The sequence below is a fragment of the Elgaria multicarinata genome, chromosome 1, assembly GCF_023053635.1.
Source record: "Elgaria multicarinata webbii isolate HBS135686 ecotype San Diego chromosome 1, rElgMul1.1.pri, whole genome shotgun sequence".
NCBI classification, from domain to species: Eukaryota; Metazoa; Chordata; class Lepidosauria; order Squamata; family Anguidae; genus Elgaria; species Elgaria multicarinata.
In genome coordinates this window covers 206,382,313-206,454,401 of record NC_086171.1, presented here as the reverse complement: position 1 = coordinate 206,454,401, position 72,089 = coordinate 206,382,313, and the positions used below count along the sequence as shown (strand labels likewise).

Genomic DNA, 72,089 nt, shown 5'->3' with positions numbered 1-72,089 from the left:
TCAATAATGTCCTCGAATGACACACCTTCCCCTTTAAGGCTGCCATTAGCATGGCAGGAGGGAATGACATGCTTTCTTGAGGCACATCATTCTCCCACCCCGAGCTCCAATTGAGGTCTTAAAGGGGAAAGTGGGTCATTCGTGGACATTATAGAAAAGGCCCCAATTGGAGTGGATGATGGTGGTGCAGAATGAAATCCTTTCCCCTCCTCCACTCCAATCGGGTTCTTTAAGGTGGCGGGGGAATAAAGTACTTTCTGCAGAACTCAGAAAGCTGCTTCCCCCCCCCACACACTAAGTGTCCTCTTTTTTGGTTTCCCAAATATGGTCACCCTAGTGGTGGGACATCACGAATACACAACACAACAAATACACAAGCCAGCCTCTCCTCCCACACATATGCCAGAGAGCCAGGAAGCTACATTTTGAACTCCTCTAAGCTTTCAAGAGAAGTGTGGAGCTGTGATGAGAAACTAATGCCAACAGAAACAGAAAAGAACGAAAGAAAGAAAGAAAGATGAAGGAAGAAAACAGTACCCAGGGGATAATGTTCTGGAAATGCCACTCGAAACTCAGGGAAGTTAAAAATAGAATGGGGAAATTCACTGTGCAGAGACGCTTGTAAAGAAATGTTGGAAATAACGTTGTCATGTAATTGTGCCACTGGTCCGTGCCTTGGTGTACTTCTGAAGGTGATGCAGTGTTAGGGCAGCCATGTGTCCACTTTTACAAAGGACAATTCTCTATTTGAAGGCCTGCCATAGGGCCGGTCTCCATTTGAAGGGTTTCCCAGGACAATTCCAATTTAACGATAAGAACAGTTGCCTGTCAAGAGTTAGCACTTGTACAGCAGACTGAACAGGCAGGCAATACAGGCCACCTGATCAAAGGCTTTATTCCCCACTATGGTGATATGGATGGATTGTATTTCTATTTAAATTTTTAAAAAATTGCCCAATTTGCATCGAGACATATAAACCAGCAGATGCAAATTTCATCCCGATCGCATACAATGTGGCCTCTTTGTGCTTGGTGATGCATTCCCTCTTTCTTCCTACGTAGCCACCCTAGCCGGTACATTTCTGAACGTAGCCATAGTGGAGTAATCCAGGAGTACTATTAGGAAACTGGAGCCTGAACTATTCTTTACAAGAGCATCCTCTACTGGTAGGTAGAGAAAGAAAAGATCAGATTTGTCCTTGGCAAAACCTAGGTCTTCTCCCCCCAACAAAAGAAGAGGTAGGGGAAAGGATTACATTGCAGTTTGTTTGCCTAGTGAGGCATTCATCCAAATGGGCAGAATGATCAGCGTGCTTCTAAATACACCTACTCTGGCTTCTGCTTGAAGTCATCTTCCATTTCCGAAGTGCCTGTCTGTGCCCTGACAGCCGCCCCCCTTTCACTCCCTCCATTTCTTTCCTTTCTACTGCCGGATGTGCGTTACTTCCTCCACTTTCTCCCCCTCCGTTTCAGCCCAGCGTGCACCAGACATCAAAGGGGAAACTGAATAGAGGAGGAATCAAAGATCTCAACCCCAAGCAATAGCTAATAGAAAACCTTGCATTAGTAAAAGCACAGGCCCAATACGAAGTAATTATCCCCCTCTATTTGTTAGATAGACGGATCTAAAGCTGAGCACCATGCTGTCATTAGCTGGCAGAGAAGTGGTTTTGAAAAGGACTTCGTTAGAGAAGTCGGTGGACAGGAAAATCCCCATGTAGTGAGTGGTTGTTCTGAGTTAAAGAGACACAGGTGTGCACAGAACATCCTGAGCTCTGTGTTGCATCTCTGGCAGGGGACTGTGAGCGGTGTCTCACTTATGCATTGCAATGAGGTTTGGTTCCTGGAAATGCAATTTTCTTCTTTCCCAGCCCTCGTCGCAGCACAGCCTAGGACTTTAAAGCACAGAATGCAACCTCTTACGAGCAGATGACATCTCAGGCAGTAGAATATTTGTTGTAAGCAATAAGCCTTCAATGATGTAGCATAATAAAACATTAAAATATTGGACAGTGACAGATTAGCCCCAAAAGCAAGACAAACAAAGCAGGAGGAAGGGGTAAAAAAATGATGACAACAACGAGCATTTCTACATGAGGCTTTTATTTCATGCTCATCATTGGCCACTCACAGAAGTTTGCAGGTCTTTTACATGATGTTGACAACCTCCAGAGCGTCTCCCACACTTTTTGAGCTTTATACTGCTTTTAAAAAGATCGGAGATAAGCTGAAATAAAAGTTAATGGAGCATATGTAATGCCAACATTTTGCTATAATACAACCACTAGATGGTGATGTTTCATTGAACATATAGAGCATTGCCGAGAAAGAAAGTTTCAATTCAAATCAAGTGTTTGCTGTCTAAAGGAGCCCATCGTAAACATACAAAGAAAACGAAAGAAGAAAACCCTGGTAAGGATGTGGGATTTCAGTCTCATGTGATGAACCTCAACAACAACAACAACAACAACAGAACTTGGATATTCTGACCACTACCACCCTTATATTCATGTCCACTAAGTCCTTTTTAAGTTTAGCCAAAAGCAAACAAAAAACTATACAACAGCAGCTTTAGTTATACACTTTGTCACTTTATGGATACATATTTTAATGGAGATTTACCTCACTGTTTATGGTGAGACAGGGAACCTGCCGAAAGACAACATAAATAGTATGCAAGATCTACTACACAGAAGGGCTAGGAGCTCTGCTTCGTGATCAGCAGAAAGAAATATACTTTTTGTTTTAAGTATGTTAGGGAGTGGCTAGAGACAGGCTACTCTGCATTCTGCTGTTCTTAAGCATGCTGCCTATTGTTATCTATTGTATTTCATATTTTATTGTTGCAAACCATCCTGTGATAAAGTAATGAAGAGTGGTCTAATCATGTTATAAACAAACAAACATATTATCAACAACCTACCATGATGGCCAAGAAAGGACCCAGCAAACGATTCCTCTCTAGAAACCTCTTTAAAAAGAGCAAAACAACCGGATGAAGGCTGTAACTCAGTGGTAGAACACATGCTTTGCATGCAGAAAGGCTATGATCCAATCCATGGCATCGGCAGTTGCAAAATGATCCCCTAGCACAGCCTTCCTCAACCTGGGGCGCTCCAGATGTGTTGGACTGCATCTCCCAGAATGCCCCAGCCTGGGGCATTCTGGGAGTTGTAGTCCAACACATCTGGAGCGCCCCAGGTTGAGGAAGGCTGCAGGAACTGGGAAAGAGGCAATTAAGCTTCCTATGTTCCTAAGGGCTTGATCCCAAGCATGTTTGGTAGGGTGACCATAAGGAAAGGAGGACATGGCTCCTGTATCTTTCACAGTTGTAGATAAAAGGGGATTTCAGCAGGTGTCATTTGTATGCATGCAGCACCTGGTGAAATACCCTCTTTATCTCAGCAGTGAAAGCTGCAGGAGCTATACAAAAGAGGGCAGGGCTCCTGCAGCTTTCACTGCTGTGATGAAGAGGGAATTTCAGTAGGTTCTCCATATATACAAATGACACCTGCTGAAATTTCCTTTTCAATACAACTGTTAAAGTTACAGGAGCCCTGTCCTCCTTTCCATATGGCCTCCTTATGTGGAATGAGCTCCCCAGAGAGGTCCACCTGGCGCCTACACTGTACTCCTTTCGTCGCCAGCTGAAGACCTTTTTATTCTCTCAGTATTTTAACACTTAATTTTAACTTAAATTTAAATTTTACTGTTCTAACTCTGTATCTTATATCAATTTTGCTGCGTGGTTTTATCCTGGTTGTACTTTTTATACTGTATTTTGTATTTGTGCTTTTAACCTGCTGGTTGTTTTATTATGGTTTTAATTTTTGTGAACTGCCCAGAGAGTTTTGGCTATTGGGTGGTATAAAAATGTAATAAATAAAATTAATATTAAATAAATATTTTATATGTATGATTTTATCTGTATGCAACCCTGAGTTCCTTGTGATATAGGGCGGGATATCAATGTTTTAATAAATAAAAATAATAAATAAATAAATTATATTTCTATACTGCCCAATAGCAAAGCTCTCTGGGCAGTTCCCAACAATTAAAATATAATAGCAGATACAACATAAAAGTTTAAAATGAAAGTACAAAATAGAAATAAAACTAAATCCTAGCAGCAATGCAAGATTTAAAACACGGTAAGAGATTTAAAACAACAGAAACTGAAAGATTAAAATGCCTGGAAAAATAAGAAGGTCTTCTCTTGGCGCTGGAAAGAGCACAATATAAGCCCCAGGTGAGTCTCTCTGGGGAGCTCGTTCCACAACTGGGGTGCCACAACAGAAAAGGCCCTCTTCTTAGTAGCCATTCACCTCATTTCCTTTGGTGGGGGTTCCAGGTTTCCCATTCTCCCCCCTGCCCTTACACCATATGCACTATATATAAACTTGAAACTCTCTATAATACGTCATACATCTGATGAAGTGTGGTGTAGTCCACAAAATTTGTTAGTCTTTAAGATGCCACAAGACTCTTTGTTAAAGAAGCAGACTTGTGGCACCTTAAAGACTAACAATTTTATTTAACATATAATAGAATCTTTGGCTAACAAAGTTAACCAAAGATTCTATTATTTGCAGCTAGAAAGAAATAACCCCCTTTATTATTAAAGACCTCAAATTAATTTGGCAATGGTTTATGGTAAGTATGGATGGACTTTGGAGTTGCGATTCTTTATGAAATGTTGATGCCCTATCAAAGATCTACAGTCATGTAGAGCTGGAAAGGAAATAAGAGACTAAACCAAATCCACAAGCGATTTAACATTGAAGAGCTTGTATTTCATCCTGCTGCAGCTCTCAGACCTCCTAGCTCCGTGTTTCTTATAAGGCCCCAGGTTGTATCGCAGTCATACTGATAAAATAGACAGTACTGAAAATTAGCCCCACATGGGTACAACCTGGTTGGAATTGCAAAACGGGCTTCAAGCATCATGTAATGTATTGACAGTTATAAAAGTAACAACAAAGAGTTTAGTAGCAGCTGAAAGACAAAGTGGAGTTAGGTGTAAGGTTCCAGAAAGAGATGTGCTAACAGTGCGTATAAGTGAACTAAAGTCCTACTTAGAGTAGATCCATTGATATAAATGGGGCTTAAGTTAGATTAATTTAAACCCCATTCATTTCAATGGGCCTACTGTAAGTCGGACTTTAATTTGATTCTACCCAATGTGCTCAGGTTCTTAGGAGTGATTTGGGACATTGGTTGCTCATGCAAAATGCTCCCTTTCCCCCACTCTCCCATAATACTAGAACCCGAGGTCATCCCATGAAGCTGATTGGTGAGAGATTCAGGACAGATAAAAGGAAGGGCTTCTTCATATAGCACATAGTTAAAGTATGGAATTCACTACCACAAGATGCAGTGATGGCCACCAATTTGGCTTTAAAAGGGGGTTTGATAAATTCCTGGAGAAGAAGGCTGTTTATGCCTACTAGCCCTGATGGCTATGCGCTACCTCCAGTATCAGAGGCAGTAAGGCTATATGCACCAGTTGCTGGGGAACATGGGTGGGAGGGTGCTGTTGCTTGTGGTTCCCTGGTTGAGAGCTGGTTGGCAACTGTGTTAACCAAGTGCTGGACTTGATAGACTCTTGGTCTGATCCAGCAGGGCTCTTCTTATGTTCTTATGTTTGTATGCAGAAGTGCCCTTTCCCCCATGTTTCCCATTGCCAAAGTTCCCCCTTGTAAGCTTTCTCCGCTGTGGCACCCCGGTTGTGGAATGAGCTCCCCAGAGAGGTCCACCTGGCGCCTACACTGTACTCCTTTCATCACCAACTGAAGGCCTTTTTATTCTCTCAGTATTTTAACACTTAATTTTAACTTAAATTTAAATTTTACTGTTCTAACTCTGTATTTTAATCTTATATCAATTTTGCTGCGTGGTTTTATCCTGGTTGTGCTTTTTATACTGTATTTTGTATTTGTGCTTTTAACCTGTTGGTTGTTTTATTATGGTTTTAATTTTTGTGAACCACCCAGAGAGCTTCGGCTATTGGGCAGTATAAAAATGTAATAAATAAATAAATAAATAAATAAATAAAGCTCTAAGTGCTCACAACACAGGGCCAGGGAGATATATCATCATACTGCATGCCTTATCATCTGAGTTAGGGTCTCCCAGTATGGAGTAAATGTACTGATGGCGGAGTGCTCTGATGATGATGGGTTGTTGAGTTGAAACATGTCCCTGCCTTCCCCAACCTGGTGTCCTCCAGGTGCATTGGACTACAATGCCTATCATCTTCCATTCAGCAAGTTCAGGGGAGATAAATTTCTAGTCACGGGTGAAGTTAACCTGAGTTATTTCTTTGGTAAGTAACAAATTCATCTATGTGAGCTCGGAGAAGAGTTCCCCTTTAATACAAGATCTTGATCTGTGTATATGAGTTTTTGTGCATGAACAATATCAAAGTGCATCTTGGGAGGTGTAATTTGAAATCCCATAGTGTGGCATGACATCATGCGTTGCCACATCATGTATCCCCTTCCTGATTAGTTTATTTTTCATGACCTGCTTGTGTAATGTGAAATTTTACTCGCTGATCACCAGTAGACAGAGGACAGAAGAGGATGGACACAGTCAGAGCTGTGACAGCAACAAAGGTGAGGAAAGGGTCATTCAAGGGTTAAACCAGCCAACTCAGCATGTGAACAGAAACGGCATTATTTAGATGCAGATTTCACATGCTCTGAAGCTTGCAATCAATCCCGAACCTAATAGCAAATTCGTCGTACATCAATCTAGGCTTGCTACAAAGGTGTGCCAGAAGAGCCAACAGCAAAGGGTGGACCAAAGCATCCTTTTTGGTCTATTCCTTTGTCTTTTCTGGCATTCTTCTTGAGGTTCTGTTTTGCTTTTGCTACAATGGTGAGCATTATGAATGGACGGTTTTCAACCGACGTGCTGAATAATTGCACAATTCGGCAACATCCTGGGGGCTTTGTCACATACTCTCAGTGGGGACATGGAAGTGTTCTCTTTCCCCGTGACCAGACCCTGTTTTGGCCAGTCCGCCACCAGAGTATTCCAACTGCATATCTGGGATGGTGTGCCAGTGTTGGCGGCATTTCTCAAGTTCCACTAGCAATGCAGGGCTTCTGCCAATTTCTAATAACCCTAAACTGGCAAATTTTCAGTACAGGATTGTAGCTTTAAAGATATTTACTTCAATGTAGAGCAGAGTGAAGTGTTAATCCTCAAAGTAGATTATCTCATTTATTCCAGCAAATACTCCTCCTCCTCCTCTTCCAAAGAAGAAGAAGAAGAAGAAGAAGAAGAAGAAGAAGAAGAAGAAGAAGAAGAAGAAGAAGAAGAAGACGACTCATGGAAAGACCTCTATAAATGTGACCTACAGTTTTGAGTAGCAGTAGGGAATTACTAACAATTAAATTTTGATATGCAGAAGAGATAGATGAGCTGCTATAGAAAATAATTTGCTTAATTGCTTCAGGAAGTCTTTTAAATATTTGATTAAGACACTGACAAGGCTTAAGTTCTCTGGGATTCCTGGGGTAACAGAACCCAGGAGGTGGTTGGGCCACTGACCTTTACATTACATTTCCTATATGTTCTTTCCTCTCATTATCAGCCACCGTGTCCCTCAACTGGGGTAGAGCGGGTAACATTTCAGCTTCCACAGTTCGAGTCGTACGAGTTTGTGTCTGTTTTTGATTAACGATGGCTCTGTTTTCACTCAGGGACAGCGCTTAGTTTATAGAGGACCAGCTTCGATGAGTGTTTTTCTTCCATGTTACGATGTGGAGTTCAAGGGTACCCACCAGGCACAAGTGCAGCAATTCCAAGACTGTGAGGTGCCATTACATGGCACCTCACAATCGTTTGGAGGTGCCATTACTTGGGGGTTGCCACAATCCTATATACTAAAGTATATCCAGTTTACACCATATTTTTCCCTTATGATCATGGAGTTGCACAAGCTCCCCACTCCCCAATACCAACCCATGGGAGATGGTCCACATCTCAAAGACCCAAAGACACTGTGCACTAAAAGCCATATCTGAATATAGAATCGTAGAGTTGGAAGGGGCCTTTTAGGCTATAGAGCCCAATCCTCTGCTCAGGGCAGGAATCCAGTTTAAAGCATCCCTGACAGATGACTGTCCAGTCTTTGCTTGAATACCTCCAGCAAGAGAGAACCCACCACCTCCCTGCGCAATTGGTTCCTTGGTCTGACTGCTCGGACCATTAGGAAGTTTTCCCTCGGGTTCAACCAAAATCTGCCTTCCTGTCTATTTTATTTATTTATTGCATTTTTATGCAATTAAATATGCAATAGCCGAAGCTCCCTGGATGGTTAATAAAAATTAAAACATATATATGCATATATCAAACAGTATAATAATATAATATAAAATACAATATAAAAGCACAACCAGGATAAAATCAGCAGCAGTGCAGAAATACAAATTTAAAATACAAATTATTTCTTGTCCTAAAATCTGGGATGATAGAGAGCTTCAGCTATTGGGCAGTATAGAAATGCAACGAACTAATGAACGAAAGAAAGAAAGAAAGAAAGAAAGAACAGTTGCAGCCCTCTTCTGTGTGACAGCCCTTTAAGTACTTGAAAAGTGCTATCATCTCTCTCCTCTGTCTTCTCTTCTCAAGGCTAGACGTGCCCAGTTTCTTCAACCTTTCCTTGTAGAATTTAGTTTCTAACCCACTGATCATCTTTGTTGACCTTCGCTGAACACATTCCAATTTATCTGAATCCTTCTTAAAGAGTGCATCCAGAACTGGTAGGTTGCTATTTTGAACCCACCCTTTTTGTTTTCAGCCTGTCTATCGCTGGGCTGCAGCCCCCAAGAACGCCTCTGAAATTAACATGTGTTTTTTTCCTGGTCCTGACTCATGGGTTATCCTTTGACCCTGACTTGCTCTTAGGTCCTGGCTTTTGGCTTGCCTCCTATTTTGTTCTTCAGTCCTAACTTTCTGCCAGTCCTGCCTCCAGGGGCTTGTCTAGATGGGCGCTTTGCCCCTGGATTTATTTATTTATTTATTTATTTATTTATTTATTTATTTATTACATTTCTATACTGCCCAATAGCCAGAGCTCTCTGGGCGGTTCACAAAAATTAAAAACATTCAAAGTGTATACCGCTTCTCCTTTGAAACATTGGATTGCTTTGGAGCGGCGGCAGGTGATCTATATGACTCAGCCGCCACCCCAAAGTGATCCAGGGGCAAAGCCCCAAAGTTCCACTCTAAAATAGTCAGGCACTTACCCCAACCTTTTTTATCTTGGAGCCAGGCTCCGCGCCTCTGCAGACCCTTGTTAAGAAAAATTAAAATTAAGGGTTTTTTTTGGGGGGGGGGATATTCTGCAAGGGAGGAAGCACCCCGTTCCTCCCCCTTGTTTGCCCCCTATTTATCTGTAAATGTGATCCTTAGCATTTACAGCATTAAAAAAAGAAAGAAAGAAAAGAACTAAACTTAGGCCATTAAAAAAAAAAAAACCACCCTAACCTTGGAAGAGGGGGCTTGGATTCTCCCAAGCACCCCAGAGCTGCCGCTTGTGTGCTTGGATGGATGGGAATAGCCTGCAACTGTGATCCTTCCACTGTAGATGGTCAGAAGGAGCACCAATGCAGCGGTGTGCCACCTTGCACTGCCCCGCGCTGCAGACCCGACATCGTCAAGACGAGGGCCAGGTTTGTTCGTTGATCCCGACTTGTTCTCCGGTACTGACATCTGGCTTCATCCTTCAACTCCAGTTCCGTAGTGTGACTCCTGGCTCCCGATTCCTGGCTTCATCTCATGCGATTGCCTGCAGCTCAGCCCTGACAGTAGGAATTTAAAGATGCAGAACCCTGGTTTGAAGCCTAGAACCCATGGACTCTTTTAGGGTTGTGCGTGGTTTCTTAACCATGCCAACAACACACCCTCATTGGGTTTGGAAAACATGACAATCTACGAGTGGATACCCGGCACATGCCACTAATATTATTATTTTATTTAAGCCACCATGGTTGAAAGCTGCCAATTGGATGGTCATTCTGAATCTTGGCCAAAATGTCTACTCACTGCCCTGTTTGCAGGCTCTGAAGAGGGGGCCCCTTGAAGCAATCCTTCAAGGGTTGCTATGAACAAGAGAAAAATGTTCACTCAACTTACCAGCAGTGATGACCAGATTGTTTCTTGCTTCTCAGTACCACTTTCTCCCCCTACACCCCATAATTCTAGAATGGAGTTAGAAACAGCACCTTCATTCTGATTTGGCTTCGTGATAATATCATCTAGCCAATCAGAAATGGCTACATTGCGTCATCATCAAGCCAATGTAAAATGAGGGCCTGGAAGCATTGCCCTGACTCTGATTTGGCTTCATGACAACCACATAGTCAAATCACAGTAATGGTAACGCGTCTTGTCTGCACTCTGATGGTATGTTTTATAGAGAAACAAACATAAAAAGACATTCTTTAAAGGAAAAAAATGGTACCAGGCCAACAGTGGGGAAGTATGGTTACTGCCACCATACCAGGATCACAAATAGATGGAGGATGGAAAATAAGCAAGAGTATAACTTTCCCTTCTACTCTTCCATTCCCATCACTACTTCTTTCTATCTGGAACGTTTGGTTCAGCCCTATCCTTCCATTTATTGCGCATCTCACTAGTTAATAAATAACAATCTCCCCTAAAAGTATGAGCTCCCTTTCTGCAGAGCGGCCATCACCACTGGAGTTAAGAGCTCGCATCAACCTCTTTTGTGTTCTCCCTGCAGCTCGAAAAGTGGCAGGACCCATTCTGGTCACACATTCTCTTCCCTAGCTTGCCGTCAGCAGGTTGCTATGAGGCTGCCTCAAAAATGACAGGCTGGAGAAACTCCACTGACATGTCGCTGGGCCAGAAGATGGCATTGCTTCAAACAACTTACAGATCAAATTGGTGGGAAAGGATTCATGGTGAGAGGCAATTGCAGGAAAAAACCAACAACCCTGGGATCTTGAAATATAAAAACGGCTGAGGCATACTTCCGCCATCCTATTCTGACTGTAGATGTGAGTCAGGATAAATAAAGTCAGGCTTTTGATAAGACGGAAAATGGAAGGTCTTCATATATAGTGCTGTCAGCATCCCATATCTATAGCTATATCTGTATCTGTATCTATCTATCTACATCTGGAGCAAGAGATTGATGCTTATGTAGGTAGGTAAAGCTTTATTGTTGTAACCAATGGTTACACCAAGCGTAGTAAAAGCAATGCTAAAACGAATCAGACATTCTGCAAGGCCAGAAATTTTGCTCTGTACATTTGGGCTGTAAGAGTGAAGTTGGTCAATGCCAATAGGATGGGCTTGTTATTGCATGTAAACAAAAAGTATATTCTTTCTGAATCGGACCAGCTGGACTTTTTCTAAAAAAAACCCCAACACTAAATATTTAAAACACATTTGAGAATAGATAAGGCAGTAGAACAAATGGTGAGGCAGATCCTCCACTTTGCCACTTCATGTAAGAATAGGTGCGTAGGTAGAATTAAACAATGAGAGGATGGCACTATGGCCTGGCGCTGTCTCTGTTATCTCAGACGGAAGGAGGGTGTGCACGGACCCCCCGCTCCGCTTCTCTTCCAGATCCGCGATTTGCAGATCGGCCTGCTCTGCCCCGCCCCCGCTCCGCCTATGTCCGCTCCGCTCCGCTCGGAGCTCCGGATCCGGATCGGAGCTCCGTTTTCCCCCCCCCCATAGGCTTGCATTAAGCTAAAAAATTATACAACTTTTTTTCTGTGAAAGTTAGAAACCTCACGTTTGGCACCATGACAGCTCATGGGGGTATACACACGCACGCCAAGTTTCAAGGCAATCCCACCATCCCCTGATTTTTGGGGAATTTATGAAAATCGGGCACCCCATTCACGCCCCTTTCCATAGCTCTGTCAATTTGCACGTTAGAAACCTCAAACTCACCACCATGAAAGCTTATCCAGGGGTGCACACGCACGCCAAGACTCAAGGCAGTCCCATCATCCCCTGATTTTTGGGGAATTTAGGAAAATCCAACACCCCATTCACACCCCTTTCCATAGCTCCGTCAATTTGCACGTTAGAAACCTCAAACTCACCACCATGAAAGCTTATCCAGGGATACATACGCACGCTGAGACTCAAGGCAGTCCCATTATCCCCTGATTTTTGGGGAATTTAGGAAAATCCAACACCCCATTCACACCCCTTTCCATAGCTCCGTCAATTTGCATGTTAGAAACCTCAAACTCACCACCATGAAAGCTTATCCAGGGATACACGCACGCCAAGACTTAAGGCAGTCCCATCATCCCCTGATTTTTGGCGGGGCTTAAACCTGCAGACATCTCAATGGGGCCATTTCAAAGGAAATCCCAACATGCCATGAATTGGGGAGTAGAGATCATCAACCTAGTATGAATCTTCTTCCACACTTGAAAAATGGATTTGGAACTTCCAAAACTCCAAGTGAGCGCAGGAAGGACTTCTCCCCTGAGTCAAAGCCAGACACACACAACATCCCTGCGAGGTGGGCAGTGGAGGAGGGAGGGAAGGCAGGCAGGCAGCAGACATTTCTGGGGGCATAAGGAAGTGAGCCAAGGATAAGCCAGTAATGCATATAAAATGGAATAAATAAATAAATAAATAAATAAATAAACGAAGGAGGGGTGGAATTAAAAGCAGCAGTGTTGCTGAATAAACAACAAGAACTTTTAAAAAAAGGCTATATCTGTCTTTTACCAGCAATAGGGGGACGTGCCCAGGGGAGGGGGAAGCAGTTGCCAGTTCAACTCATGAAAGCCATTGCTTCACCAACAGCTCTGAGGAGTAAACGCTCACTTCAACTCATGATAGGCATTGCTCCACCACTAAGAGAAGTAGACTGCTCACTTCAACTCATGATAGGCATTGCTCCACCGGGTTACTCTCTTTGGAAGGCTCTGATGGCCTTCCAAGTACAGGAGAGAGTGGGGGCACGTCCACATGGGATGCCCTAGGGGAGCTCATCCCCTTGCACCACATCTTTTCAGTTGTTCCCCAAAGTTAGGGTGGGTAGCAGTGCTCTCTTATTCTTGGCTTAGTATATGATTTCAGGTTGTGTTTGTGCATTTGGTGGGGCTACTGTGTTAAAAAACACTGGGAAAAGTCCGTTCAGATTAAGAAAGAGAAGTTTCCCAGAATCCCAAGTTACCCGTTTTACCTATCCCCTCCTCCAACTTTGGGATCATGTGATCATGACCGGGAGTTGACTCTGCCCCTCAGCCCTTCGAAAAAGGTATTTTTCCCGCCGGTTTTTAAAAAAATTCTAGCGCGCGACCCACACCACGCAGAGAGGTGAGAGTAGTCTCAAAATGACCCCCATCCACGACTCTCTGACCACAAGAATTTTCAGAACAATAGCTTCAAAAACAACACAGTTATCCCTGATTCTTTTCCACAATGCAATCCTATGGGCGAAAAGCGCCGTTTGACCCACGCTGTCCCTGTTTTTAATGTTTGTTTACCCGATTTTTTAAAAAATATAGCACATGAACCACATGACACAGAGAGGTGAGAGTAGTCTCAAAATGACCCCCATCCACGACTCTCTGAGCACAAGAATTTTCAGAACGATAGCTTCAAAAACAACCCAGTTATCCCCGATTCTTTTCCGCAATGCAATCCTATGGGCGAAATGTTTCAAGATGGCGATCGGAGAGGTCTGCCTGAAAGAGGAGCTCCGAAAAATGGTCGCTTCTCTTCGCCTTGCTTCTAGGGGTCCGCGGTCCGCTTCTACTCCCCCTCGGGCAAGGCAGAGCAGGCCAATTCGCTCCTGCTTCTGCGCTTCTAATCGGAACGGAGCACATGCCTAAGGAAAACCTTGCTGGAGGTACCTGCATGTTTCAGAAGAGTTATTACCGTCAGCTGAAAGAGCTATTAAACTCACTTAAATCATAGCACCATGATGGCAACAGAAATAAAATGGAGTTTGCTTCTGTTGCCGTGATGCTGAACACGTTTACTAGGAAATAAGCACAATTTTGTTGTCGAAAAGGAATATCAATCATTCTATACCGACAGATATAAAGATGCAGTAAAAAATAATTACATGAGCATTGGTAACCATGTATATGCCCAGCCAGCCACCCGGTGACTATAAAACGTTTTAAAAATGAGAAGGAAGAAAAGATACGTGTAGGTAGGGGGTTGCTCCTCCACCTGCAGTTCTCTGGGTAGCCATTTGGGGGCAGGAGCCCTGTTTGGCCCCGAGGCCTGGCCACACCTGTACCACTGAAGACAGTGAGTTAGGATGGCCATGTCTTCCTCATACAAAGGATAGTCCTCTATTTGAACAACTGCCAGAGGACTGTCCTCTATTTTGAAGGTGTTCTCTATTTGTAGGGCTGCCTAATCCAAGTCTGGTTCGAAGATAAAGAACCACTAGAAGGAAGATCTGGGCCTTGAAGTTGCCCATCAACGGCACCTTCCCATGATGAATACTGTTATTGCTGCTATTGTTGTTCCTACTAGTTTTTTTGATTTTATTGTTTTTAATTGCTGTTTTATTGTGATCATGTTTTTATTGTTTTTAATATTTTAAGAACATAAGAAGTGCCATGTTGGATCACACCAAGGGTCCATCTAGTCCAGCATTCTGTTCACACTGTGGCCTACCAACCATCAGCCAGGGATGAACAAGCAGGACATGGTGCAACAGCACCCTCCCACCCATGTTCCCCAGCAACTGGGGCACACAGGCTTATTGCCTCGAATACTGGAGATAGCACTCATTCTCTCTTACTGTCAATGATGTCACTCTTACTCCGGTCAAGGAAGCTCGTAGCCTTGGCTTTATATTTGACTCCTCGCTCTCCTTTATTCCTCATATTGAGGCAGTAGCTAAATCTTGTCGATTTTTCCTGTATAATATTGCCAGGATTCGATCATTTTTGTCTGTCTCTTCCGCCAAGACGCTTGTTCATGCACTGGTTATTTCACGGTTGGACTACTGCAACCTTCTTCTCTCTGGCCTTCCTTCTTCTCACATCAGTCCGTTGGTTTCTGTTCACCACTCTGCCGCAAAGATCATCTTCTTGGCTCGCCGCTCTGACCATGTTACTCCGCTTCTGAAATCTCTTCATTGGCTTCCAATTCACTTCAGAATCCAATATAAACTTCTCCTGTTAACCTTCAAAGCTTTTCACGGTCTAGCTCCTTCCTATCTCTCCTCTCTCATCTCACACTGCTGCCCCGCTCGTGCTCTTCGCTCCTCTGATGCCATTTTTCTCGCCTGCCCAAGGGCCTCTACTTCCCTTGCTCGGCTTCGTCCATTTTCTTCTGCTGCCCCTTACGCCTGGAACGCTCTTCCAGAACATTTGAGAACTACAACTTCAATCGCAGCTTTTAAAGCTCAACTAAAAACTTTTCTTTTTCCGAAAGCTTTTAAAACTTGATGTTGTGCAGACTTTATACTGTTAGTTTTACCCTACCCTGTGCCTGCTTACCCTACCCTGTGCTTGTTTGCATTCTCTTCCCCTCCTTATTGTTTTACTATGATTTTATTAGATTGTAAGCCTATGCGGCAGAGTCTTGCTATTTACTGTTTTACTCTGTACAGCACCATGTACATTGATGGTGCTATATAAATAAATAATAATAAAATAATAATAATCAGGGCTAGTAGCCATAGCCTTCTCCTCCAGGCATTTATCCAACCTCCTTTTAAAGCCATCCAAATTGGTGGCCATCACTATATCCTCAGCAACTGATGAACACAGGCTTATTGCCTCGAATACTGGAGATAGCACACAGCCATCAGGGCTAGTAGCCATGGATAGCCTTCGCCTCTAGGAACTTATCCAACCCCTTTTGAAGCCATCCAGATTGGTGGCCATCACTACATCTTGTGGTAGTGAGTTCCATAATTTAACTATATACTGTGTGAAGAAGTACTTCCTTTTATTTGTCCTGGATCTCTCACCAATCAGTTTCATGGGATGACCCCGGGTTCTAGTATTTTGAGAGAGGGAGAAAAATGTCTCCCTATCCACATTCTCCATACCATGCATAATTTTGTACACCTCTATCATGTCTCCCCTTAGGCTCCTTTTTTCCAAGCTAAACAATCCCAGTTGATGTAACCTTCCCTCATAGGGGAGATGCTCCAGCCCCTTAATCATTTTAGTTGCCCTTTTCTGCACTTTTCCCAGCTCTGTAATATCCTTTTTTAGGTGTGGTGACCAGAACTGTACACAGTATTCTAAGTGTTGTCGCACCTTGTATAAGGGCAGTATGATACTGGCCGTTTTATGTATCTTATTGTTGCAAGCAGCCTTGTGAGGGCCACTGCCCTGAAAGGTGGCCAAGAAATGTTAATAATAATAATAATAATAATAATAATAATAATAATGACTGTGCAAGGCTATATGATGATGATGATGATGATGATGATGATGATGATGATTGGCTGCCCTGTCACTGTCTTCCACACTATGGTAAGATGTACTGTCTTTCTATTTAAATTATAATAATAACTTCTAAATTTGTATCTACCCATATAAATTAGCATATTCAAATGTTATGCAAATAGGTATCCTCTTTTGTCCCCTTTTTTGGTTATTTATTTATTCATTTATTTATTACATTTCTATACCGCCCAATAGCCGGAGCTCTCTGGGCGGTTCACAAAAATTAAAACCATTCAAACTATAAAACAACAGTTTAAACCATAATATAAAATACAATATAAAAGCTCAACCAGATAAAAACAGCAGCAATGCAAGATTACAAATCTAAAACACCAAGTTAAAATTTATTTATAGCCTGTTCATGTCCTCCTGTTTGGACTTTCTCAAGCGTCCACCCACGCTAGTATATTAAAGCTGGAGCTGACCATAGAAGCATCATGCAGAGACCTGTGGAAGTGGCTTCCGTGTCACAGCATAGTCTCTCAATGCAGCTGTAACATGGGGTATCAGGCAGCCGTCCTATCATTCTGGCACCTGTGATGGAGAGATTCCATGCCATATGATGCTGCAGGAGGAATAAATCACCAAATGGAGACCTATCATTTCCACATGATGTCTGTAACGTATGTTCTGACCTTTTGGAACCCAGATATCTTTGTAATACAGATGCAACCTAAGAAACCAGGGAGATCAAATGCAATGGAGGGACCATAGCAGTGGAGGCTAGTGGCTCCAGTTTGGTGAGCTATGAATCCATTCTGGGTTTCAGTCAGGACCAGCCAGAAATCTTAAGGAACTATCCAAGGTGCTGAACCTAGTTTTTAGCCAGAGTTCAGCACCTTGGATAGCTCCTTTAGAATTACAAATAGGAGCTGCAAGCCTCCACAGGACCATAGCTTAGTGGTAGCACACCTGCTTTCCATGTTCAGTCCCTTGCATCTCCAACTAAAAGTAGCAGGAAACAGGAAAGATCTTTGCTGGAGACCATGAAGAGCTGCTGCCAGTCAGAATAGACAATATTGAGCTAGATGGAGAGATTGTCTGACCTGATATAAGGGAGCTTCCTACGTTCTTAAAAGATTTGCAGAAGAATCCATTTTAAAGGACAGCTATTTGTGCTGGGCTTGTGTAATGAATTCCCTCATCTGCACAGCTGTCTAAGCTACAGAAGCTCTTTCCTCCTTTGCATCTTTGGCCTTAGCTAGACCTGGTTATATCCTGGGGCAACTCCCGGGATCGTCCCTGTGCGTCCAAATGACGCACAGGGGATCCCGGGATCAGGGAGGGATGATCCCTCCCTTGCCCTGGGATAGAGTCCTCCCCTTTGGGCCCACTTTTTCCGTGGTCTCGAGACCATGGAATGTCTGGCCTGTTTCTGCGGCTTGACCCTGCTCTGTGCGATTACTCGCACGGAGCCAGGATCCACGCAGGTTTGGATTTGCTGTGGCCAATTCTTTTATTTTCAGGAAATGGTAAGTAAGTGGGAAGGGGGAGTTAAAATAGTGAGCAGTGTGAACGGTGTCGTCTGATTGGTTGGTTGATTTGAACGGAGAGAGAGCAGGGGGAGTGAGAGGAGAGTTTGACAGTTTGGCAGTTAGTGAAAAGGATTTAGAAGAGTCAGTCGGAGTTAGTTGAGTCAGGGTAAAGGAGTTAAGCACAGTAGGAGTGAGTGAGGTTTAGTAGAGGCTTGTTTCAAGATAGCATTAGGAAAGTGGGATTATCGGATTCTGAGGTGGTTACTATCCCCTGGGAGGTTGAGGGAGGTAGATGTATGTGGATTAAGTAGAATAATCTTAGTGTTGTTTAAAATCTTTTTCTGTATAAATAAACTTTGTTATTTTGTTTAACAACCACGTCTGCCTGGTCATTTGCATTGATTAGCAGCAGAGAAAGATTTCATTGTTCCTTGTATGCCTGCATCCATGGAGAAGAATGTAATATGCCAAGGGTTAAGGATGGCTCCTCTGCTAAAGGGTGGCTGCAGGTGGCTACATGCCAGATTTGCATTCCATAATGAATACACTGTGAACAATGAAGCATTGAATGTGACCTATGACCAATGATTATGCACCTTCTCTCTATTTATGATGTTACCTAACTTGCTGGCCAATAGAAGGGTTAGAAAGAGACTAACACCCTTCTTTAGTCAGGGCCTATAAATGGACTGAAATTCCTTTGTTCCGTGTGCCTCCATCTTGAATACCATGGGAAGAGCACCCCATACTGCAGTATTGGAAATTAAAATGATTAAGAGCACTCTCCAGCCTTGTGTGTTTGATTAGCTATTAATGCGCCGGGGTAGTGAGCCTTTAACACTTTGAGGGACAACAATGTCCGCTCGGTCATTTGCATTAATTTAGGTAGACAATACGTATGCACACTCACACACAAAAGCTTTATTATTCCCTCATTCTTTTAAAAGATAAAGAACAGAGTAGTGGCAGCGAAGGAGAAGTTTGATAATAGATGTCACTGGAATTGGGGACGCCACACCTACCCTTGACATCTGCCCTAGATCTTGTTTCCCCTATTGGAAACATAAGCAAAACATTTTTATTTTTATTTTACTCCAGAGGAGGAAAGACTCTTCCACTTAGAAGGAATGATGAATTATTTCCATCTTGCCAGGATAAGCCTTGGGGGGCGGGGAGATATGAGCCTTGAGAATCATATTAAGCAGTTTAGGATCAACGCTGAGCTTGCTGGGCCAAACATATAAATTTCTGTGTATGACTCACAGGAGGGACCATTAAATCAAACCATGCCTAGAAGGGGATTCTCTAGGCAAATGAAACCTACAGTAAAGAGCCCACAAGAATGAGGAACTGGAAGGAAAACTGTTGGTTATTGCTTGTTTGACGTTTCTCGTGAGAAAATGTGGACGAGAAACAAAATTTGCAGTTTGCATGTGGGCAGACGAGAAAGAGGAGGCAGCTTCTTGGATCGACCACCCCAAACCTGGTGCTGTCCAGATATGTTGGACTTCAACTCCCATCATCACTCAGCCAGCAAGGGGCATTATGGGAGTTACAGTCAAACACATCTAGAGGGGATTAAGTCGGGGATGCTGGTCTAGAGAGTGACATGTTAATCTGATGTTTATGCCTTTTTATGTGTGTTTACATCACATCAGCTGAACATTGACCTTTTTAAATAAACTGTGTATTGTGGAAGGCTTTGAGAGTCTCCAAGGAAGATCTTCTCATGAGGAAACTGGCCCTGGAAAAGCTTTCCCTCCAAGTTCCCATCACAAAACAACACATTTGTTCAGTCTGCTGAACCTGGTGTTTTCTACTGCTGAAGAACTGGCAGGGAGTGATCTAGCGGCAGGCAGAAATGCTTGAGCAAAGCCAAGTGCGTACTTTCCCCACAGAAGGGATGTGTGGGTGAGAAACTATGTTCAGGGATCTCGAGGGGAGGGATAAGTAGATATACTGATCATAAGACTTCACCCAATCTATCCAAAAAACTGCATGCATATGTTGAAATACCACTCTATAAGATAAACATAAAAATTAGGGACGAAGTGTCAAAAGATATCCTTTATTTATTTTTATTTTTATTTGCCCTTTCCTCTAAGGAGTCCAAGGCAACATACATGATGTTCCTCCTATCCATTTTATCTTTTCTTTAAAACTATTTTTAATTGAGTTTGTTTTCCCCCCACCCAGAAAATTGAACAGTTTTGGATTATGTAATATTTTCTTTTAGAATTTAAGACAAAGTATTTATATATAGTTACCCAGCCTTCACTCCCCAGAAAATTATTTCTAAAAATTATATAATAAGAACACTTTCACAGAGAGATGTAAAATGTCTGGAAATAATGAAGCCATGAGGGAAATGTGTGTGTTTTTAATCCTCTCTGTAAGATTCATAGCATAGTTATTTCTTTAATTCCTTGTTACAGTTATTGATTTAAAGTATATTTTACTGATAGACATTTATGTTCAGTTTCCCAACATGTAAGTAGAGTCACCATTGTGTGTTTTTGACAGTAAATATGCATTCTTGAAAGTTTGGGTTTTGTTCTACAGAGTCCTGTGTTTCTGATGCTGTATCAGTCATTTAATGTAGTTCTAATCTATTCTGACAGGAATTACAAATTTGCTGAGTTTACTGTTAAAAGTTTTAAAATACAATGATAATTTTATGAACAAAGTTATACATAAAATAACTTTAGGAGCAGAAAGGCTGCTTAATTTTCAGAAAGCAGCTCTACTCAGCCTGGTGCCTCCTGGACGTTTTGGACTACAGAGCCCAACATTCCTGACCATTGGCCATGCTGCCTGAGGCTGATGGGAACTGAAGTCCAAAATACATGGAAGGCACCAGATTGTCATAAAACAAGTTGTAGGACTCCCCCCCCCCCGGTCTAAACAGGCACAGGATTGCACCCCTAGATAATTACAACTAAATCTTAAACTCCTGATGAATTTCTGTGGGAAAATATAAGGTTATTAATATATTGAAAGTAACTGCTGTGATTTCTTTTAATGATAATTGGATAACCTATACAATGTATGTAATTTGTTAGCTGAAAAAGTTGTAATATTTTCTATATACTCATTGATTATATTGAAAACAGGTGTTTTAAAGCGAAGAAGAAGAAGAAGAAGAAGAAGAAGAAGAAGAAGAAGAAGAAGAAGAAGAAGAAGAAGAAGAAGAAGAAGAAGAAGAAGGTGGCCCCATTCAGAAGACACCTTGAACCATGGCTTTTACCGTGGTGAATAAGGCTTTTTGCTTTATTCACTGTGGTAAAAGCCGTGGTTTAAGGTGTCTTCTGAACACAGCCAGGCTTTCTGGCTTAACCACCATGATTAAGAATGATGCAGACAAGCTGGAGTGTGTTCAGAGGAGGGCAACCAGGATGATTAGGGGTCTGGAAACAAAGCCCTAAGAAGAGAGGTGGAAAGAACAGGGCATGTTTAGCCTGGAGAAGAGAAGATTGAGGGGAGACATGAGAGCACTCTTCAAATATTTAAAAGGTTGTCAAACAGAGGAGGGCCAGGATCTCTTCTCGATCCTCCCAGAGTGCAGGACACGGAATAACGGGCTCAAGTTACAGGAAGCCAGATTCCAGCTGGACATCAGAAAAAACTTCCTGACTGTTAGAGCAGTACGACAATGGAACCAGTTGCCTAGGGAGGTTGTGGGCTCTCCCACACTAGAGGCCTTCAAGAGGCAGCTGGACAACCATTTGTCAGGTATACTTTCTTTCAGTCTCTCCTAACAGGGTTTTGTTTTCAGACCCCTTGTTTATGTGTGAGTATGGTTCCTCACTAACAACAACTGGTTACCTGACATATGCAATCATATTAGATTGCTGGGGAGAATTTTCCTTTTTCTTTCAATCAATGTGTATTTTCCTGCTGGAGACCTCTTGTAGTTGAGATGCATTTGGGTGACTGACATTTCTTTATTCGTATAAATCATGTTGATATGATCTGCTTCGATGATGTTATCTACTGGTCCTTGTTAGAAGCAGTAGTATCTTTTAATTTTTTTTTACTTTTATTGTGGTTTTATTTTATTTTATCTCTGAAATTTTGAATGGGGAGTGATATATATATATATATATATATATATATATATATATATATATATGAGAAGGCCAGTTGCAATGATGAAAAGGAGGTCCAAGGGACTGTCAGTCGACCCCTGCTGGGGCGTGGGCCCCTGACAGGGGCCGAACCACACCTACCTTTGATGCCAGCCTTGCTTTCATGTGCCTGGTGCTTTACAGAGAACAGGTATATTTACCCCAAGGGGTTTACAATTTAAAACATGCACAGGGAAAATAGAGGAGGGTGGAGTGAATGGAATCATTGGTAGGCAGTGGAAGAATATAGGATTACATGTACAGTGAGGTATAGGGGAATGTGTGTTCTACTTCAGCGAGGGCAAGGAGCGCAAAGGAGCAGGAAAAGGAAAGATGGTGGATTGTGACTGCTACAAGAGCCAGTGTGGTGTAGTGGTTAGAGCAGTTGACTGGGAGTCAGGAGGTTTTAGTCCCCACTCGGCCATGCCAGCTCACTGGGTGACTTTGGGCCATTCACAGATGCTCAGCCCAGCCTACCTCACAGAGTTGTTGTTGTGAGAATAAAATGGAGAGTAGGAAGATTATGTACACTGCCTTGGGTCCCTTGGAGGGAAAAAGGCGGGATATAAATGTAATAAATAAACAAATAAAAACTGGAAGAGGGAGAAGCAATTTGAGAGGGAACAGAGAAGGGAAACAGGTGTGTGTGTGGCAGGGTGGGGACAACGAAAAGAAAGGAGATTTGGAGAAAGGGGGCAGGTGGATGCCATATTATTTGAAACAGGCACCTCAGAAATTCAAGTATGCAAAACACACAATGTTTTTTTGAGTGAGGGCTCTGATGGTTGTTGGAGTTCTTGAGGTGTGAGGGCAGAGAGCAGCCACCTGGGCAAAGGTGTCACACACCCAAGCATTGATGAGGACAGATAGGTAGTTTAGCTAAGGCCGTAGCTAGACCTAAGGCTTATCCCAGGATTGTCCTGGGGTCAAACCTGTTCATCTAAGTGCCACACAGGGCATCCAGCGCTCAGGCAGGGATGAACCCTGGATGATCCTGGGATAAACCTTAGGTCTAGCTGTGGCCTTAGTTTATATACTTGGTTCATTTAAAGTAAGGGAGGAGAACCTCACACCTGGGGGCTATCTGGGCTTTCCCAGTTGGCCTCAGGCCCTTCCCTCAGGCCCTCCCCTTCTCCAGCCACCAATCATTTGGTCACGTTCTGGGTTTTGTGCACTTCGTCCTGCCCATTCAAAAAGTTTCCCATCCCCACCTTCCACCAAAGAGGCTAGTCTAACACTTCAGCTCAGCAAAAGTCCCTTTAAAAACGTAACGCCTAATACTGCACTTATGAATCGATGACCTTGACTGATGGCTCACATGTTTTATATCTGCATGTGTATCCCTGGGTATAAGATATAAAGTTAGAATTGGCTCCTAAACCAAACCCTAGCTATATTGGAGCAAAGAAATACTTAAATCACGAGGCACCTCATTAAATAAAATAAAACCCTTTTCATAGCTTGTCTTTGACATCTACACAAGCAGCGTTACTTACCAGCAGTTGCAGACTTTGTAAACAGTTTGTTTTTCTTATTCGTTTGCTCTGATGAACTGTTCGCTATCATTTTAATTGGCTTATGCTCCTAAACTGCTGTGATGATAAAAGTAGAGAGTGACACCCACTGTCCAAGTTGGAACATGACTGCGGAAGACCTGGCCTTTTCTGCTGCAAGCACAGAGCTGTGCTTTTAAAACACAAAGAAGAGCCCTGCTGAATCAGACCAAGGGCCCATCTAGTCCAGTACTCTGTTCACACAGTGGCCAACCAGCTGTTGACCAGTAGGGTGACCATATGAAAAGGAGGACAGGGCTCCTGTATCTTTAAAAGTTGTATGAAAAGGGAATTTCTGCAGGTGTCATTTGTTTATATGGAGAACCTGGTGAAATTTCCTCTTCATCACAAGTTAAAGCTGCAGGTGCCCTGCCCTCTTTTGAAACTGGTCACTCTAGTATAGCTTCTGCAGCTTTAACTGTTGTGATGAAGAGGGAATTCCACCAGGTTCACATGCCTACAAATGGCACCTGCTGAAATTCCCTTTTCTATGCAACTGTTAAAGATACAGGAGCCCTGTCCTCCTTTTCATATGGTCACCCTATTGACCAGGGACCCACAAGCGAGACACAAGTGCAACAGCACCCTACCACCCATGTTCCCCAGAAACTGGTGTATATAGGCTTACTGCCTAGGATGCTGGAAGTAAGACATTGGTTCTTCAAATATTTATTTGGACCAACAGCCTGCCTCATCCCAGGGCATCAGGGCAGTTTTCAGATATATCTATTCAAAATTATCATTTGTTGTCTCTGAAGGGCTGCTACATTATTGAAGAGATTTTAATTCCTTGGTACTTGTAGTAAAGAAGCCGAGTAACTTACAATTTCCAGTTTTACATTGGGAGATGGTAGAAATAACACATGTGTGATTCCTTTCTATGTCCTTTTGGTCTTTGGCCCTAATATTTCTTCAGAACCCCATTTTTCTCCTCTCCGTACAAACTTTCTTCCCATTTTGCCCACATTTCAAACATTCCACTCACCTGCCCATCAAAGACAAGACAAAACATGGGAAAGGGAGCTACAATCCAATATCAACTTAAGTAAGATTAATCCTGTGGAAATCAGTGGATTGATGAATGCTTAACTCTGTCCTGGAACACAGAGCTGCAGCAAATAGTCAAGGCAGGGGGGGAAATGACATATCAACTTAAGTTAGCTAAAGGCTACATTACAACCTCTGGTTTTTATATAACATGACATGATTTTATTTCATATACAAATCTGGGAGATATGCAGCAACATCTATCAAAACCCTTTCTCACATCGTGGAAACAAGGAATGTAATTTGCTATTATGAAGAATCATGAAGAAAGAACTCCCCAAGCAGCCAATGAATTCCCCTCATATTTTTGCAGGTAAAGTAATGGGGGAAATATGTTAAATATACTACCCTCTGTCAGCCACAAACTACATTTAAGTTGGTTTGATTTTCTTTTTTTTTCTTTTTTCTTTTCTTTCTTTCTTTTCCTTATGTTTGTCTTGTATTAGAAAAATTAGTGGCCATGGCTAGACCAGGCAATATCCCAGTGATCACTCTGGGATCATCCCTGTGCATCCATGTGATGCACAAGGCATCCTGGGAGAAGGGAGGGATGATCCCTACCTTGGCCCGGGATATTGCCCTACCCTTTCCCCCACACACACTTTTTCTGTGGTCTCGGGATGTCCCTGAGACTGCAGAAAGTGTGGCTGGGCATCACAGGTTGTCCTGGCTCCTTGCGAGTAACTGCGAGGAGCCAGGAACTGGGCAAGGGGCACAGAGCTGGAGGAGGGTGAGTTGTTTTTTTTAAAAAATACCTTTTGTTCGAGAGCTCATGCACTCCTTTTCCTTTAAAAAAAAACAAACCAAAATGGCAGCCGCAATGTTGCGCGCCACATGTAGACGAGGGCGGCAATCTCGCAATCATAAAATCATGAGATCATCACCCTCCAACCCCCTCTTCTAGCCACGGCCAGTAAAACCTTAAAATTATAAACAACACTGCACTGGATTATAGCCAAAATAGATGTATTTAAAAACTAGAAGTCCTCCAAGGCACTGTCACTCCATTGATGCAGATGGTTTGTCATTAGCTGCTGGGGAAGGAGAGTTTATTATGAGCAATAAACACATAAGCAAACAGCAGCAGCAAAATCAGACAGTGGCGTCACTAACTGGTCCAGCACCTGGTTAGATGGTCGCAACAGGTATCCTTTCCTTCTCCTTTCAAATAATAAATTGCAACAATCAAATCCTTTTGACTCCAAATCCAACTGTAGCCACAAACACTCTTGCTGTTACAAACGAACAAAACACTGACTCCCCCCCCCCAATAGCTCTCCCCCAAACAGACACCAGAATTATTGATGTCTGCATGTCCAAAGGCTGCCTGTTCTGTTTACGTGATACTGCACAGGGCCATACAGTGACCTGAGATGGAGTCAGAGAGCTTAGTTTTAAGTCTTGGTGGTGATGGCATTTCTGGAACTTACAAAGCTCCAGGAATTCTCCAGCGGCAGCGGCAGTAGCAGCAGCAGCAGCAGCAGCAACCAATGCATGTAGGAACACTTCTTTTGCTACTGAAATCCCCAGGGAGAAGCAGAAAGCAGACAAGAATTTTGTTCCATGCTGATGCAGTTTTGTCAAATGTCTTGCGAACTGAAGAGGCATCTGCTCGTGGTGGCTTGAGAAACACTGAATTCGTTCACACATGCAGGAGGATTGTATTTCTCTACGCTCAATTGCTCTACATGTGGCGCCCGGCTGCCAATTATATGCACAGACTCCAGTGAAGAGCCCTGCATTTCAGGCAGCCTCAGGTCAAGGTGTGTTGCTAGATCTGCCCTGGCTCATTCACACATGCAAGTCGTCACAGTGTTCCAGTCATTGTGGGAACTGCAGCCATCTGTGAACCAAGCGACTGTTGTCATAACATTTCATGATGTCTGAATTCATTCCTATTGGCTGCATTAGCAAAAGTAATGAATCCTTTCCAGTGATTCTCAAGAGGCATCAACAAGGCAAGATAGAAAGTCCTGGTTAAAAAAAAGTAATTACAGATACAGTTAAATTGAAATACAATTCTCAGATTTGAAGTTAGCACATGGTAAAGCCTGCTGAAATATGAAATTGCCTAATACAGCAGGCCCATTGGGCCACCAAGTACTGAACAGAATGCTGTAACCAGTGGCAGCTTTCCAGCGACTCAGAGATTACCTGTGAAGAAAATACTTGCAAGCCTCTTTCAAGGAGATGCCAGCAGTGGAGATTGGTGACTCAGATGCCAGTGGGGCTGTGGATCTGCTCCGGGTTTCAGTCAGAGCCAGTTGGAACTCTAAAGGAGCTATCCAGGGTGCTTGGAGAATTCCTTTAGAGTTCGGACTGGTTCGGACTGAAACCAGGAGCCGATTCTCCACCCCACCAGCATCGGAGTCACCAGCCTCCCCTGGCACCTTCTGCTTGCAAAGCTTGCACTAAATTGCTGAGCTACAATCCCTCCCATGACAGCTCATTCATTCTGTGTATCCTGCTTGCAGTAATGCCAGGACAGCTCTCCAGGGAATTATTCAGGGCCAGTTCCAAAGGCAAGGTCAGTAGGCAATATAAACTCAGGGAGTTCCAGAGAAGAGCTCACTGGGGAACTCACTATGTGTGGGTTCCCCACAAGCAGCTGGCTGGCCAGTGTGAACAGAATGCTGGACTAGAAAGACCTTCAGGCTGATTCAGTGTGGCTCTTAAGTTGTTAAACCAGGAGTTATGTGGTAAGGTCTAACTCTTAAGGTAGTCTGGTGCCTTCAGGCGATTTTCTAGAATGGTTCCAACTACATCCACCCAAATTCGAAACAGCTGGAATCTGTGGATTGTGTGAATTATGCTATTTTGCATAATTTTATTCTGCTCCTGCTAATCATGGGGAGGGGTAAAGGCTGGAGAGACACTTCTGTTTAATTTCACCCCGATGAGAATTAAAATGTTCAGTTTTTGCAGAAGTGGAGTAGGCGGGCAGAGGAGGGGGGGAGAGAAAACTGAGAATCCATTTCTGTCACTCCTAGTAATGCCCCCCTTTTTGGGGGTGGAAAAAAACCATCACTGTCAATGCTGATCATGCTTTGGGGAGTGGTGGAGTAGGGGGAGAGAACAAAGTTGAAAACTCATTACTGTCACTCTTAAAACTTTTCTGAAGGTAAGATCTGAAACTTATGTAAAACTAATTCTGTAAGTTCCAAAGGGGAGGGCGTTTTAAAGGAACTACTAAGCCTTGTGCATTGCATCATTGATGTTTGTGAACAGAAAGCTGGACTGGATCAGGAATGCAGAACCACAGGGCCAGGGACTGAATTTGGTTCTCCAGGGGTTTTAATCCAACACACACACTCACACACACACACACACACACACACACACAGAGAGAGAGAGAGAGAGAGAGAGAGAGAGAGAGAGAGAGAGAGAGAGAGACTGGGTTCCCAAGAAAACCTTACCCACTCCCCCTTACCCTCAACCATTCCCATATGAGCCTGCCCATGCTCTCAGAACTTTTGGGGAGGCCTTTCTCTCAGTGGCACCAACATCCCAGGCATGCCTGATGGGTACGTGGGAGAGGGCCTTCTCAGTGGCTACTCTAAGGCTCTGGAACTCCCTTCCCAGGGAGGCTGGGCTGGCTCCCTCTGTGCTACACTTTCAGAGGCAGGCAAAACCTTTTTTGTTTCAGCAGGCTTTTGGAACTACACTGGACCTGTGTTAATGTATTGGATTCCCCCCCCCCCTTTAATCTGTTACTGTTTTTAAAATTTTTAAACATGCTTTTAATTTTACTGTAGGTTTAATTCTATTTTAACTTTTGTAATTTATATTTCTATGTTTTAATTGTACAAGTTTTAATGTTGTAGACTGTCTTGAGTCCCAGTACTGGGGAAAAGGCAGGATATTATTATTATTATTATTATTATTATTATTATTAATAATAATAATAATAATAATAATAATAATTTCAAGCCTATTCTATGTTAAAGTAAATCACATTGTTTACCCGGGGCTGTTGTGCTTCTTGGTTCTTTGATACAATTGATATGGGCTACATTATATGGGAGGAGAAGGGCAAAAAGGTAGAAGATCCTGCTGTTTCTCCAGGCTCCTTTAAAAGGCAGACATGTTTGAATTGAGGGAGCACCTCCCTCCCTCCCTGCCATTTATTTATTTATTGCATTTCTATAGTGCTCGATAGCTGACGCTCTCTGGGCAGTTCACAAATGTGTGCAAACGAGCAGAATAGGTGGTGGAAAGTCTTGTTTTTGTCTGCTCTAAGTCTGCAACGTTCAGCACACTTACTTTGGTGTAAACCCCATTGAAAATAATGGGACTTACTCTGGAGTAGATACATGGGGAACTACTAGCATAAACCAAGAGAAAGTGGTGTGTGTGTGTGTGTGTGTTTTTTAAAGTATCACATTGGATTTAAACCTAGCACAACTATAATCTAGCATAATGAAGAATCCTATTCTTGTGGGTTTATAGAGCCCTCTGTATCCCTGTGGTACACTTACTTGGGAGTAGGCCCCACTAAACTTAAAGGGGTGCTCTTGGTGGGATGGGGGATCAGATCTGTCTCCTTTTGTTGAAGGGGGGCATCTTACCCTCTTCTCCCCCCAATAGCAGGGAAAATCCTTCTTCTGCAAATTCATAGCGGAATGCCAGCTTTACACACTGCCGATTTCACGCCGTTAAGGTTTTATTCCAGCTTATCTCAGATTTTTTTTTTTAAATGGAATAAGGGGAGAGGAGAATGACAGGAGACAATCCTGTTTGTTGACAATGTCATAAAATCAACCCACAAACTTCAGTGAGGGCTTGTTTAGAGAAACCCTTCTTGGTTTCCCAGCTATTGTGCAGGTGTCATTTGTATGCCTGCAGCACCTAGTGAAATTCCCTCTTCATCACAACAGTTAAAGCTTCAGGAGCTATACTAGAGTGACCAGTTACAAAAGAGGGCAGGGCTCCTGCAGCTTTAATTGTTGTGACGAAGAGGAGATTTCACCAGGTGCTGCATGCATATAAATGACACCTGCTGAAATTCCCTTTTCTATACAACTGTTAAAAATACAGGAGCTCTGTCCTCCTTTCCATATGGTCACCCTACATTAGTGACAACTGTTGGGGCCCAGGACACACTCCATATACAGATTTCAAAAGATTTTCAAAGTGTCATATCCTGCTTTGCAGAGATCTGGCCCAGGTCTTTGTTGATTCAAAAAAAAATATGTTGCTTTGCCTTGATTATCGGACCTTGACTAATGACACACTATGGCTTCTTGACTTGGCTCTCAGCCAATGCAAAAGCAGGAGGAAAATTTCTGAGCCATTGCAGCCATACGCTGTAGTCGGTAGCTTTGATTCTCTTTCATGATCCTCACTTGATCCTGTAATAGTTGTTTTAAACAGATAGTGTCTGTTTTTGTTTGCATTTTATGCTTTGATGGTTTAAAATTTTGTATATTTGTTTTTAATGTTCACTGTTTTTAACCTTTGTTAACCGCCCAGAGAGCTTTGGCTATGGGATGGCATATAACATGACACACTAAGCCATAATGTTTAGTTCAAAATGCTTAACCACCTTGGCTTAGCATGTGGTCTGAACACGGTCATTGTGGTAATGAGTTCCTCAGTTTAACTAAGGGCTGTGTGAAAAGTTTGTGCTTTTGTCTATCTTGAATTTCCCATCATTCAGCTTCTTCCGATAACCCTAGGATCTAGTATTACGAGAGTCAGAGAAAAAACTTTTGCTTATTCATTTTTGATGGACCATGCATAATTTCATACATCTATCATTCTTTCCCTCCCCTTACTTGCTTTTTTCTATGCTAAATAGCCCCCAAAGTTGTAATTTTTCTTCCTAGGGGAGTTGCTCCTGTGTCATAATCATGCTGGTTGCCCTTTTCTGCACCTTCTCCAACTCTACAAAAAGGACATTTGTAAGCTAAAACACAATAAGTCTTGCAATGGGCTTTGGAGGTAAAAGTGCCATATCAATAAAAACGAGCAAGTCATCATATCGCAACCTCTTTTGCTTAAAGTTTTCAAACATTAACATCAAACAAGAAAACAATGGCCTTTGTTTACATAGCCATTTGGAGAGGATTGAAAATGGTAAAAGAGCGGATACGGTCTTAGGAGCACAGAACGTATCACCTACCTGTAGTACAGAGAGGTAAGTTCATTCAAAAGGAATCACACAATAACAACAACAACAACAACAACAATACAGAGTCTCATTTCCCTAACCAATTTCTTCCATGCCTGGGCATATTGATTATTCATGCAATCCACGCTCACGGTTCCAAAGCAAAGCGTGCAGCCTCAGACGCTGCGCTGCTGCCTGTATTTTAACCCTGTGTGGAGTTTACAGGGCAGTGTCTGAAAGACAGAAATAAGAAGGAAGGAAGAAAAGTGTGGGGCACGTTTTGGGCAATGGGAACCAATGACTTGGTTTGGAGCTGTTCACAGAGCTCCCCGGTCCTGTTCGAACTCTCTCCTAGCAGCGATTTTTCGCTCTAGGGTTAGAACCTTAGCTCCACCTTTCGAAAGCAAACCTTCATCTTTACCAGGAGTCTAGCCAGTGACTTCCGAACGCTGAGCAAGGATCAGCGCTCCCAAATCCAGCCAAGTTGCCCGTTACTCTCCTCTCCTGTTTTTACTTCTCGTCCCCTCTAAGGGGGAAAAAAAGGAAAAGGGGAAGAAGCAGAAGAGACAGTGATGAGCAGGAAACATTAAGTCTCAGGGAAAGGACAGGCAGCAGCATCTGGAGAAAGAACTGGAGAGCGAAAGAATCAGCATCTCTGTGTTTTGGTTTTGGTTTGGTTTGTGATGGTCGCCAACTGAGTGCTTTAAGGAAACTGTTTGGGGGATCGATGGCGCTTGCGGAGCGCCGCTGAGCCCTGGAGGTGGGGGGGGGGGGGCTCGGTCTGTCTACAATGCAGAGATTGTTGCCTTTGAGTCTGCCCGCCAGGCATCGAGCCTGGTCGGCAAGAGCAGCGTCCCGCTCCCAGCACGAGAGGATGTGGACAGGTCCCTCCAGCCGCCTGAGCCGCTGAGCCGCGTGGTGCTGAAATGGACAGCGCCACCTCGGTAGCCTGGCCCCTGAACGGCTCCGGGAGCCAAGAGAAGGCAGCGGGAGATCAGCTGCCCGGCAGGTTCTCGACCATGTGGACTATCGCCTTGGCCGTCCTCATGGCTTTGTTGATCATGGCCACGGTGGTTGGCAATGCCCTGGTGATGCTCGCCTTCGTGGTGGACTCCAGCCTGAGGACGCAAAACAATTACTTCCTGCTGAACCTGGCCATCTCCGATTTCCTAGTAGGTAAAGTACCCCACCTCGGTTTCACCTCTTTTCATTTGCGAATCAGGCTGTGGTCCTCTGAGCTGACTGCGTTAGAAAAAGCATGGGGGTAGGGGAAACTGGGTGGCCAAAGACATTTAGTTTCATTCTTCGAATTATTTCTCAGGTAGAGGCGAAGAGGTGTCCCGCGACAGCCTTTTTGTTTCCCTCCTTTTGGGGCACAATTACAACTCATTTAAAATTGATTTGAATTATTAGAAAACCCAGTGTGACTGCTGATGCCTTTTAGATCCAGACAGAATCCACCAGCCCCTGTCCCCACCCACCAGATTAAAGCATTTCAAACAGCAGAGAATCAAATGCTAGTATAGCAGAGGGAGCTACCATATACTGAATCAGACCATTACTCCATCTAGTCTAGTATTACCGACACTGACTGGCAGCAATGGCTCTCCAGGGTTGCAGACAGGAATTTTTCCAGCCCTACCTGCACCTGCCAGGTATCGAACCTTGGACCTTCTGCATGCAAAACAGGGGTATTGAATTTACATAACTGGACACTACCTTTCCATAATGTAGCCAGTTTCTGACCACTTCACAACTGATTTCAGCCAAATTGCTTGGATTTTAAGCCAATGGCCACATGGTTTTCAGTACAAAATCCCAAACAGATTGGCTTAAATGTCACTATCACAGGGACTTATTTCCAAATAAAAGTGGACCTGTTTATGTCCAGGAATTTTGGATTAACTATTGTATTGCAAGTCATGTTCCCTAGAATATCAAATGTACTTGTGTGCACACATGCACATATAAAATATTCCTTAGCATGTCACTAACTATGAAAAATAGAGGGGTGATAGTTCAAGGCCTTGCCAATGAAGGGATCAGGGGCATGAACTGGACTTGGAGGAGACATGGGGGCATTTGCAGCTTAAGGTACCTGCACCACAGTCCATTTTCATCACCCCCTTTATGCTGAGGAGAAACAAGCCATAGGCTACTTGGTTGCATTCATTATGTTGAACTCCAAGCCCTGGATGGGTTAGGGTGGGGTGGGGGCACATTGCACCTGCTTGCCTCTTTTTGCTGCACCTCTTAAGATCCATGTGCATGCATTCCTGGGTCCTGCCAGTTTCTGTCCCACTCCTGTTTTTTTAAGGGTAGAGGTACTTCTATTTTGCCCCTGCAAAATAAATAAATACAAATTTCAAGGTGACTATGTACAGGCAGCCAACTTTACAAATAGAGAGTGACTATATCTCACATTTACACATAGGAGATACTTTGGTCATTGCCATTTACTTGATGGAAGTTGTTGACTACCTGTTGCAGTGGTATCACTCAATCAGACCAGTATCTTAAATGTTATGGGTTGGATCCAGATTTATGCTGGATCAACTGCACTGACTTCCTCCTTCCTTCCTTCCATGGCAGCCCCTCCAGCACCCAGAAAAGGCTACATAGAAGGTCAGGAGACCCTCCTGAATGGGGTGAGCTGTGGTGTGGGGAGGAGGGGGGAATTCCCAAAATTGGCTGGAGGGACCTTTCATGAATGGGGTCCTTCACTAATGGAAGGCAGATCCTGGATCCAATCCTACAGTATATGAAGGATCTGGCACAGTAATCCGACAGGATATGAATGTGCTGGAAGCTAATTGAATTTATGATCCTACAAATGACAGATGAAATTGTGCAGACATCCATGACAGACACCCCAATATTGTGACTCATTCCTGGGGTGATTTTCAGTACTTCCAGACCTGCATGTGTACCATTTCCTTTTTTCTGTTTCCAAGGAAGAGTAATATCTCCTCTCCACTGACTGACGATAACATCCCATCAGTCATCAAGTCATCTCATTTGTTTTGCCCAAGGCTCAGTTTCACCTTATGATGGCTAAGACCTCAAGAGGATCTTCCTATGCCATGAGGCAGAACTCCATATGGCTGAGATTAGTCTAGTGATGCAAAGCCTCTGAAACACAAAATGATGGTTGTGCCAGTCTGCCTAGGCAAATAGGGATTAAGCAAAGTGGATGTCAGTACAGAATTCTGTACTGATGCCAAACTAGCTGGATGACATGCCAAAGTGGATTATTTGCTTACCAAAAAGGGTACAAGGTGGACTAGCTTTCTGCCAAGTTATTTACATGCATAAAGGGGGTTCCAAGATTATCCCTTAGGAACAGCAAGCCTAACAAAACAATATTTATTTTATTGCATCGAGAAATGTGCTATTAACACAGGGTAGATACAAAAGCAGCATCACATTTCTATTAAATAGGAATGCTATAATTTTTTCCATGTGTAAACCTAAGTTCATGAGAGGCCCAGATATTTCAGAACAGTTTCAAGAATGTTGGATGTTTGGGGATTTTTCAGCTAGATGAATATTGTTTTATCACTTAAAATGCTTTCCTGTGTGTCTCCTGCATGTGCACAAATATAGCATGTATAATGTATCAGATATAATCTGTGAAGTAAATAATTGGTTCTGGTTGTAGTTCTGGACAGAGTCAAGCTCCATAGAAATCAGGGTGCCATTTCAGAGTTCAGTTGCATGGTGCAAAGTGGGTGTCAGACAAAGTGTTCCAGGAAGATCCACTCATGGATTTTAAGAATGCATTCATTTCAAACAACAAGAACAACCCAAAATGACTATATTTATCTTCATTTTTAATATTTAGAAGGTTTTAAGGTGGCTAACGACGAAGATGTGAAACCACGAGGCTAAATATATAACAACAATAGAATACCTAAACATAACCCCAAATAGAAATAAAAACACAGCAATAAAACAGCAAAAATTAAATTAAAAATATCATCTACTAACATCTCTAGGGAGAGTGAGATGCTCTTTACTTGGTGTCTAAAAGACAACAAAGTAGGTGCCATTACCGGCTAAGCACCCACAACCTGGGTGCCATCACAGAAATTGCTTTGTCCTTGTCTAATCTGCTTTGGCACAGACACCCAAATTACAGCCTCTGATGAGGATCTTAACTCATGGACAGATTCATATGGTATCAGGACCTTCCAATATCCTGGTACCAAGCCATATAGATGAAAACCAACACTGTGAATTGTGCCCAGGAACAGAGTGGAAGCCAAAAATGATATTCTAGCCCAGCCAGTTCCAGTCACTAATCCGACTGCTGTATTCTAAACCAACTGAAGTTTCAGAGTAATCTCCAAGGGCAGCCCCACGTCCAATGCATTAGAGTAATCAAGTCAGGGCATTACTAAACCATGGATACCACCTGAGGCAGGTTTATACCCGTAGCAGCGTTATCAGCATTCATCCTTTTTCTGTGCCTTTGGCATGTCTACCTAATACATAGCCCTCTTTAACTGTATACAGGGAAAATCGCTCAATGTGCAACTGAAGAATTGACTGGAAACACGGGCTGAAATGTGGTAGAGACTCATCTCACCGTTCTTAATCCTGATGCAATTCAAGAAGCCTAATTTTGCAATAATGTTTTTTCCTACATGTGTTATAAAGAGATGAACACTGAGTTTTACCTTTTATTATTTTTAAATGGACACAGCTGCACAGGGAAATATCAAAGACTTTGACCCTGTTCAGATGACATGCCAAGCCATGATGGTTAAGCATTTTGAGCTAAACATTATGACTTAGTACGTTGTGTGAAACATGAGTTTGTGTGTTGTGTGAACCATTCCTAACCATGGTGGCTACATAACCATAGTTTAAACATGCTAACTAATCATTTGATGCAAATGGGTTAACAATGACTTAGCATTTGGTCTGAACAAGATATATATGTTTACTGAAAGGATCAAGGTCTGATTCTAGGAGAACCTGATCCACTTCTGTATCTTCAACAAAAACAGCTTCTTTCCCTTCTTCATTTTCAACTACAAAAACTTGTGTCCAATGTTCTGCCTTTCCTACCCAAATCTACTGCTCACCCAAACATTGTTTCTCATCAGGCTGACAGGAGGGTGCCTGCCTGGCAAAATGTCCAGATACAACCAGCTGATTTTGGAACATAGAGGATTACTTATAAGAATATTGCTGTTTTATCCATGTAAATAGCACTCTAATCTGCAAAAGATTAATAATTCTAGTCCTTTGTGAGCACAATTTTCAGCATTATAAGCATTGGACTGTGCTGTGGTTTTTTTTCCAAATAAGTTGAATATGAGCAAATAAACTGAAAATTAATTCAGACCAAACAAAACTGTTATTGGTTAGTAGGAAAGCTAATTGAATCTTGAGTGTGCAGCCTATTCTGGATGGGGATATGCACTCTCCTCAGAGGATCAAGTGTGCAGTTTGGGGATCACTATTATCCAATGTTGCTCCTGGATGCTCAGGTAGCATCTGTGGCCAGGAGTGCCATTGCACAGCTATGGCTAGTGTGGCAGCTATATCCTTTCCTGGAGAAGGCAGACCTGGCCACAGTTACAACATGCCTTGGTCATATCCATTTTAGATTACTCCTATGTGCTCTGTGTGGGGCTGCCCATAGAAAAGTGTGCAGAAACTTCAGCTGGTACAAAATGCAGAAGCCAGAGTGCTCATTGGATCCGGTTTGCTAGGTGAGTAGCACTGTCTTCTAGTGTATATCCAGGCACAATTCAAGGCACTGGCTATTACCTATAAAGCTCTAAATGGCTTGGGGTCACTTTAATTGAAGGGTGTTCTTCTCCCCTAAGAGTTTATCTACCCACTCTGTTAATCATGGAGACCATCCCCCATGTCCCTCTGTCTTCAAAGGCTTGGCTGCCTCAGATTCATGGCAGGTCCTTCTTGGTAGCAGCACCAAGGCTATACAATTCCCTCCCTCAGGAAGCCTGGTTTATTTATTTATTTATTACATTGCTCTACAGCCCGATAGCCAAAGTTCTTGGTTGGCACCTTCTCTCTCAGCATTCAGGCTAGCAGTAAAGACATTCCTGTTTTGCCACACCTGTTTTATTTATTATCCTGCTGTTTGCTGTTTGTTTTATTGCTGTTCCTACTTCAGTTAGCTCTCCAATTCCTAGTTGTGTTACTGTGATTTTATTGTATACTGACTTTTTAAAAATGACTTTTTTACGTCATCTTGGGGGCCTTGCTGTTGAAAGGCAGGGCATACATTTCTAAAACTAAACATGAATAAAAAAGATGTGGGTGTGCTGGAATTCTTAAACTGTTTGGATCCATGAGGAAAGCTTAGAGATCATAATTCACAGTACAATTGCAGCAAAATACAGTGCCTTTGCATTCACAATCCCAGGTGAGTGGTTGACTTTGAAATCTGGAGGTTGAGCCACCCAGCTGATTGAGGAGGAGGTCCCAGCCCATGGGTAGTGCATACATAGGCTTTGCAGAAAGGCAAGTTCAATTCTGGGTATACAACCTCTGATCTTTTTATCTTAAACCCCAGGGCTGGATAAAACCTCTGCCTGAGACCATGGAAATATGTTGCTATCAATGAAGGCTGGTGGCTCTGTTCTCAGTGGGGTGGTAACTCTGGGTTTCATTCAGAACCAGTCAGAACCAGACAGTACTCAGCAATACTACAAACGAGAAGGATCTTGGAATTGTTGTAGATCGCAAGCTGAATATGAGCCAACAGTGCGATATGGCTGCAAGAAAGGCCAATGCTATTTTGGGCTGCATTAATAGAAGTATAGCTTCCAAATCACGTGAGGAACTGGTTCCTCTCTCTTCGGCCCTGGTTAGGCCTCATCTAGAGTATTGCGTCCAGTTCTGGGCTCCACAATTCAAAAAGGACGCAGACAAGCTGGAGCGTGTTCAGAGGAGGGCAACCAGGATGTTCAGGGGTCTGGAAACAGCCCCATGAAGAGAGACTGAAAGAACTGGGCATGTTTAGCCTGGAGAAGAGAAGATGGAGGGGAGACATGATAGCACTCTTCAAATACTTAAAAGGTTGTCACACAGAGGAGGGCCAGGATCTCTTCTCGATCCTCCCAGAGTGCAGGACACGGAATAATGGGCTCAAGTTAAAGGAAGCCAGATTCCAGCTGGACATCAGGAAAAACTTCCTGACTGTTAGAGCAGTACGACAATGGAATCAGTTACCTAGGGAGGTTGTGGGCTCTCCCACACTAGAGTCATTCAAGAGGCAGCTGGACAAGCATCTGTCAGGGATGCTTTAGGGTGGATTCCTGCATTGAGCAGGGGGTTGGACTCGATGGCCTTGTAGGCCCCTTCCAACTCTGCTATTCTATGATTCTATGATAACTGGACTAGTGATCTGACTCTGAGGTTGCCTTATTCAAAGCCAGAGAATGTGCACCATGATACCTCCCAATATGGCAGGAGATACACCGCTGTGGCTCCTCTCGTCCATTTCTTCCTAAGCTGTGTTTTCCAGCCCCTTCCTTCACTTGCCATGTGGCATACGTGGAACTCTGATTGATGACAGTCATTTGGGAAGAGTGATGACTTACAGGGCCAGGGAGAAAAGAGGCAGGAGGCTGAACTGTCTCCTGCTGCATCAGGGTAGGTAAAGCCACACTGATATTCTCCAGCTGTAAATCTGGCAACCCTGTCTGGTTCAGCCGGGTCATTTATGACAATTTGCTCACTCCTACTGGTCAAGCTTCCTCAAGTGTGAGAACATCCCTATATGAAAAGGATGGTTAGTTAAAAGCAGGGCTGGTGCCAGACTATTTTGCGCCCTAGGCAAGGTGAGCTACTTTCACCACCACCAGCCCCAAAAATTCCAACTTTGATTTTTAAGAACATATGTTTCCTGGAAAAAATAAGAAGCAGAAAACTTGAAACTGCTAAATTTATTTTAAGGTGCAAGAAATACGTCATGCCAATTATAGCAAACAAATTGGAAAGGAACATCTATGGGTCTAAAGTGCATTATTTAATAGGAATATCACTGCCAAATCATTCCCCCCCCCAACTCACACGTGCGCACACACACACTCAGCATCACTCACTCCAAACAAACACATGCATGAACACATGCATTCACTCAAAGACCCCAGGCACCCCATTCACCCATACATATTCTCTCTCTCTCTCTCTCTCTCTTCTGGGCACGTTCCAGAAGTCCGAACATGGAGCTGCCCCACCCCCACCCCAGCATCCCTGGCTTCGCTTCAGCTAGGCAGGCGCGAGGTGCCATCTCACCCACCCAGGCCCAGCTGAATCCTCGGGCCGGGCCGGCTCACAGCCAACGCGTGTGAGTGCTACGCTGTGCCCAGCGCCCCTCTTAGCTTGGCGCTCTAGATGGCCGCCTGAGTGGCCTCTATGGTAGCACCGGCCCTGGTTAAAAGTTTCTTAAAGGATTGGCTACAGGCTGTTATATAGTTAAACTAGCTGATATACCTGGCGTTACTCGGGTCCGTGAATAATGTTCAGAGCATTTATTTGATAAAAACAATATTTTTTTCTGCAACTTATTCATCTTTAGGTTGGTTGGGTGTGTTTTTTTTAGTTTGGTTGAGTTAGTAAATTGTTTTGTTAGAATAAATGGGAAATTGTGTTAATAAGAGCTGTATTTTAAATTAGAGCTTCGTGATAAACCACATTTTTGTTAATACCTTCTGTGTTAATACCTCTAACGAAGGAGAGAGAGCCCACCGTCTTCTAAGGCTGTTGTTCCAATGGCAAACAGCCCTTACCATTCAGAGGTTTCTCCTAATGTTTATTCAAACTCAGCTTCCTTTTAATTTCCGTCCATTGGTTCTAGTCCCAACCTCAGGAGCAACAGAGGACAAGTGTGGTCCATCTTCAGCCCTTCAGCCACTTGAAGACTAAGGCCTAATCTACACCAAGCAGGATATTGCACTATGAACGTGGTATATAAAAGGCAGGAGCCACACCAAGCAGGATATATCACTATGAAAGTGGCATATGGTATGTGTCAATGGGCCCCAACAGTCGTCAGTGAACTTCAGTACCACTTAGAGCAGTAGTGTGGCTCCTGCCTTTTATATACCACTTTCATAGTGCTATATCCTGCTTGGTGTAGATTAGGCCCAAGTCTCTCCTTAATAGTTCATTCTCCAGGCTAAACATACCCAGCTCTTTCAAACATTCTTCATAGGAATTAGTTTCCAGTCCCTTCATCATCCTGATCACTCTCTACTGGACATGCTCCATTTTGTCAATGGACAGAGTACTCTTAATCAGTGGTGGGCAAAAAGTAGATCTCCAGATGTTTGGGACTTCAGCTTCCAGCATTCCTGACCATTGGCCATGCTGGCAGGTGCTTCTGTGAGTTGAAGTCCAGAACATCTGGAGATCTGTCTTCTATCTACTCCTGCTCTAGATGCATCTTAACTGGCACAGAATAGAGAGGAACTCTTACTTCTCATGGTCTGGACACCATGCTTCTCTTCTCTTAATGCAGTCTAAGATTGCTTTACAGTTTGTTTGTTTGTTTGTTTGTTTTCAGCAGTCCTGTCACATAACAGCTCTGAAATAACTTCTGCAAGCTCCTTCTGCATCCTGGGATGTAATTCATCTGTCCCTGAAAATGAACTCATTTCAAGTAGCCGTGCCTATGTAACCTCAAAGATATATTACTGCAGTACACTCTATGTGGGGTCATCCTTGAAGATGGATGAGAAGCTGTAGTTGGTACAGAATGCAGGGGGGCATTTTCCATCAGGGCAGAAAAACAAGCATATTCAGTCAGTTCATTGACAACTGCACTGGCTGTGAATTAACTTTCAGGCTCAATCTGAACTGCTGGTTACTGCTTGCAATAACCTCAATAGCTTGGTTCCAGCGGTCTGTTAAGGAATACTTCCACCTTTGTGAACTACTATATCCTCGGTGGTCTTCGCTCTGGTTAGAGTGCCCTGGCACAGGGCACATAAAGTATCCCTTTTTAAATGTTTTTAAAATTAATTTCATTGGAAGATCTTTCTGAGCAATCATATCCCAATTGTATTGCTTCATGGCACAGTTATAGCTGACCACTGCTGGAAGCAAGATACTGGGTTAGATTGACTCTGGATGTGATCCAATAGGATTCTCTTTACGAAGAAAGAAAGAAAGAAAGAAAGAAAGAAAGAAAGAAAGAAAGAAAGAAAGAAAGATTGATTGATTCTACTGGAACTGAGTTCTTTAATGTCTTACAATTCATGTTACCAATGAGCTAAAGTCTTGCACGCTACAAATGTTACTGATGTCATGTTTCTTGCATAAAATTAAGACCCACAAGCATCTGCTCATATATATTTTATCTTTCTCTGTTGTACCTCTCTGCTTAGGGGGGAGATAGCATCATTTATTATTAGGTTTTCAGAGGTGGCGTTTGGAAGGTCTGTTGTTTCTTGGGAAAACAATGACTGGCAAGTTCAGCTCGTATGTTCTTCGAATCTCAGCTCCATACCTGTGACTCCGCATTTATAATTGTTAAAGATATTAATATGAAACCATATTGATCGGTCACTATATTAATCCCTGAAGCTGTTGCTTTTATCTAATTACTTGCTAGATTTGAAGGAGGTGGGGATGGTCACTACTAAGAAAAGACAGATACTTGTCTCATTAAGCTTCTATTCTTATTTATTATTGGCATGGCTCAATCCAATTGAAATTAGCTGTGTGACTAACAGCACAATCCTATGCATCTCCACTCAGAAGTAAGGCCTACTGAGTTCAAAATTATTTATTTATTTATTTATTTATTTATCATATTGATACCCCGCACCTCAGCCAAAAAAGGCTCTCAGAGCGGCTTACACTTAGCAAAAAAGACAGTCCCTGCCCTCAGGCTTAAAGTCTAATAAACACATGACACACAGGGAACAGGAGTCCAGGAGTCCAGGAGGGAGAGAGAGAGGGAGAGAGAGATAGAGAGAGAGAGAAATTAAGTGGACCAGGAACAGGGCTGATGAGATTGTCCTGCTCCCAAAGGAGGGGAGTCCAACTGGAGCAGGCCGCGATGTTTCCTCTGCCTGCTTCTGCCCCGTTGCTCTTTCTTCTTCCCCACAGGGCCAAGATGGCAGTTTGCCCTGTGGGGGTGGGGGACTCAAATGGACATACTCCTAGGTAAGTCTGTGTGGGTTGAGTTTAAAATTGCAATCCTGTCTAAACTTACCTGAGAGCTTAGCCTTTAAATACAATGGGACTTACTTATGAGTAAACTTGCCTATGCTTGCATATTAAGTCCCACTGAAAACAATGGAATTTTAAACAGCTATGGTGATGATGATAATGATGATGTAGAAGAATTTTATTATTTTTATTTTTTCATTTGTATGACATTCCTAGGGTGACCATATAGAAAAGAGGACAGGGCTCCTGTATCTTTAACAGTTGTATAGAAAACGGAATTTCAACAGGTGTCCTTTGTATGCATGCTGCACCTGGTGAAATCCCTTTTTCATCACAACAGTTAAAGCTGCAGGAGCCCTGTCCTCTTATCATAGAATCATAGAATAGCAGAGTTGGAAGGGGCCTACAAGGCCATCGAGTCCAATCCCCTGCTCAATGCAGGAATCCACCCTAATGCATCCCTGACAGATGGTTGTCCAGCTGCCTCTTGAAGGTCTCTAGTGTGGGAGAGCCCACAACCTCCCTAGGTAACTGGTTCCATTTGTTGTACTGCTCTAACAGTCAGGAAGTTTTTCCTGATGTCCATCTGGAATCTGGCTTCCTTTAACTTGAGCCCGTTATTCCGTGTCCAGACACAAAAGAGGGCAGGTCTCCTGCAGCTTTAACTGTTGTGATGAAGATGGAATTTCACCAGGTTCCCCCATATATACAAATGACACCTGCTGAAATTCCCTTTTCAATACAACTGTTAAAGATACAGGAGCCCTGTCCTCTTTTTCCATATGGTCCCCTTAGCCATCCCATAACAGCAGTTCTCTGGTTAATGAACAATTATTTATTTATTTATTTATTTATTTTATTTATTTAAGGATTTTTATGCCGCCATTCAGCCAAAAAAGGCTCTCATGGCGGCTTACAAAAGTATTTACAAAATTAAAAAAAATTAAAGTCACCCATCCTGTAAAACATGTCAAACAGCAGCAGAAGTGTCCCAAAAACAACTATATAATATCAGAAGAGATGAGTTGACACCATTTAGCCACAGTCTAATAATATTATATAGTCATAATACATTGAGGTGGAAATAAAATGCAAAACCACGGCACAATGCAGCAATTAACATTTCAATTATTTTAAAATATTTCATAATTTTTAAATACAGTTGCAGTGTAATCATATACATGTCTATTCTGAAGTAAGCCCCCAGTGAGTTCAATCAAACGTACTCCCTGGGAAGTGTATATAGGATTGCAGCTTTAAAATACTTTTCAGGCATTTTCCTGGCACCAAAAAAGACTGAGGTGAGCCTTTCTGTGGAATAACTTTAATTTGATTGGAGTTTATAATCCTATATGTTCTTTGTTGCAGGATTTGCGAGTGATGGACAATAATAGCTTAATGTCTGCTGGGATCCATAAAACATGTAGCATATTATCTGGACTTCCGAAGCGATCATTTATCTTGGAGTGATGAGATTAACAGTTTAAAAAAAATCAGTGACATAATAATTCATTTAAAAATAAAAAGAGGGGAGCAAATAGAGCCCTTTCCGGCTCCACCAAACAAATGAAAAATACAATTTTTCAGAAACTAGTTTTTTTTCTTGGTCCCTGATGTTTCATCAGGATCACAACATGACTGATTTATTTATTAATTAATTGATGCAGCCAGCTACATATTGATCTTTTCATAATTGTGAAATCTGGACGTTCTTAGTTTACTCTGGTACTGGCTACGAGTTGCCTTGGTTATTATGTATTGATTTACAACAGGTGCATTTGAATTACCATTATTATTATTATTATTATTATTATTTATTTATTTATTTATTTATATAGCACCATCAATGTACATGGTGCTGTACAGAGTAAAACAGTAAATAGCAGGACCCTGCCGCATAGGCTTACAATCTAATAAAATCATAGTAAAACAATAAGGAGGGGAAGAGAATGCAAACAGGCACAGGGTAGGGTAAGCAGGCACAGGGTAGGGTAAAACTAACCGTATAAAGTCCGCACAACATCAAGTTTTAAAAGCTTTAGGAAAAAGAAAAGTTTTTAGTTGAGCTTTAAAAGCTGCGATTGAACTTGTAGTTCTCAAATGTTCTGGAAGAGCGTTCCAGGCGTAAGGGGCAGCAGAAGAAAATGGACGAAGCCGAGCAAGGGAAGTAGAGACCCTTGGGCAGGCGAGAAACATGGCATCAGAGGAGCGAAGAGCACAAGCGGGGCAATAGTGTGAGATGAGAGAGGAGAGATAGGAAGGAGCTAGACCGTGAAAAGCTTTGAAGGTTAACAGGAGAAGTTTAAAATTATTGATTTGTGAGATGTGTTGATTATAGAGGGCGCTTTTTTAAATCTAGGTGGGCTTTTTGAGATAAGTAGTATTCCCCGAACTTTTTTTGTGCCCATGCTAGGAGGTTGGGGAAGGTAAGGACATAGGAGAGCGATAAACGACAAGAAAACGTCGTCTTTCCTTTGCAGTCTGTTCTGTGTACAGAATAAGCTAGAAAATAACTATTATGCATATGTTGGTTGGGTTGGGCTAGGGTGATCATATGAAAAGGAGGACAGGGCTCCTGTATCTTTAACAGTTACATAGAAAAAGGAATTTCAGCAGGTGTCATTGGTATATATGGAGAACCTGGTGAAATTCGCTCTTCATCACCACAGTTAAAGGTGCAGAAGCTATACTAGAGTGACCAGATTTAAAAGAGGGCAGAGCACCTGCAGCTTTAACTGTGGTGATGGAGGAAATTTCACCAGGTCCCCCATATATACCAATGACACCTGCTGAAATTCCCTTTTCAATACAACTGTTAAAGATACAGGAGCCCTATCCCCCTTTTCATATGGTCACTCTAAACGGTTGGGCTGTATTTCCTTTCTTGTCTTCATTGTTTGAATGTTACCCCAAGAACACAGCCTTTAAGGACCCTAGTCCTTGTGAGATGTTTTCTACAGCCCCCTGACCATATTAGTTTTATGGCCTTCACCATAATGGCAAAATTCCCTTTCTCATCTCCTTGTGAGTTTCCCCCCCTCCGATGCAAATGAGTTTCTACTTCCATCACAGCACTTACAGAGATTATCAACATCCTGTGACTGATCTATCCGCTTTGATGTTGTTAACATTCCAGTTGGTAGCCAATCTTTGTTGTCTTGTATGAGATAAATCCCCCCTGAGCTGTGCCCTTTCATGCTGCCACAGTGCAACAGACAAACACTTGAAAACATTAACCAAGTTCTCTCATTGCAGGTGCTTTTTGTATTCCATTGTATGTGCCCTATGTACTAACTGGAAGGTGGACCTTTGGAAGAAGCTTTTGCAAGCTCTGGTTGGTGGTTGATTATCTTCTGTGCACCACTTCGGTCTTCAACATTGTGCTGATTAGCTATGACAGGTTTCTCTCTGTGACACGCGCGGTAAGTGCCAGCTATGCAAAAGAGCCGACAAACTGTTTTTGCCTATTCTAATCTTTCTCCAGAACCACTCATCACCTGCTTCGCTGGAATCCTGTGTGAAATTTGAAAGGCTTTAGACTAGGAAGATTTCTATTTCTTGCCATGCTAGAACCAAATCCACCATCACCGCTGGACCAAAGGCAAGGGGAGCTGAAGCATAAGCTCAGAGAGGGAAAAGGAGCAGAACTAGTGGGGACATGGGGGCACATGGGGTGATAGGGAGAATTTGAAATAAGGGCATATTTTGAGGTTGTAGTCAGATACTAGTATAGACTAGGGATAGGCAAATCTGTCAATTTAGGTTTCTCTCAGTTTCTCTTTTCCCCAATCTTAAATTCAGTTCCTCACATTTCCACAGATTTTTCATAAAAATCCATATGCATTGTTCACATTTCTCTTTAATTTGCACATTTTTGTAGGCAATTTTGGCTAATATATACATTTTAGTAAGCGATTTACCATAACATAATGCATTTTTTAAATGCTATTTGCACAAAGATATACATTTTGGTGTGCACGTTTCCTCCAATATACACATTTTAAAACTTTTTTTATTATTATTCAAGCATTCAATCACAAAATTCGAAGATGTGCATTTTGGTTTTGGAAGTATGCAATTAGATAAACTTGCATTAAAATAGGAATCAAATGAATTTATCCCCAATCCCTATTAAAAAGCTAACAATATATACCAGGAAGAAAAGGAGCCTGGGCCAAAGGGGACAGTCAGGAGCGAAGTAACAAGAAACATGAGCGGGGGAACAGGGAACAAAGGCTGGAAAATAAGAGACCAAGGCCCTAATCTACACCAAGCAGGATATTGCAGTATGAAAGCGGTATATAAAAGGCAGGCGCCACACTACTGCTTTTCAGCGGTCTTGAAGTGCACTGACAACTGTCGGGGCCCATTGACAGATACCATACACCACTTTCATACCACTATATCCTGCTTGGTGTGGCTCCTGCCTTTTATATACCACTTTCATACTGCAGCATCCTGCTTGGTGTGGATTAGCCCTATGAAGAGAGATTGAAACAACTGGGCATGTTTAGCTTGGAAAAGAGAAGATTGAGGGGAGACATGATAGCATTCTTCAAATACTTGAAAGGTTGGCACACAGAGGCGGGCCAGGATCTCTTCTCGATCCTTGCAGAGTGCAGGACATGGAATAATGGGCTCAAGTTACAGGGAGCCAGATTCTGGCTAGACATCAGAAAAAACTTCCTGACGGTTAGAGCAGTACGACAATGGAACCAGTTACTTAGGGAGGTTGTGGGCTCTCCCACACTAGAGGCCTTCAAGAGGCAGCTGGACAACCATCTGTCAGGGATGCTTTAGGGTGGATTCCTGCATTGAGATGGGGGTTGGACTCGATGGCCTTATAGGCCCCTTCCAACTCTACTATTCTATGATTCTATCATTAGGCCCAAGTAAACTATTGCCCAGGCTGATGTGTAGGCCTGACCTGGAAGCATTTATAGCAACAGTGGGGAACTTCTGGCCTAGAGGCCAAATCTGGTCTTCCAGGATTCCCCATATGGCCCCACCCCTTTCCCTGGGCCCACCCCCTTTCCCCAACTCAATTGTTTGGTGGTTTCCTGGCTTTTGTGTAATCTCCCCCCCCCCCATTCTAGAAGGTTGAAATGTATCTCCTTAGTGAATGGCAGTATAGACTTTAAGCTAAAATATGCTTGTATTTTTTGGATGTTGTCCCCACCACCTTTGCCTTTGGCCCCTGCCTACCACTGGAATGCAGCCCTCAAGAGCTTTTCCAAAATTGAATTTCACCCTTGGTGTGAAAGAGGTTCCCCACTCCTGATCTAGAGCCTCCCCAGTTCAAGAGCAACTAAGATGCATCCATGGAGGTGGCTGTCTGCTGGTGCCTGGGAGTGACTTACCACCAAGAGTGCCAGTGTATAGCCTAGGAGGCTTCTAATGGGAATCTCAATCAGTTTTGGCATCCTTCCCCAATAACCCCTGCTGATGATGCTCACTTAAAGTGGGAGGGGCCATAGCTCTACAGTAGAACACATGCCTTCCATGCATAAGGTGGCAGGTTCAATCCTGGGCAACTCCAGGCAAAGCTAGATTTGCCAGAAATCCCAAAGATCTGCTACCAGTCAGTGTCAACAGTACTGGGCTAGATGGACCATCATCTACATTGACTAACATATTGTCCGAACTGAGCCAGAGAGAGAGAGCATGTGTCTAGAATTCTGAATGAGCCAATACTCTGCAGAACTTGCTATCCCAATAAATTATTCAAGCTAGCAAAAAATAAACAAAGTTGTAACTGGGAATAAGAGGGCGTAAAGAGTGGAACCATGGAGATAGCTTCACCCTCTGATCATAAACCTTCCATCATGACTACTTCAGGTTTTATTAGACTTTGGCAAGCTGTCTACCTGTTTTCAATTTTTTTCTGTATAATCAAGTGAACTAGAAAGATACTCTAAAGGCTGAGATTAACAGCCTCACAGGGAGGGGAATATCCACTGGATTCTGTGTAAGAAACCAGATTTCATTCTTTTGCTACAGAAAAAAAAATGCACTGGTAGAGAACATATTATTAATATAACAGGTAGCCGGTCAAAATTATAACTAACAAAAAACAAGAAGGAGAACATGGAAGGAGCATAGCTGAAATTTTAAACAGTCATTCAGAGCTGGAGAAAGATGACGGAGGATTTAAAATACCAAATATGATATTTAAGAGGGATTATTGTGCTCATGCTAAAATCTCACTTATCTTCCTAGGAGATAAGCAGAGATATCTGAAAACCATATGTACTAGACCTATTCACCAGTGAAATAACTATTATCTCATCAAACACCTGTCTTTCAAAAAAATTTATTCTGTTTCTATGTTTGTATAATGTCCTTCCCCCAAGCAGCTCAGGGCAGAATTTTAGACTCATGAAGCTCCATGAAGAAACTCCGTAAGGTCAGTTAGGCTGAGAAAGAGTGATTTACACAATGGGTTGTATCCAAGCAGAAAAAGTACAAGATGTAGTGTTGTTTGTCTGGCATTTGTGCAACCACTAGCAGAACAACTAGCACAATCAACAGCTGACCCAATGAAGTAGTATTGTGTTGTGCAACAGCTTGTGAAAAGGCTTGTGAAACTAGTGAAATGGCTTGTGAAAGGGATTGTAGCTCAGTCCTGGAGAAGGAAGCATGGAATAAAGACACAGACACCAGAGCTTGGGAAAAACTAGGGCCTCTTTATTTTCATAAGGGAACTTTACTCCTCCCTGGATCCGCATGTGAAAGTGCGGGAATCTATTAGACCCTTTCCTCAGGCACCTAGCCTGCCAATAAGGGCGAGCCACTCCCATGACCAAAGGGGTTGGGTAAACACAGGTGGGGACCAGCCTGCGTCATCCCCACTCAGGCCTGCAGAGCTCCGAGTAGATGAGACAGGATGATCCCCAAAGGCAAACCATATCCTGACACAAGAGCTACACAGCCCCCAAGGAGCAGGACTTCTGGATATGCCAATCACCAAAAGGTGCCAGGGTGCTCACTGTCCCTATTGGAATATTGTGCAAATTCCCGCACACCCCTGTCAATCCAATCTAATTATTATTATTATTATTTATTTATATAGCGCCATCAGTGTACATGGTGCTGTACAGAGTAAAACAATAAAATAGCAAGACCCTGCCGCATAAGCTTACATTCTAATAAAATCATAATAAAACAATAAGGAGGGGAAGAGAATGCACCAAACAGGCACAGGGTAGAGTAAAACTAACAGTATAAAAGTCAGAACAAAATCAAGTTTTAAAAGCTTTAAGAAAAAGAAAAGTTTTTAGCTGAGCTTTAAAAGCTGCGATTGAACTTGTAGTTCGCAAATGTTCTGGAAGAGCGTTCCAGGCGTAAGGGGCAGCAGAAGAAAATGGACGAAGCCGAGCAAGGGAAGTAGAGACCCTTGGGCAGGTGAGAAACATGGCATCAGAGGAGCGAAGAGCACGAGCGGGGCAATAGTGTGAGATGAGAGAGGAAAGATAGGAAGGAGCTAGACAGTGAAAAGCTTTGTAGGTCAACAGGAGAAGTTTATATTGGATTCTGGAGTGAATTGGAAGCCAATGAAGAGACTTCAGAAGTGGAGTAACATGGTCAGAGCGGCGAGCCAAGAAGATGATCTTAGCAGCAGAGTGGTGAACAGAAACCAACGAACTGATGTGAGAAGAAGGAAGGCCAGTGAGAAGAAGGCTGCAGTAGTCCAACCGAGAAATAACCAGTGCATGAACAAGAGTCTTGGCAGAAGAGACAGACAAAAATGATCGAATCCTGGCAATATTATACAGGAAAAAACGACAGAATTTAGCTACTGCCTCAATATGAGGAATAAAGGAGAGCGAGGAGTCAAATATAAAGCCAAGACTACGAGCTTCCTTGACTGGAGTAAGTGTAACATCATTGACAGTAAGAGAGAATGAGAGATGAGGAGAAGGTTTAGGAGGAAAAACAAGCAATCCACTTATTTACTCACCCTCTGCTAATCATAATTCCAGTATGGAGTAGGCAAACAACCTGTACACAACGATTCATGGCAGGTAACATTCCTACTCCAAAGGCGTCGACTGGCTAATCCCATACTAGTTAAAAGGAGGCAGGGTGGGAGCCAAGAAGCGAAAGGCCTTTATCGGCTCTGCCCTGCCCACACCTCACGTTGCCCACGTGCCATTGCATGTGCAGCATCTTTCTTCCCCCTCCCCCCACCCCATCCCCCAAGCTGTTCTGGCTCGGCAGGAAGTGGGCTTGTAGCTCATTCGCAGAGCACTGTAAGCCTATGCGGCAGGGTTCTGCTATTTTATTGTTTTACTCTGTACAGCACCATGTACATTGATGGTGCTATATAAATAAATAAATAATAAATAATAATAGTGAACTAGATGGACCGATGGCACAGGACAGCTTCCTATGCTCCTAGCACCTTATGAAACAACTTGTGCAATACCCTGTGAAACAATCAGTACAACAGCTTGTGAAATGGCTTGTGCAAGCAGAATGAAAGCATTGCTTTTGACTCTTGTATAAGGAGGGAAATGAGTTTTCTGCCAGTGGTAGAATCTTTGCACCGGCAGAATGACGCTACTCGATACAAGCCAATGCACTTCATGGCACATAAGGGATTCAAACACGGTTTTCTTACACCCAAGACCTACACTCAAGATGGTTTTCCTACACTCAATCATTGCACCTGACTGACCTTAAATTAGGGTGACCATATGGAAAGGAGGACAGGGCTCCTGTATCTTTAACAGTTGCATAGGAAAGGAAATTTCAGCAGATGTCCGCTGTATATATGGAGAACCTGGTGATATTCCCTCTTCATCACAGCAGTTAAAGCTGCAGGAGCTATACTACAGTGACCAGGGGGGATTCCACACGTCGTACTCAGGGCGCTTCCATCCACCCCCAGTGCACCCCGAAAACGATCGTGTAGCTTGCCTGGAAAAGAGATGAGGAAGAGTCGTCCTTGCCGCCGCCGCCTTGGAATCCCCTCTAGAGCGAGCGAGTGAGGTGCGCCTCGACCCATTGATTGCAGTGGGCGGCGGCTCCCCGAACTCGGCAAAGGGTAAATTGGGCAGAAGAGCAGTGCGGGAGCGTGATTTTCTTCCTCCCATCACCTGCCTGCCTTCTTTGTGGCTCCTCTTTCTTTGACTGCCCTGTCTTAGCGCCCTTTTATATAGCCCTGTTCCTGTCCCCGTGTTTGCCAGGAAAGGCGTCAGGTTTTCCAGGGTTCCCACCAACTTTCCAAAGGGAAAACTGCCTCGTTTCCTTGACATTGAACCCCCACCCCACCCCCAAAGTCTTGTCATGATCTCACACAAACAGAAATAGGAATAATGTCTCAGCAATGCTGTTCCCATCCCACCTTCTTCTGCCGAGCTCTCCTCACCAGCCGGCGAGGAGGTAGGTGGGTGGCGCTGGCGGCAAGGACGACTCTTCCTCGTCTCTTTTCCAGGCAAGCTACATGATCGTTTTCGGGATGCACTGGGGGCGGATGGAAGCGCCCTGAGTATGACGTGTGGAATCCCTCCAGACTGAAAAGAGGGCAGGGCACCTGCAGCTTTAACTGTGGTGATGAAGAGGAAATTTCACCAGGTTCCCCATATATACAAATGACACCTGCTGAAATCCCCTTTTCAATCCCCTTCAACTGTTAAAGATACAGGAGCCCTGTCCTCCTTTTCATAGAGTCAACCTACTTAAATGCCTTTATGCAATTTATCCTGAGGGGTTGTTTCCAAGTGTATTAGAGGACCATGGGATGCCCCTTCAGTTAAGGAGAGTTGCAAACAGAAGAGGGAAAAGATCATGCCGTTATAAGTCTCAAAATTCTACTGCTTATAAAAATGGCACCTGTTGGGCTAATCACTTGAAACAAGGCATCCATCCACCTGGTGAGTACTAAAATTGTGCAAAATTTCAAACTGATCTGCTACAAATTGCCAGAGATATAGCAAGTTAAATTGTGTTGAAAATTGACACATTTCTTCTTGTTACTCCAAGCTGTGGCTTGGCATATCATATGTTTCTTTCACATTCTGGGGGAAACTACCGGTGTGTTTTATTCATGTTTGTCAAGGATGCGTGCCTTTCATTGATTTGGTGAAATTCTGAGCAGTGGTTTAGAGTTATCAAGGTTTTTCAGTCCCGTGAAAGCCCATGGCAGCAACTGCTGGCAAAATTATGCTAGGCATGCTCAGTTTCACTATAAAGGTAAAATGCTGCCAGTAGCCCAGTGTTTTGAGAGGAATCCCAATGTTTCTGTCAGTATTATGACAGTGGGGGAAGGGTAGCAAGAAGAAACTATCAACTGAGATAGGAGTGAGATAATTTTGAAGGCTGAGGGAATCACTCACACTGATGAAAGGGAAAAGCTATGCTAGAATCTTCTGCAGGTTTACTCAGAAGTAAGCTGTTCTGAACATACAGGGACATATCTATTAATTTGTACACATCTACTCAGTTAATGACATGGTGTGTTTTTCTTTTACCTTTTTCAGAATGCTGTAATAATAAAGTTCCTTTTTAAAAGTCAAGGAAATTCAATGATGAAATAAACCCTGGCATTCTAAGACTAGTGTTAAGGCTCAAACTCCACACAGCCGAGAAAGTGGAAGCTAAGGCTAACACCTTAATAGATTTAACCCCATGATCAGTAATGACGTTGCGCAATATCACACATTGTGTTTGCTTACAAGGAACAAAGAGGCATGGTCCAACTCACTGGAGGATTCCTCTAGCAATACAGTAAGGTTCAGGTGCTTCATAAAGCAATATAGGATCATGGCAATGGTCCCCATCTGGATTTGGGCCTGAAAGATCTATGAAAAATGTGGGTGAATAGAGGGTAAGTTGTAAGTGAGCTAAATTTGTGATAGTTCTGGGGAACAAATTCTATCCTCTAAAGCTACCCTGTTTCCCCGAAAATAAGACAGTGTCTTATATTAATTTTTGCTCCCAAAGATGCGCTAGGTCTTATTTTCAGGGGATGTCTTATTTTTCCATGAAGAAGAATACCTTATATTACAGCGAGGGGCAAAACTGGAAGTAGGTCTTATTTTCGGGGATGTCTTATATTACAGCGAGAGGCAAAACTGGAAGTAGGTCTTATTTTCGGGGGATGTCTTACTTTCGGGGAAAGACAGTAGTATTTGCATTGGGAAGAAAAAACCCATTCATGCCAAGTAAGAGTAGTGCTGTCTGTCACTTTCCTGCACACACATAAAGTCCATCCCATCCCCCACCCCATTTCATATTCCAGCAGTCAAAAAATACATTGTTTTAAACTTACTAGCATAATGGACAATTTAATTTTTCATTTTGATGCTTTATCGATACATTATGGTAGTCTTGCCCTACCTGGTGCTCTCCAGATTTTGGACTCCAACTCCCAGCATTCCTGACTACTGGCCATGCTGGCTGGGGCTAATGGGGCTTGTAGTCCAAAATGTCTGGAAAGCACCAAGTTGGGAAAGGCTGCTTTTGAGTGAGGGTATGTAAGACTAAAGAAAATACTTCCTCTACAGAAACCCCTGCCTTACACACACAAACACACAAAATTTTGGTGCTTCTTTTGGAAGAAAGAGCTAGCCACTAATAAAAGCATCTAATCTGCATGAAAGTAAATATTTTAATCAGAATGTGCACAGGCTTATCTCTTCCTCCCCTAGCACGATGGGAAAGAAAATCACCCCTGCCCCTCTAAAACTTTTAGATAAAGAGTTCACACTGATGCCAAAGAGAACTTTCTATCTAGGTGTTCTAACCATGTGTGTGTGTTAGAAAGGGCGAGATTTTCTGCATCTGATGAAGTGGGCTGTATATAGTCTATGAAAACTTATGCCAGAATAAGGTGTTGCAAGACTGCTATTTTTGCTGAAATAAACAAACATGGTTATCTGCTTGGAAACCTTTAGATCTGTGGAGGTAAGGCAGTTGAAGAGTGAATGAAGCCAGAAGCCAGAACAGAGACTTCAGTGATGTGTAATAATGGGAGAGGGACTCAACAAGCAGTCCTTATTATCAAAGTAGGGACATTTCAAGCACCTCCCAAACTACATCTGTAGAAATGTTGGAGGATAGGTAGTGGTAAAGCCATCTCACTTGGCACTCACACACTCACACATATTCATGCATTTCAGCAAAGGAACTAATGAAATAATTGACTGAGTTATGAAAAACCAAATGTTAATAAATGGTATGTAGCATTTCAGATGAAGCTAAAAGTCTTTTTAAACCAATGATACAATTAACACTGCTTTTATGCAAATGCATTGTGATGATAATTTATTTTGAGTATAAAACAGGAGTAATCTTGGAGCAGAGTTTATGCTCCAGAAATCCTGGGATTTCTGCAGTGCAGAATATAAACAGCTCTGTTTTAAAACCTTTTGCTTTGCTCATACTGTCACCAGACATGCAAACCCCCAAGTTATGGGCCAACAAAACACATAGGCACCAGCATTTATACCCCAGTTCTTTTGGGGGCATGATTATGGATGTGAAAGGTCTGAGGCTTCATTCCCAGATAATCTCATACACGTGGGGAGAAGAGGGTTGTACCTTCAGGAGAGGGATAATAGCTCAGTGCTAGAGTACATGCCTTGCATACGGAAGGTCCCAGATTCAACCCTTGGCATCTCCAATTGATCAGGAAGCAGGTGATGGGAAACCTTTCTTCTGGAGACAATGAAGGGATGCTGCTAGTTAGAGTTTGTTCATTTATTTATTACATTTATATCCCACTTTTCCTCCGAGGAGCCCAAGGCATGATCCTGCTTCTCCTCCTCTTCATTTTATCCTCACGACAACCTTGTGAGGTAGATTAGGCTGAGAGGTCCCAAGGTCACCCACTTGGCTTTATGGCTGAATGGGGTCTAGAATCCAGGTCTCCCAAGTTTCAGCCCAACACCTGTAACCACTACACCACTCTGGCTCCCCAGAGCAGACCACGCTAGGGGAGGATCTAGAAGCTAGATGGTATCAGTTTTCTGGTTCAGGTGATGGTCCCAGCTGGATGGTTGTGCAAGCTCAAGGGATCCAGAGGTAGTGGGGTGGGGTGGATAGTATAGGGATCAGGTAAGTCTCAGTGAGAGTGTGGTGAAAAGGCAATACAGGAGGGCCCAGATGGGGAACATGGGTGGGAGGGTGCTATTTTTTTTTTTATTTATTTATTTATTTATTACATTTTTATACCGCCCAATAGCCGAAGCTCTCTGGGCGGTTCACCATGTCCTGCTTTGCACCATGTCCTGCTTTGTTGGTCCTTGGCCAACAGCTTGTTGGCCACTGTGTGAACAGAGTGCTGGACTAGATGGACCCTTGGTCTGATCCAGCATGGCACTTCTTATGTTCTTAGGTGGTGGGAATGGTGCTTGGTTCAATAATCAATGCTTTATCTTTGGATTTTATCTCTCTGGGATTCTCCTGGTGGATACACTTTGGTAATATTTAAAGCACCTCCCTGTTCCCACTTTGCAGGTCTCATACAGAGCTCAGCAAGGGGACACCAAGCAAGCCGTGTTCAAGATGGTGATGGTTTGGGCCTTTGCCTTCTTGCTATATGGACCTGCAATTATCAGCTGGGAATACATATCTGGTCGAAGCATCATACCTGATGGGGAATGCTATGCTGAATTTTTCTACAACTGGTATTTTCTCATCACGGCTTCCACGATTGAGTTCTTCACGCCTTTCATCAGTGTGATGTTTTTCAACCTGAGCATTTACCTGAACATCCAGAAACGCACCAAGGTCCGCTTGGATGTACTTCATGAGCCCCAGAGCCAGAACTTCATGGAAGAAATAGAAATGAGTCCAGAATCCAAGTTCTCTGTGAAATGCTGTAAGTGGGAGCAAAGAGATCCAGCAGAAACCCTGGACGTTCCAAAGTGGGGTGTGCAAGAGGAAAGCACCAAAGAGAATATGAATGTAAAGTATTTGCAGGGCACTAACACAGAGAGCACGGGGCCTTTCATCAACAGCAAAATGAAGACTTCTAGCAAAAGGAGCTATAAAGAGTCAGTGTCCACTCACTCTTTAGAGAAACCAATGAAGATGGCCTCCCAAAACATGACACGTTTTAGGCTCACCAGGGACAAAAGAGTAGCCAAATCTCTGGCAGTTATTGTGGGCATTTTTGGCCTCTGTTGGGCTCCATACACACTTCTCATGATTATCCGAGCTGCTTGTCATGGTCACTGCATCCCTGAGTACTGGTATGAGACATCCTTCTGGCTTCTATGGGTCAATTCTGCCATCAATCCAATCCTTTACCCACTCTGTCACTACAGCTTCAGGAGAGCTTTCACGAAACTCTTGTGCCCCAAGAAATTAAAGATCCAGCCTCACAATTCTCTCCAGAAATGCTGGAAGTAAACTGGCTCAAAGCACTGCAGGTTAGAAAGGACAACTTCTGTCAGGTTGTTCTTTAGTAGTATGCTTCTTTTGAGAGGCTTGACAATGGACCTACCAGGAGCTGGTACCAGTGTTATACTCTCTAGTGCAGGGGCCTCCAACCTTTTTGGGTTATTGGCCACATTTGGAATTTTGACAGTGTTGTCCATGTTCTCACAAAATGGCTGCCATGGGGGGGGTTGCCCATTCATAAAATGGCTGCCACGGTGAGCATGGCCAGACACAAAACATTTATTTCCCAGAAGGCAAGCTAGTGAGACTAAATTATTATTATTATTATTATTATTATTATTATTATTATTATTATTATTATTATTCAACAACAACTTGCTGAAGAACTACGTATAAGGCAAAAGTTGGGTCTGAGTTCCAAAACACAAAACCACACTTTTGAACCCAAATAAAGATGGCGTTGGAGTGCAGGACATCACCTTCCAGCATGCCAGCTTCTGAGTAAAAAAATAAAATCCTTAAGAAATTAAATAAAAATCAGGAGGGTCAGGGAGCTTGGCACATTCGAAGAGAGAATCTGTAGGCACATTTATCCTGATGGCTACCATGTTGGAGACATAAACAATGAAGCTCAGTTGGTTTGGGGCATGCATCTGTGTTCTCCAAGTCTGCACACATTATGACCAGAACTTGATTCCAGGGATGGGCAAAAAGTTGTTTGGGATCTCCTGGTAAATCTGTGACTAACTTGCCAAAGAGTCACCTGCAGACGTCCAACTGTTTAACAATAACAACAATTACAAGCCTCTCTCTCTTTCTCTCTCTGGTTACTGAAGCAAAAGAAAGAAACTCTGTGGGGAGGGGAACCAGGACAGCATTTGTGTGTGAAAAAGTTGAGAGCTCAGTCCTGGCAATGCAATTGAAGTCCCAGGCCAAGCATATGCTCAGGGATATCCTTTCTCCTTCTTTAATTTGAAGTGTATATACCTGCCTCAGTGAGCCAATAGTAGATCTCAGGGATCTACTTTAAGAAATGAACTAGATCAAAAAAGCCTGAAATTTGCTCACTCTCACTTTATGCTACATAGTTAAACTGGCGTTGATCCATTCCAGAAACAAGGGAAAGCAATGCTGAGGTGCTGGACAGAGACCTTTTGCTGCCTGACTAATAAGGCAGCAAGAGTCTCAAACTGGGCATGCTGGTAGCCAGAGTTGACATCTTTCTTACTGCTCCTTCACAGAGTTTATCCCTTGAGGCTGGTGGCTCCAATGTCCACATCTTGGAGAGCTCCTTTAGAGTTCTGACTGAAACCCGGAATGGATTTATCGCCCCACTGATATCAGAGCCACCAGCCTCCACCAAGTTCACCCATTTGCAGAGCAGAGAAGGTGGCAACATAGCCGAATGACCCTAGGTTCGATTGCCACCTCAGGGACCTTTCCTCATAATTACAGATTGCAGAAATTGAAATACTGTTAAACGATAGCTTGCCCCATCCCTAGTCATGAGGACAGGTCTGGAATATTAATCTCTTCTCATGGCTCCTGCAAATTACTCTTATTGGATACCCAAAGTTTCTTTTCCTATGGTTCCTAACAAGTAGCTAATTGAAAATTCCATGAGCAGCTAAGATTCATTTGGAGACGGAAGTTAAAAATAACATGTGGCTTGAAAATCAAATCCACACCAACCTCTATTAATTGTATTTATTTACTACATTTATATTGCACCTTTTTTTTTATTCCAAGGTGGCTTACACACTCTTCTTCCTCTCCATTTTGTTCTCACAACAATTCCTTAAGGTAGGTTAGGCTGAGAGACAGTGACTGGCCCAAAGGCACCCAGTGAGCTTCATGGCCAAGTGGGGACTAGAACCTAGATCTCCAGAGTCCAAGTCCAACACTCTAACCACTACACCACAGTGGCCAATTTATTTCAGGATCATTTTGTTGTGCATGTGTAGCATATTTGATCACTTATTCTTGAGCCATTTTTTTAAAAAATAAAAACAGAGTGAGCTTGCAGTAAAACAGCATAACCATAACTGTTCCAGTTTCCAACTGATACTCAGTTCTCCAGTGATCAACTTCCTTTCCTCCACCCTAGACTAGTATTATTTGTGTAAGGGATAGTACAGTTCAAGAACATACACATCTTAATTTTGCTCATCGTCATCAGCCTGTAGGGGGAAATGCCATAAAGAAATGCCAGTGTGATACATCCAATATCAAACACTTATAAATATTGCCATTTTGATTCTAGGTACTTGTTGAAGGGTGGAGTATAAATCACTCAAATAGGTAAGGCTGCAACCCTGGACCCACTTACCTGGGAGTATGCCCCATTGAATTAATGGGACTTACTTTTGAATATACAAATATAAAAGCCATTGAAAATTCATTTGTGAGGATGGAGAGGATTGAGCATATGATGGCCACCAATTTCATTGGCTTTAAGAGGGGGGTGGATAAATTCTTGGAGGAGAAGGTTATCAATGGCTACTAGCCCTGATAGTTATATGCTATCTCCAGTATTAGAGGCAGTAAACCTGTGTGCACCAGTTGCTGGGAAACATGGGTGGAAGAGTGCTGTTGCACCATGTCCTGCTTTGTTCGTCCCTGGTTGACAGCTGGTTGGCCACTGTGGAAACCCAGAGTGGCTAGGCTAGATGGACCCTTGGTCTGATCCAGCAGAGTACTTCTTATGTTCTTATTAGATTGTATTAGATTAATTTATTAGATTGTAAGCCTATGTGGCAGGGTCTTGCTATTTACTGTTTTACTCTGTACAGCACCATGTACATTGATGGTGCTATATAAATAAATAAATAATAATTATGTGTAAACCATTGATTTGATTTATTTATTTACTTAGGATGCAATCCTATTCACACTTCAGTTGGACTTATTGAATTCAATGGGACCTATTCTCAGCTAAGGGCATATAGGATTGCAGCCAAAGTAAGTCAATAAATAAATCGTGTTGATTACACATGTTTAATCTCCTCCCTCCCCACAAATGAATGGTATTTACAAGTCCTTAGTTTGGTTGGAATATTTCCTACTTAATATTCATGCCTGGCTCCTCCTCTCTGCACGGCAACACATCCAGAATCAGCTCTGGAACTCACAGATTTAGCCAAGAACTAATCAGTCCTACATTATTCAGTCAAGACATTTGCATGGCTGCGGTGATTTGGGGCTAGCCATAGAATCATAGAATAGCAGAGTTGGAAGGGGCCTACAAGGCCATCGAGTCCAACCCCCTGCTCAATGCAGGAATCCATCCTAAAGCATCCTTGACAGATGGTTGTCCAGCTGCCTCTTGAAGGCCTCTAGTAACTGATTCCTAGGTAACTGATTCCATTGTGGTACTGCTCTAACAATTCTCAAAGTTTGAAAATTGGATGCCCCAATCTGAGGATACACCCCCTTCTCCTGCCCCCTTTTTCCTTCGACCACCAAATATTTTGTGGTTTCCTGCCTTTCGTGCAGTTTTTGCCCCTATTAAGAAGGTTGAAATGCCTCTTGTAAGGCTTACTTACTAGCAATAAGACAATAAGACCTTTAAGCTAAAATATTTTAGTACTTTGGTGGTTTTTGCCTTTGCCCCATCCCTCACCCCACCCCTGGAATTCCCCCTCCCCACCCCCAAGAGTTTCTTTAAAAGAGAATTCAGTCCTTGGCCTGAATGGGGTTCCAACCCCTATCCTAGGCACGCTATTACAATAGTGTACAAGTTTTAAAGCTCTGTTCTGAAGAGCTGAGGGAGCAATTTCCTTTGTAATGCAGATTGAGATTGAAGGATGAAAAGAACGAGAAACATCATTACTTCTTGATGCGGGCTTAAGGTTCTCAACAGATAGGCTGCTTATTCTAAATAAGTACGGCAAAGCAGCAAGAATTTCAGTTTCAGGATACAGATCCCTTTGGGGGAAAAACAACAGTTTTCATTTGTCAACATTAATAAGTGTTTCCTCAACCTCCGGATGTATTTTGTTCTGGCTAGTCGCTTTGATCCACACAGATGTATATTGTGTTTCTAAAACAGGTACCTTTTAAAGCAGGCATTTTCACAAAGGAATTGCTTTTAATAATGCTTTCAATTTTTTTATTTTAAAATCTTATTCTTGCGTGTGAAAGAACAGTAGTAACAAACAACAAATAAGGGAGGTTGTTGTTGTTGCAACATTTTTTAAATCCCCTCTTCCAGTTTGCTCAAGCTGGCCTAGAAGTTTCTTTTCGGCCCCTACCCTGCCGTCTGCATTATCAGCGATGCTAGCAGGATGCCCAAATTCAGCTTGCCCATTTTTTAAGTAAGTGAAGTAATACGCTTTACCATCTTAAGACAACCCCCTGCCATTAAATCCAGAGTCTAAAATTTTCTACCTGCATGTTATCCATACAATGACCCTGTGAGGTAGGCCAGGCGGAGTGTTAATGATTGGCACAATGTTACCCAGTGGGCTTCACAGCTAACACTTCAACCATTACACTACACTATAAATTTTTATCAGGCAGTATAGACATACTGATAAGCTTTCCCTTGTCGCTTGAGCTGGTGCTGCTAAGTTCAACTCCGGAAAACAGACCTGAGTTGGTCACCTGGGCCCTATTTGCCAGGCAGCTCTCACCCCCCAATATACCCCCATCCCACCCCTTTATTATCACATGGAGCTGGGGCAGAGTTATGATAGCGTCCATTTCTCAAGTGTGTCGAAAGGCACAAAGTTCAGTGTTTGCTAGAGGGGGGCGGCAGGGAGAAATAGAGTAGTTCTCTGCATTTTCCTTTAATTCATTTATTTATTCACTAGCACATGTGTCCACATGAAACATAAGGAAGCTGCCTAATACTGGGTCTGTTCAGACGACACGCTAAGCCATGGTTAGGCCTCTAACTCTTTTGCAGCAAATGGTTAGTGAGCGTTTTTAAAATGTGGTTATGTAGCCACCATGGTTAGGAATGGTTCATACGATATGCTAATTCACAGGTCACACAATACGCCAAGCCATAATGTTTAGCTCCAAATCCTTCGCCATGGCATGTCGTCTGAACAGGGTCACTGAGTCAGATCATTGGTCTGCCTAGTTTGGTATTGCCTACATGAACTTTGCCCAACTTGGTGTCCTCCAGATGTTTTGGACTGCAACTCCCATAATTCCCAGCCAATGGACATGCTGGCTGGGAATTATGTGACTTAAACTCCAACACATCTGGAGGGCACCAAGTTGGGGAAGATTGATCTACAATAACAGGCTACAGGAGTCTTTCCCAGGCCTATCATGGGATATGAGGGCTAGAACCTGGGACCTTTTGTGTGCTAAACATGTGCCCTACCATTGAGCTATGGCCCTTCTCCTAGTCCTGCTTCCAGTGCATGCTTTAATATACAGCTTGAGGACCACAACACCACCCAAAAGGAAGGTACTATTTAATCCTACTTCCATAAATATGCTGAGCTGGCAGAGGAGACACTGGGGTAACCTGTGCATAGGCACCACGTGGCCTGTACATCTTAGGTAGATGGAATGAGCACACCTGAGCTCCAAAACTAAATTCCATGTGGAAGTACCTTCCCTCATCTGATCATTGTATCCACTTATATATACTTCTGAACAGCTATTCCAGAATAAATGGATGATGCTCATTGGAGTTGAACAGCAAGAACCTAACGAGGCTGAGCTGTGTGAAATCCTGGCTGAAGGAACACACTTTATGCTGGATAAATCACACTGGACACTAGATCTACACTACTACTTTATAGCGGTATTGAAGTGCACTGGTAACTATTAGGGCACGTTACCCATTCCAAATACTGCTGTCGTAGGTCATAGCTAGATCGTCTCTGTGCATTCACATGACGCACAGGGGATCCCGGGATCAGGGAGGGATGATCCCTCCCTTGCCCCAGGATGTTGCCCTACCATTTAAGCATGCTTTTTCTGCAGTCTCGGGATGATCCCGAGACCGCGGAACGTGTGGGCACGCATCACAGTTTGTCCTGGCTCCTCACAATTAACCGTGAGAAGCCGGGAACCACGCACGGGGCACAGAGCTCCTCAGGAGCTCTGTGGCCATTGGGGGTGGGGTGGGGGGGAGTGAGGAAATTCATTTATTTTTTAAAAAAACCTCACAGTTCAGCGCTTGAGCTAAAAAAAACTAAAACAAAATGGTGGGTGCAATGTCCTCTTTCTTCCTGGACGTCGCATGCTGCGTGTAAACAGAGGGGGACGAACTTGCAATCATAAAATCGCTAGACCCATAGGTCTAGCTGAAGCCACAGTTTTGTTTCCTGCTTTTTATTCCACATTATTCAAAATACCACAACAAATGTCATTGTGTGAACTACGAGGTATAAATGCACAAGAGGGGTATAGCATTACCATGATGGGATTGTAATGATTTGACACAAGACGTAGATCTGGCCTGGGTCAAAGGAATAAGAAAACTTTCATTTTATTGCAGGAAATAAATGTTGGATAGGAGGGTTTCCAACTCAAGATGGAGGGAGACCCAAATACATGTCTCCTCTCTGAGAGGCAAGAGCATGAAGAAGAAAGAAGTAGGAAGTGAGGTCAGTAACCCTAAGAGCACAAGTCTAGCAATAGAAGGAAGGTTAGCATAGATCAGAGGACAGTTTAGGAAGCTTGGAGGTCCTCTATCTATTCTCTTTGTCCATTTGAAGCTAGCTGAGTTGTACCCACATTTCCAACAGGAAGAACATAAGATTGTTTGCTTTTTCTCTTACTCTATAAACCTTACCCAACCTTGTGGCCTCCAGTTGATTTAGATTACAAATCACATCATCCCTGGCCATGCTGACTGGCACTGATGGGAGTTGTAGTCCAAAACATCTTGGTGGGCATCAGGTTAGGGAAAGCTGTGAAATAAAGCTACATATACACCATAACTGCTTTTCCACTATAGACTGATAATGTTAAGTACTGTTTGTACTCAGATCTAAAGAGCTCTAAATTATTAGCCTGCAGGAAGGAGTTAGGAGTTCCCTCATCTGATCATTGCATCCACATATACGTGATGTAGAGTGTTCTTGCTCTAAAACACTTTATTTTTTAACAAATCTGGAAGAGCTCCGTTTAGTTGTCATAAACATACCTTGTGTGTCTTGATCCATGCTAAAGATTAAGGCACTATTATAATAATCCAGTTATCCCCATGACATTTCTTGGTTAGATACTTATGCTTTTGGCAATACCTTGTCTAATGTCCTGTCTTGTGTGTGCGTTGCTTGGCCCTGGAAATGGGCTGCTCAGTCCAGTGACAAATTCATATGGATTAATATCAATATGCCCTTTTGAAACAATGTAATATATGTATGGAGATCTGTTGTCTTGTGAGTCGATCCAGTCTCCATTGTAAGCTTTTCTTGTAATGCCACCAAGCTGTAAGAAATGTAATAAAATATTTTCTTAGATTAATGTCTTGTGCATGCTTTGTAGAAAAATATAATATACATCTTAAAATGTATATTTAAACTGTCTATCCCTTATTAGCATAATTTAAAAACACTTTCTATTTTATTTATTTATTTATTTATTTATTACATTTTTATACCACCCAATAGCCGAAGCTCTCTGGGCAGTTCACAAAAATTAAAACCATTAAGAACATAATAAAACATCCAACAATCTAAAAACCCAAATACAAAATACAATATAAAAAGCACAACCAGAATAAAACCACACAGCAGAAATTGATATAGGATTAAAACACAGAATTAAAACAGCAAAGTTTAAATTTAGGTGCTAAAATACTGAGAAAATAAAAAGGTCTTCAGCTGGTGACGAAAAGAATACAGTGTAGGCGCCAGGCGGACCTCTCTGGGGAGCTCGTTCCACAGCCGGGGTGCCACCGCGGAGAAGGCCCTCCTCCTAGTAGCCACCTGCCTCACTTCCTTTGGCAGGGGCTCACGGAGAAGGGCCCCTGTAGATGATCTTAAGGTCCGGGTAGGTACATATGGGAGGAGGCGTTCCTTCAAATAACCTGGCCCCAAACCGTTTAGGGCTTTGAATGTCAATACCAACACTTTGAATCGGACCCAGACCTGGACTGGCAGCCAATGAAGTTGTAAAAGGACTGGCATGATGTGATCTCACTGCCCAGTCCCTGTTAGTAAACGGGCTGCCCTGTTTTGTACCAGCTGAAGTTTCCAGACCGTTTTCAAAGGCAGCCCCACGTATAACACATTGCAATAATCCAAACGAGAGGTTTTCAGAGCATGAATAACTGTAGCTAGGCTATCTCTGTCCAGATAAGGGCATAGTTGGTATATCAGCCTAAGCTTTCTAAAACCCCTGGGGGAAGAAACAGACAACATCACAGCAATTTGGGTTAAGTAAGTCAGGTCCAGTCAAATGCATTATGTTAAAGTCCGCCAGGTCACTGTAAGGACAAGGCAAGGCAGCTCACTACTGTAGAGATGGATAACTTATACTCAGGTATAAAGAGCTCTAGGGCTGATAAGGGCTGATAAGAGTTGTAGGCCAATACATTTGGAAGGCCACAAGTTGCTCAACCATGTACTACTGACTTAGTCTTGGAGAATTCATTTAATCAGAACTGTGGTGTGCTCCCATTGTGTCCAGTAGACTGAGCTGGAGAAAGATGTTGTCTCAGCAAAGGACTGGAGACAACTCCATGGTGTCTCAGCAAAGGACTTGAGAACTCCAGTGGCTCCACCTCTGTTGGATGCTGACTATATTTCTTAAAAGCCCTGTGACTGTTTCTGTGTCTCCTGGTCCTGCATGGCTGAGGGATAGGAGAAGCTGCAAGGGAGTCATGCTCAGAGTCAGTAGTTGATGGGACAGATACATTCTCAAGTTAGGATGGTAGAGTTCCTCACTTTTAAAAGACGTCAGGTCCTACTAACTTTTGTAGGCCCAAATTGCAACCTGTTAACTGAAGGACAAACCAAAGTACACTGAAAAGGGAAAAGAAAGAAAAACACAAGAACAGTCTGAGGGTAGGGTCTTCAGCTCCAACCCAATATAGTAATGGCTTAAAATTAGCTCATTCGCACATATAGAAGAGGGTGTTGAGGGCAGCCTCTGACACATCTGAATCCGAGTTCTCCTTGGGTTGATACTAGGCCTCATAAGCAGGGTTGTGACAAAACAATGTGGGTATCTCACCTATGTTTTATTTTTTAAAAACTTTGAGGCTTGGACCTCTCAGGTTTAAACATAGTTTTCAGATTAAACTCACAGTTAGGGAATTTGTCTCAAAATCTATTGCCACCAAAAATAAACCACCTGTACCTTATAGAAATCCAATAGCTTAGTTCCTCTGGTATAGGCGTGAGATTGACACCACCACTAGCAACAAATTATAAATTGAACAAAAATTAAGTTGTTTAATAAGAGAATTATTTACATATGAGAATGAAGTGTCACTTTTCAAACAATAGGTTGGGATTTTTTTAAATGTACTTGGATTAAATTTGCTCAGCTACCATTCACAATATGTAAGCAAGTCCTGCTAAATAGGCTTAATGGCTTTTCCCTCAGACCAGGTTTCCATAAATTCCACTCTAGCCAATTTCATCCACTTGTACAGCAGTTTTCCTCTGTCTCAAACTCTTCCTGCTGTTTCTGCTTTCTAGGGTGATTGAGTTGCAAAAACTGCTTGCTGAAGCAACCTCGAGTCAGAACTCAGTTCAAAACCTTCTCGTGCTACATTCTGCTGAAGCTTCACCACATCTTCACAGCATGGCTTCCTGCTCTCCTGAGCAACCGGTCCAGTTTCCAGTTGTTCTCTCAGCAGGATTTTCTTAGCCTGTAAAGCTTGCTCCTTTCTGAGCTCTACTCTCTTCCAACGGACCACCAATTGTCAATCAACATCTGTCCTTTATGTAACTGATCTTTGTTAAATCTTCATAGCTCTTCTAACTGCCAATCAATTTTTTTGACTCCTTGGCCAATCCAAATTGTACTTTGCTACATGCAGCTTCCCCGCTTGTCATTTTCAAATTGTCAGCTTGAAGTCTCCCTTCCATAGAAACTGTAACCAAGGCAGCCACAATTGTGTTATTATACCCAATACCCAGTAGGAAAGCCAGGCTTTTGGCCTATTCAGTTACATTATGCTCTCATGTAGAGGTCACTCACAGGATACAAACCCTTCAAACCAAAAATGGATAGAAATACAGGGGTTCTTCAGAGGACACATCCTTCCTTCCCTCCCTCCTCTCTCCTGACTAGTAGAAAACACACGCTAACTTCGGGCATGATCCTGTCAAAACTAAGCTATTCTGTCCCATTGATTTCATTGGTCTCTGTATGTTGTTTCAATTACATGGAAAAATGGTTGACCAACACTAACTGTAGGACGAAAGAAATAAGTGTACGCGCCATGGGAAAGAAAATGCCTTATACCTCTTTTGGTTTCTTATAAGAACATAGGAAGAGCTTTGCTGGATTCTCAGAGCAACAGTCTACTGGTCAGGCAAATGCCTTCAGGATGCCTACAAGCAGGACCTGAAGACAAAAGCCTTTCCTCATTATATCGTCCCAACATTTGAGTTATTTTACCTTTAAACATTAAGGGTCCATTCTTGGATGATGATGACGATGACGACGACGATATATTTATTTCTTACCCACCTCTCCCTTTGGATCGAGGTGGGGAACAACATTAGAAAAGGAATCAATACATCTTAAAAATTCTTGATTTTACATTGATCTGGGTAGGCCTGCCGGAAAAGGCTAGTCTTTAAACCTGCCTTAAAATCACACAGAGAGTTAATTTTACGAATCTCCTCCGGCAGGCCATTCCACAATCTGGGGGCGACAGAAGAAAAGGTCCTCTGGGAAACTGATGTCAGCCTAGTTTTAGCTGACTGAAGTAAGTTCACCCCAGAGGACCTGAGTGTGTGGGGCGGACTGGATGATGATGATGATTGAGAGAGCAAACCATTATTATTATTATTATTATTATTATTATTATTATTATTATTATTATTTATATACAACCCCATAGCTGAAGTTCTCTGGGTGGTTTGCAAACATTAAAAACATTGAGTTATTTTACCTTTAAACATTAATGTTCCATTTTTGGATGATGATGATGATGATGATAATTGAGAGAGTAATCCTTCCTGATTTATTATTTATTTATTATATTTATATACTACCCCATAGCTGAAGCTCTCTGGGCAGTTTACAAACATTAAAAACATTGAACGTTTAAAAACTAATATTCAAAAGCATAAAAAGCATAAAAACAAACTACATACCATACCATTATTGTGCTATAATACATTCGTTAGTCCTTAAGATTCCACAAGACTCATTGTTGTTAATGCAGCCAGCCCTCTGGAAGTCGATTGCTGTAGACCACAATCCTATACATATTTACCTGGGTGTAAGCCTGTCTTATTTCTGAGTAGACACACATAAGATTGTGCTGTTAGTTACTCTTTTTTGCACCTTTCCCCCCAAACGTGACATCTTTTTTGAGATTAGGAATGTACAGTCTGTTCAAACCCCATAATTTCTCATACCCCCTGAAGTTGCTTTTAGCCATGGGGCAGGGGAGAGACAAATAGAATATGAGTACCTCTCTTCCCCCATCCCCCATGGCTAATAGCAGCTTGAGGGGGGCATGGTTTCCATCAGAGAAATGGTTGGGGGAGAAATGTTGGTTAACCTGTTTGGTTGTTAACCTGTTTTAACCTGTTGGTTGTTTTATTATGGTTTTAATTTTTGTGAACTGCCCAGAGAGCTTCGGCTATTGGGCGGTATAAAAATGTAATAAATAAATAAATAAATAAATAAAATGTTAAATTCTCCCTCGCTTGCCACCATGACCCCAATCCAAATCTTCCACCCACCCACCCACCGAGTTGCTTTTAATAAAACAAAATTACATCTGGAGATCTGATAATAGATCTAGTTCGGCCTTCAATCACCTTGAAATCAGTTTCCAGAGAAACCGAAACTGGAGGGTTGGGGGATATATTTTTTTTAACTCTTTGGTGGGGGGAGGGGATGTTCTTAAACAAGAAAAGTGGAACAAAGTGTGCTGGATGATGAATAAGATTCTGAGTGAAGTTGCTCTTTTAAAAAAAAACTCATACAAAAGCTGCTTTGTTGTTTATTCGTTCAGCCGTTTCTGACTCTTCGTGACTTCATGGACCAGCCCACGCCACAGCTTTCTGTCGGCCGTCGCCACCCCTAGCTCCCCCAAGGTCAAGTCTGTCACCTCCATAATATCATCCATCCATCTTGCCCTTGGTCGGCCCCTCTTCCTTTTGCCTTCCACTTTCCCTAGCATCAGCCTCTTCTCCAGGGTATCCTGTCTTCTCATTATGTGGCCAAAGTCCTTCAGTTTTGCCTTTAATACCATTCCCTCAAGTGAGCAGTCTGGCTTTATTTCCTGGAGTATGGACTGGTTTGATCTTCTTGCAGTCCAAGGTACTCTCAGAATTTTCCTCCAACACCACAGTTCAAAAGCATCTATCTTCCTTCGCTCAGCTTTCCTTATGGTCCAGCTCTCGCAGCCATAGGTTACTATAGGGAATACCATTGCTTTAACTATGCGGACCTTTGTTGTCAGTGTGCTGTCTCTGCTCTTAACTATTTTATCAAGATTTGTCATTGCTCTCCTCCCAAAAAGTAAAGTCTTCTGATTTCCTGGCTGCAGTCAGCGTCTGCAGTAATCTTTGCGCCCAGAAATACAAAGTCTGTCACTGCCTCCACGTTTTCTCCCTCTATTTGCCAGTTATCAATCAAGCTGGTTGCCATAATCTTGGTTTTTTTGAGGTTTAACTGCAACCCAGCTTTTACACTTTCTTTTTTCACCTTCGTCATAAGGCTCCTCAGCTCCTCCTCGCTTTCAGCCATCAATGTGGTGTCATCTGCATATCTGAGATTGTTAATGTTTCTTCCTACGATTTTAACTCCAGCCTTGGATTCGTCAAGCCCAGCACGTCGCATGATGTGTTCTGCATACAAGTTGAATAGGTAAGGTGAGAATATACAACCTTCCTATACTCCTTTCCCAATCTTAAACCAGTCCGTTGTTCCGTGGTCTGTTCTTACCATTGCTACTTGTTCGTTATACAGATTCCTCAGGAGGCAGACAAGATGACTTGGTATCCCCATACCACCAAGGACTTGCCACAGTTTGTTATGATCCACACAGTCAAAGGCTTTAGAATAGTCAATAAAACAGAAATAGATATTTTTCTGGAACTCCCTGGCTTTCTCCATTATCCAGCGGATATTGGCAATTTGGTCTCTAGTTCCTCTGCCTTTTCTAAACCCAGCTTGTACATCTGGCAATTCTCGCTCCATGAATTGCTGGAGTCTACCTTGCAGGATCTTGAGCATTACCTTGCTGGCATGTGAAATAAGTGCCACTGTCCGATAGTTGGAACATTCTTTAGTGTTTCCCTTTTTTGGTATGGGGATATAAGTTGATTTTTTCCAGTCTGATGGCCATTCTTGTGTTTTCCAAATTTGCTGGCATATGGCATGCATCACCTTGAAAGCATCATCTTGCAATATTTTAAACAGTTCAGCTGGGATACCGTCGTCTCCTGCTGCCTTGTTATTAGCAATGCTTCTTAAGGCCCATTCAACCTCACTCTTCAGGATGTCTGGCTCTAACTCACTGACCACACCGTCTGAGCTATCCCCAATATTATTATCCTTCCTATACAGATCTTCCGTATATTCTTGCCACCTTTTCTTGATCTCTTCTGTTTCTGTTAGGTCCTTGCCATCTTTGTTTTTGATCATACCCATTTTTGCCTGGAATTTACCTCTGATGTTTGTAATTTTCTGGAAGAGGTCTCTTGTCCTTCCTATTCTATTGTCTTCTTCCACTTCCGCGCATTGCTTGTTTAAAAATAATTCCTTATCTCTTCTGGCTAACCTTTGGAATTTTGCATTTAATTGGGCATATCTCCTTCTATCACTGCCTTTTGCTTTCCTTCTTTCTTGGGCTACTTCCAGTGTCTCCACAGACAGCCATCTTGCCTTCTTGGTTTTCTTTTTCTTTGGGACGTTTTTTGTTGCCACCTCTTGGACAATGTTGCGAACTTCTGTCCATAGTTCCTCCGGGACCCTATCCAGTGAAAAATAACTTTTCGAAAATATGACTCTTGGAACCAGAATAGTAGTATTCTGATCATACTCAAAAAGCTGAACAAGATAATAACGATAATAATACTTGGCATTTGTCCATATTCTGATTTACCAACTATCTTTTAAAAGCACCTGCCAGCATTTGTGTGTTTGGAGAAGAACTGGATTAACGTCTGATTCAAATTTCGTAGAGCCACTGAGAGCTGGACAAAGTAGCGATGCAAGACTGATCTGGTGTGTGGAACACTTCTCATTTGTTAACGGCATATTATAATGAATCTCTTTCCAGGAAAAGAAGTGTCAACCTTTGTTGATCAAATTACTTTTCCTTTTCTGTATGTTTGAGACAATCGAGAACCGCATATTCTGTGACCACACAGAGGAGGCCAGACAGTCAGCATCTTTAAACAACTACATGGAATCCTATTAGCCTTTTGTGTCAACCCGACTCCTGCTTCACCCGTGGTTCAATTCTTTTTATTACAGTCAACAGACCAATAAAACATATGAAAACATTTAAAATACATGGAATTAAAACAGAGTACGATTGCATGAAGCCTCCTTAAAGTTCTGTACTAGAAGCAAAAGCATTCCCTGCAAGGGGAAAGGGCAAAGTTGGCTGTGCACTTGGCTGGCGTTTGCAGAAGCTCCTGCAGGTTTTGGCCAATCAATTTCAATTCCTTTTATTACAGTCAACAGACCAATAAAACATATAAAAACACATAATAAATATTTAAAATACATGAAATTAAAACGGAGTATGATTACATGAGCCTCCTTAAAGTTCTGTGCTAGAAGCAAAGGAAAATCCTGCCACCATAACTGATCTGGTAAGGATTGCGTGATTAAGAAATTTAGCAACTTGTTCAGTGGTATGCTTATCTTGACCCTGTAAAAGGACCGACATAAGGGTCACGGACGATCGTCCAGGTAATCGTTACATGAAAGGATGGATAAGGGCTTTTCTTGCCTCCTGATAGAAGCTGCAGTTGAATAGTACATGGGAGATAGATTCCACCTCCTCGTTGTTACAGGGGCAGCATCTATCTGATAGTGGGACTTTCCCAAATCTGCCCTCCATTACCCTAGAAGGCATAGCATTGAGCCTTGCTAGGAAAAATGCCCGCCTATATTTGGGTATAGATAACCAACTTAAATACAGAGGTACACTATTTTGGTCATGATCCCTTCACCCGTGGTTGCAATGCCACCCTCTCGCCATCTGCACAGGTGGCAGTGAAGTGCAGCACAGCACAGGCCAGGCTTATAAATGTATTAGGCTTACAAACTAGTGTGGGAGAGGAATTGAGAATAAAATGGCCAGTATCATACTGCCTTTATACAAATCGATGGTGCGACCACACTTAGAATACTGTGTACAGTTCTGGTCACCACACCTAAAAAAGGATATTATAGAGCTGGAAAAAGTGCAAAAAAGGGCAACTAAAATGATTAAGAGGCTGGAGCATCTCCCCTATGAGGGAAGGTTACATCAGCTGGGATTGTTTAGCTTGGAGAGGAGGAAGCTAAGGGGAGACATGATAGAGGTGTACAAAATTATGCTTAGTATGGAGAATATGGATAGGAAGACATTTTTCTCCCTCTCTCAAAATAATAGAACCTGGGGTCATCCCATGAAGCTGATTGGTGGGAGAACCAGGATTAATAAAACAAAGTACTTCTTCACACAG

At 42.7% G+C, this 72,089-nt stretch overlaps 1 protein-coding gene across 1 annotated transcript; it reads left to right on the top strand.

Annotated features, from left to right (window-relative positions):
- Nucleotides 1-31,694: 31,694 nt before the first annotated feature.
- Nucleotides 31,695-56,295, top strand: HRH3 (histamine receptor H3). Its single transcript, XM_063120763.1, has 3 exons — nt 31,695-31,944; nt 45,190-45,356; nt 55,399-56,295. Exons 1-3 carry the CDS (start codon nt 31,695-31,697, stop codon nt 56,293-56,295), a joined length of 1,314 nt encoding a protein of 437 aa, XP_062976833.1.
- Nucleotides 56,296-72,089: the final 15,794 nt, after the last annotated feature.

What these genes read in the sequence shown, in the direction of transcription:
- HRH3 (XM_063120763.1), top strand. Translation starts at nt 31,695, where the DNA reads ATGGACAGCGCCACCTCGGTAGCCTGGCCCCTGAACGGCTCCGGGAGC. An exon ending in CATCTCCGATTTCCTAGTAG is followed by an intron (nt 31,945 to 45,189) that starts GTAAAGTACCCC and finishes CTCTCATTGCAG; the next exon opens with GTGCTTTTTGTATTCCATTG. An exon ending in TTCTCTCTGTGACACGCGCG is followed by an intron (nt 45,357 to 55,398) that starts GTAAGTGCCAGC and finishes CCCACTTTGCAG; the next exon opens with GTCTCATACAGAGCTCAGCA.